This window comes from Carassius carassius, chromosome 13 (genome assembly GCF_963082965.1).
Source record: "Carassius carassius chromosome 13, fCarCar2.1, whole genome shotgun sequence".
NCBI classification, from domain to species: Eukaryota; Metazoa; Chordata; class Actinopteri; order Cypriniformes; family Cyprinidae; genus Carassius; species Carassius carassius.
The window spans coordinates 24,828,946-24,901,034 of NC_081767.1; the positions used below are offsets into that span (position 1 = coordinate 24,828,946).

The 72,089-nt window shown below is 38.0% G+C and overlaps 2 protein-coding genes and 1 long non-coding RNA gene across 3 annotated transcripts in view; all 3 read right to left on the reverse strand.

Moving 5' to 3' along the window:
• Positions 1 to 30,791: 30,791 nt before the first annotated feature.
• LOC132156180 (cerebellin-1-like) lies at positions 30,792 to 35,970 on the reverse strand. The gene is made up of 3 exons (XM_059565072.1): positions 35,233 to 35,970; positions 34,668 to 34,787; positions 30,792 to 31,896 (listed from the first exon to the last, which is right to left on the reverse strand). The coding sequence occupies exons 1-3, from the start codon at positions 35,485 to 35,487 to the stop codon at positions 31,699 to 31,701; spliced, it is 573 nt and encodes a 190-aa protein (XP_059421055.1). The 5' UTR covers positions 35,488 to 35,970; the 3' UTR covers positions 30,792 to 31,698.
• A 5,268-nt stretch (positions 35,971 to 41,238) lies between these two features.
• LOC132155687 (uncharacterized) lies at positions 41,239 to 51,034 on the reverse strand. The gene is made up of 3 exons (XR_009437338.1): positions 50,948 to 51,034; positions 41,869 to 41,933; positions 41,239 to 41,692 (listed from the first exon to the last, which is right to left on the reverse strand). It is a non-coding gene; the product is annotated as an uncharacterized LOC132155687 (long non-coding RNA).
• A 4,691-nt stretch (positions 51,035 to 55,725) lies between these two features.
• Positions 55,726 to 72,089, reverse strand: part of LOC132156181 (plasmanylethanolamine desaturase 1-like) — a 21,848-nt gene continuing 5,484 nt past the window's right edge. Inside the window, exons 3-7 of the mRNA XM_059565073.1 lie at positions 65,543 to 65,662; positions 65,265 to 65,356; positions 60,687 to 60,831; positions 59,246 to 59,458; positions 55,726 to 56,207 (exon numbers count right to left, since the gene is read on the reverse strand). Of these exons, the coding sequence (XP_059421056.1) occupies positions 56,086 to 56,207; positions 59,246 to 59,458; positions 60,687 to 60,831; positions 65,265 to 65,356; positions 65,543 to 65,662 (692 nt within the window). The 3' untranslated portion in view covers positions 55,726 to 56,085. The remainder of the gene's footprint in view (positions 56,208 to 59,245; positions 59,459 to 60,686; positions 60,832 to 65,264; positions 65,357 to 65,542; positions 65,663 to 72,089) is intronic.

A 72,089-nucleotide genomic window follows, 5' to 3' on the forward strand; every position in this document is an offset into this window, starting at 1 on the left:
ACTGCTATTCCTGCAGCCCCCGGATGTGAAAGGGCGAATTATCTGCCGAATTTTAACCACTGAATTTGTGGAAGCGTATTTGGAAAGTGAAATAAAATGGACCGAAATTTGCCTGTCGAATATTATACATCGTATTTTTTAACCGATTTAATATTTTGGAAGTGAATTCTGGAACGTGAATATGAATTATTGATTTTTTAATTATGAAAAGGTGTGTGAAATATTTTCAATTGAAATATTCACAGCTTAAATGAACAACTATATAAAATTTCAGGACCTAACAATGCAAGCCCTGGAAATTCAAGGCATTAAAATGCAAGTACTGTTAATTCAATGCATTATTTTTCAGTTAGTGCTATTCAGCATGCTTTTTTGTTTCAAAGACATAACTCATTATTTTACTTCCATAGGTTACGCTCCGTTTTTACACCACAAGAGGGGGGCTGTTTACACCAGCTAGTGTTAATGGTTTGAAATTCAAGACCACAAATTTAACTCTTTATTCTGAAAGTCCTTAACACTGGGATTTCAACACTGGAGATTTTGCTGTGTTCCATTAAAGGCCAGCTAAACCCCTGGTCAGAGCCTGACTCCACCCACTGGCATTATTTGAAAAATGCTGAAAAGTGGGCAGAGCACAGCGGAGATAGAGGGGATGAACCGAGGGCGGGGCTGAGCGGTTGCAAAATCCCACAGTGGAATGCACATGTGTGTGCCAGCAAAAGTCTGAATGTTTGGGGGAAGAATACATTGCTGAAATGCAGAAATAAGAAAAATATTAGCTGAATGTGTGGAGAACAATATAATTAAAAAGATCTCTGTTTGATTCAGGGACAAACAACAAAGTAGAATAAAAACTCTACAAGACCATTTTCATAGCACATGAGCATGCGGTGGAAATTATCAGTGGCATCTGAGATAGAGAAATTATTATTAGCCCTCTACAGTCATAGATAAAAATATTTTCAAAATATTTCAATATACAATACTATTCAAAAGGTTTATGGTCTGTAATTTTTTGAATGTTTTCTAAAGTGCTCACCAAGGCTGCATTTTTTGGATTAATATTACATTTTTATTTAATAATAAAAATGTAATGAATTTCCAACAGCCATACAGTCTTCAGTGTCACAGAACCCTTCAGATATTGTTCTAATATGCAGATTTGGTGCTTAAGAAACATTTCATATTATTATCGATGTTGTAATGCTTAACATTTCTGTGTAAACTATGTTCAAAAGTAAAAAAGGCATTCATTTGAAATAGATTTCTTGGTAACAGTGTAAAAAATCTTTACTTTCACATTTGATCAATTTATCTGTGTTGAATAAAATAAGGTATTTTTCAAATTTGAGATATTCTTCATTATAACCTTCAAAATAGATTACAGAATTATTTTCTTTGGCCAAGAAAAGACATTTCCAATATATTACTGGGTAAGTAAATATTAAATAAATATATAAGCAACAAAATAAATTTTTTGATTTTTCTTTATTTAGCCATACAGGACATTAGTAATCTAGACATCAACACTCCAGTTCAAGTGCTTAAAATAGTGTGTGTGTGGGTATGACACAGGTATTACAAGAAGAGGGTGATTTATGAGGACATAACCCATGTCCCCATTTTCAAAACGCTTATAAACCATAAAGAATGAGTTTTTTTGAGAAAGTAAAAGTGTAGGGTTGGTGTAGGGCAATATAATATACAGTTTTTACAGTATAAAAAACATTACGCCTATGGGATGTCTTCACAAAAACACCCGTTTGTGTGCGTGTGTGTGCGTGTGTGAAATTGTACGGTAATGCTTTCTGGAGATGAGACTCTTCACAGCAGACCTCCAGGAACCCCAAGAAAGCTGGATAACCCAGCGGCCTCGCCCAGGCCATGTGAGCCAATCAGATCTGTGAGCTGAAATCCCTCCATACACCCTGTCCAGCTCGAATGGAAAAGAGTCCCAAGATGTTCTGTCAATCATCTGTGTATGTGACAATTTGAGAGTATGTGTGAGTACATTTAAACCAGTGTGATTCATAAAGTGCAAATGTCTGTCTCAACAACAAAAAATTAAACATGCATGCTGTATTAGACAGAAAACATGAACATGTGTGCACTCTTATGCCCTTGGCACCTCTCTGAGCGTGTGTGTGGCACATCAGGAGTGACTTTGACAAGCTGATAATAGGGGCTTTTGGGGGGCTGGTGGTGTGTGGTGCCTCTGCACACTGGACTTATCTGACTCTCTCTCGGAAAAGTGGACTGAGAGAGAAAAAAAGAGATTCTCAACTGATACTTGCACCCTTATCGCTCTGACAGCCGCCGTTTACAGGAGAGCGGAGTGCCAGTCAGATCATTTACAGGAACAGATTAATACTGGCCAATGTGTGTGTGTGTGTGTGTGTGTGTGTGTGTGTCTCTCTCTCTCTCTCTCTCTCTCAAACACACACACACACACACACACACTACAGAGGTGTGTCTGTGACCACACATACATTTCCCCTTTTCTTCCTATCTCCTATCTCTTCTCACTCTTAACTGCCTCACACAAGCCTTTTGTGCACTGTGTGTGCGGAGAACCATATGCAGTCTATAGAGATTCACTCAAAATTAGTGATGGGAAATAAGAAAGCACATTAATTCAAGTGTCTGACTTAAGTGAGGATTTCTACTTTCCAACTTTACTAACTTTTGAGAGTAAATAGCTATTGTTTACAGAAGAGCAAATGCAACCATATATAGATACAATGGGATGGATGTTACATTTGCTAAGCAAAGTGAAAGGTTCCCACACCATCTGACCAATGAATTTCCAATTTCTCCTAGACCAGGGGTTTCAAACTCAATTACTGGAGAGCCGAAGCTCTGCACAGTTTTGTTCTAACCCTGCTCCAACACACATACCTTGTAGTTTTCAAATAAGCCTGAAGGATTTGATTAGTTGGATCAGGTGTGTTTAATTAGGGTTGAATCTAAACTCTGCAGGGTGCTGGTCCTACAGGAATTGAGTTTGACACCCCTGTCCTAGACAATATGTAACAAATTATTTCATAGACACTGCACTCACAGAGAGTGTTATCTAAGCTGATTAAATATTTTAGAGATGAGGATTTAAATTTATATTATTAATTAAATTCAATTAATTCAACATATATTTCCAGATTGTCGAAGACCATGGGAACACTGAACATAGCACAGTGCCACATTAAAATAGAAATTGCTGTCACAGGTTTTGCATTTGTCACATTTTACCACAGCTTCAGATGTGGCTCATCCAATCAGAATGTATCAGCCATCAGATTTAATATTTAAATTATTGAATATTAAAGGGGTCATAAGATGCTTTTTTAAAGATCAATATTTTGTATATTTGGTGTAACAGAATATGTTGACATGCTTTAATGTTCAAAAAACATTCATTATTTTTTAAATACTGTACATTGTTGTAGGTCCTCTATTCCCCGACTCTCTCTAATGCGTAATTTTCTTCAAAGTCCCTCCTTCTGACAAGCACACTCTGCTCTGATTTGCCAAATGTGCCAGTGCATTGTAACTGGCCAAACACTGCAAGCACTCGTCAGAAATGTAACGCCCCTTTCAATAATCATGAATTTTATCTTTCAAAACAAATGTAAAGACAGTTAATGATGTCCTTAGTTTTACCATCAGTTCACTGTGTGACCCTGTCTCTCTCTCTCTCTCTCTCTATCTCTCTCACACACACACACAGATGCACGCAGGCACCCACACACACACACAACATGCAAAAGTCAATAGCAAATACTTAAAATAATAACAAAACATACTCACAGTAATTGATTTTAGAAGTGCCAGATTGTTGTCGCAAATTCAGAATGACCTCTTCTCCTAGGTTCACGAACGGTCGTCCATAAAATCCATTGCTGTTCTGTTTTAAGTAATCTTAAAGATTCCTAAATGCATCTACTTTTGGAAGGCCAAATAAACAGTTTTTACTTTTGTCTAGAAACACACAGCATCTCCCTGACATGGCTGCTTCAACACTAATTGTGATTACTGAAATCATGCCTTCTTTCTTTGTGTGAACATTTGGGGAGCATCACACAAATATTTACACATAGTGACGTAGACGTGTGGGCGTGTTTGAATGAGCCGTTTCAGGGGTGTATGGCAGAGTCTTAACTTTGATACAGAATATCTCTTTGGATTTGAGACTTTAGTCTTTGCAACTTTACAGATCTTCTTCCTGCACCAAGCGCTTGTAACACTCCAAAAAGAAGGGAAAAATTTAAATCGCATCATATGACCCCATTAAATAAATAAACAAATAAATTATCAAATTTGTATACAAATAAATATATAATATACATTTTGAAATTATATCAAGAGCGAATAGAACCATGCAGAAAAAAATTATTGTTGAGCCCTTGATTTTCATGTTAAATAAATGATCACCACTTTAAAAAACACTTGATACTCTATGTTATGTAAAAATCAGTATTCTTGATACAACATTTTTTCACATGTAGCTATGCAGCAGAATTTGCCTTTTGACTGACCTGCTAATCTGCAGCAGAAAATAATTGTTGAAAGACACCAAAGCATATGTGATTTGTTCTCAGTGATGCTCTGTAAGATTTTATATATTTCCTCTTTTGCTTTCTCCGTCCCTTCCTATTGCTAAGGCTTCCAAACACCCCTTACCACCTCTCTCCCTCTCACTTTAATGAATCATCCAGAACTTTTTCTTCAAAGAAAGATGATAAAGCCCCTCTGGCACAAACACATATTGCAAGCATTCATCACCACAGAGATTTAAGGTATGTCAGCTTGCACCAACAGCTCAAGCAATAGCACAAACACACACGGTTTAATATATCTACAATTTAAGAGGAGTTCATGGTGCTCGGTCTCAGCAGATCGGTTTCGGTCTTAAGTCGCTGCTGTGCGGTCGCCCACACGCGCCATGTCCACTCCTGGACGTCTCGGGGCCTTGATGTTGCTGTCAGATAAAGGTACAACTCTATTCTGCTGTAGACAGATGAGGTGGAGAGTAGACAGGTAGGCAGACGGCAAGCGTGGAAAGGACAGACGGAGAGCTGAATACTCATCCAGGGATTCACACACAACAGCTGACTGGTATTCAAGATCTCACGCACTGTATAGATCAGGGCAAAATGCAAAAACATTAGTGCTCCCTCTTTTTCTGTAACACATACAGGTGCATCTCAATAAATTAGAATGTCATGGAAAAGTTCATTTATTTTAGTTGTTCAACTCAAATTGTGAAACTTGTGTATTAAAAAAATAAAATGCACACAGACTGAAGAACCTTAAGTCTTTGGTTCTTTTCATTTTGATGATTTTGGCTGACATTTAACAAAAACCCACCAATTCACAATCTCAACAAATTAGAATATGGTGACATGCCAATCAGCTAATCAACTCAAAACACCTGCAAGGTTTCCTGAGCCTTCAAAATAGTCTCTCAGTTTGGTTCACTAGGCTACACAATCATTGGGCTGATCCGACAGTTGTCCAGAAGACAATCAATGACACCCTTCACAAGGAGCCACAAACATTCATTGTCAAAGAAGCTGGCTGTTCACAGAGTGCTGTATCCAAGCATGTTAACAGAAAGTTGAGTGGAAGGAAAAAGTGTGGAAGAAAAAGATGCACAACCAACCAAGAGAACCGCAGCCTTATGAGGATTGTCAAGCGAAATCGATTCAAGAATTTGAGTGAACTTCACAAGGAATGGACTGAGGCTGGGGTCAAGGCTTCAAGAGCCACCACACAACTGGCTACAGTTGTCGTATTCCTCTTGTTAAGCCACTCCTGAACCACAGACAACGTCAGAGGCGTCTTACCTGGAGTAAGGAGAAGAAGAACTGGTCTATTGCCCAGTGGTCCAAAGTCCTCTTTTCAGATGAGAACAAGTTTTGTATTTCATTTGGAAACCAAGGTCTTAGAGTCTGGAGGAAGGATGGAAAAGCTCATGGCCCAAGTTGCTTGAAGTCCAGTGTCAAGTTTCCACAGTCTGTGATGATTTGGTGTGTCATCTGCTGATGCTGGTCAATTGTGTTTTTTGAAAACCAAAGTCACTGAACCGGTTTACCAAGAAATTTTGGAGCACTTCATGCTTCCTTCTGCTGACCAGCCTTTTGAAGATGCTGATTTAATTTTTCAGCAGGATTTGGCACCTGTCCACACTGCCAAAAGCATCAAAAGTTGGTTAAATGACCATGGTGTTGGTGTGCTTGACTGGGCAGCTAACATACCAGACCTGAACCCCATACAGAATCTATGGGGTATTGTCAAGAGGAAAATGAGAAACAAGAGACCAGAAAATGCATATGAGCTGGAGGCCACTGTCAAAGAAACCTGGGCTTCCATACCACCTTAGAAGTGTCCAAAACTGATCACCTCCAAGCCAAACTGAAGGCAGTAATTAAAGTAAAAGGAATACATGTACAGTAAATGAACATACTTTCCAGAAGGCAAACAATTCACTAAAATGTTTTTTTTTTTTTTTTTACTGGTCTTATGAATTATTCTAATTTGTTGAGAATTGGTGGGTTTTTGTTAAATGTCAGCCAAAATCATCACAATTAAAAGAACCAGTTCAATACACGTTTCACAATTTGAGTTGAATTACTGAAATAAATTAACTTTTCCACAACATTCTAATTTATTTAGATGCACCTGCACACAGTGTCACACACTCTCCCTTTATCAGCCCTTTCTTTTAATTGCAGTCTGTCACATATTTTAAAGAATAGCTGCTTGGAAGAGTGAAAATACTTCAAATTTAAAGAAGTGAGAGAAAAGTAGAAGAGGAATAAAAGACAAAGAAGAAGCAGACCTAATGAAGAATCCTTCTTGTTTCCAATACCCAGTGAGCTGTCTACTGAGGGAGTATTTTAAGGGATTATAGGCATGTTTCAGAAATAAAGGCTGTTCCAAATGATATGGAGCTTAAAGTTCACCCCAAAATGTTATTATTTTTTTCTGTAAATTATTTACTCATCCTCCTGTCATTCATAACCTGTATGACTTTCTATTATCTGCTAAGACACACACACAGACAATACACAATGTTTTAACTGATTTTGACCATACAAGTCAATGAGGTCTAAAACAACACTGGATGAAGAAGCATTCATTATTATAAATTTAATCAATTAGATACTGAAAAGACCTGAAAAAGAAGCTAATTGAGTGAAATGAATTACATTTATTTCTTTACTCTCTCTCTCTGTCTCTCTCTCTCTCACACACACACACACACACACACACACACACTACACACAAATGTTTATTGACACAGTATTTACGGCAACAGCTGCAGTATGCTTTTCTCTACAGATGACTTTTTATGGTTTCTGTTATTAAAACAGCATTGTTCCCTGTATTTTCAGAACCCAGTAGCTTTCTAAATCATAGCTATATAGTATTTTCATGAGACTTCCATGTACAACAATAACAATGTGTAATTATAAGCAGCTCTGCCGAATAATTACACAAGAGGTGCATATACTTCATTAGAATTAATCAGTCCATTTAATTAACCCTGATGTAAAGTGTGACTGTGTAATCCATGCTCATTATTAACAATTTTAAGTCTAATTTTAAATTTTAAGCATGTGAACTGATTTGACCAATACCTTATTTGCTCAAAAAAACCCTTCCCAATTTGTACAAAAACTTGTCTCTGTCTGAAATCATTTAGATTGATGGTATCAAAATGATGCTGTTTTGTCTTCTGAAAATAATAATAACTTGTTTATATGTATTAAACATTTCATAATACAGTTGCCTTTAGACTTTCCATAGTTTAACATTTTGTAGCTATTTTTGTCATATTTTATGATCCTTATCATCTCTTGCCTTTTTTTAATTTGAAGTCTCATTTTTACTATGCATTTATTTTGCCACTATGTGTTAGATTTAACACTGACGGATACTTAGAAGAGAAATGTTGTCACATTGTCTCTGGCTAGATCTGCCTTAATAACTGGAAGAATAAAAATAAGATTTTGGTCCCACTCTATATTAGCTGTCTTTAGTTAAGGACACTTAATTTAACATTTTAAATATAAGGTGGGACAACAGCTGTCATAATTAGTGTTTTGTCCTATTAATCAGTGCAAGAATATATGTGGCTGGCTGCTTACCTCACTTATATAAAATTCTAAAGTCATTCTCTACAACCAATTTCTATTTCTAATCCCTCTCATGCATTCAGAATAAAATTGATATAATATTTCGAGTGCCTCCACAGGGACAGAAAGCCAAATCTGTTTACACATAAGAAACACATAAGCAAAAAGCAAACTGAAACAAAAAAAAAACTGAAAGCTCTGGAATCACACAAACTCTTAACATTGCCATTGTAAGGTAAAAATGTTCAAAGTAAATGCTAAAAGTAGGGGCAGCAGTTCATTGCTCTGGTTAAATCCTTTTTTTTAATTGCAGAGCAATACAATGTGCACACAGGCTGGCCAAAACAGCAGCTAGACAACAAAGGTCCGGCCAAATCAATACTAATGAATTCTGGGGTTGAAATTCCAGACAGACTTCACTGTGGCCTGGACTTCATAAACAATACATTTTCATTAAGACCTGCAAATGAAAACTTAGCGAAAAACAACAACCATGGCCGCTGGATAGAAAATCACTTATTTCCAAGCATCTGATACAACAGTGATTTTGTTATGTGCTGTGCATTGTATAACAGCCATACAATGAACATAAAATGCTCTCATATTTGGTCTTATAAACATTAAACTGATTGTAACAGTGGCAGGGATGTATAAGTGTAGCAGCTAGCTCATTCAGTTATGTCATCCTCACCTATCAACATCTTACTTTGTGCAAAGGCAAATTAGTTTACCATTGACCGATTTATAAATACTGATCTTTGTGCTGGTGTGTGGTACAGAAATGCAATTAGCATATGGAAAATGTCACTAAAAGACAAAAAGAGTGCATTAGTGCTAAAAGAGAAAGAAGGAATGTGATTAATGAAGGTGCGTTGAAGTACAGTAGCAACCTTGAAATTACAGTAAGGACTGAAATTCTGACTCCACATTGAAAACATGAGATTAAAAATGTATTTTAAATCTGTAAATATACACAGAGATAAAATAATAACTTTGCAACAAGTTAAAATAAAAATAAAAAAATTAAAATTCTTTCATACAAAAAAAAAAAAGAATCAGTCCAACTAAAATGTTTTAGAAAAAAGAACAACATCCCATGGCCGATGTATACATACATTTTTGTGAAAACATTTTGAGAAAATTTTTAAAGACCATATAGTTTTTAATGAATGTTTTATTACCATTACTAGTAGAATATTTGAGAGAACCCTGCCCAGAACGTTAACCAAAGCTCTGAGAACATTCCCTTGTAGCTTGGATAGACGCTTTACCACTGTATGTAAAATATAAACACAAAGTGGCAGGTACAATGTTATACTTTTAAAATGTAGTTGTTTTACTTTTTTGGATAGAACACATGAAAGCAGTCCAGGAAAATCTGGCCTGTTTGTTCCACCACTGGCTAAAATCCAATCATGTGACCATCTGCCTGTCACTACTGTATATTCTATTGTTGTCTTTAACAGAAGAAATAAATGATTCTCACGACAGTTGGAGAATAAAATAACCAAACCGAGTCTTCAAGCATTCAATCAGGCTGCAAAAACACAATAAAGGAAGAAATACTGTAATATGACACACCTGTGGGACTAAAGACATGATATGGAATACTTCTGATATACCCTATTTGTATATTAACAACAGCCTGATAATTCTATATATTTCTTATTGCTACTAGCTCACTAAAGTGAGTCTTGGAATGAAAAGGGAAAATAAACAGATGTTTGCAGAACTAATCAAGTATATTTTAACCCATAGTTCTTACAGTAGGTTAAGGAAGTCTATAGATCTGTAAAGCTTTAATAGTGCACATACTGTATCCAAAACTTGTGTAAATATCACTGCATTAGTACGGATTGACTCACATTAAATTCTCAGCTAGAAAATAAAAGGCTGCAATGCCACCTCTCAGAAGAGATAAACATTTTTTTTATGTCAGTGTTTTGTGGTATAATTATGATGTCACATTAACTACATGTAAATAGATTGTACCTACTGTAGGAGATATTGCATTACTCTGAATTGCACAAAACCAGAGCAAACATTTAAATAAAGCACCTTAGTGTGGAGTTTGTGTCTTTCAAAGCTAATGAAGGCATTCAAACACTTGAATAAAAACTGATAGCACAATCAGGTCATTTCTGCAATTGAAACCCTGGCAGGGTTATCAGGGTTATTTTAAGTCAACTAATTTACAATTGTATGTTAAACATCAAAACTGGCTGCATAGCATTCTGGGAAACCCTGAATGCCACATTATATCATAAACTATTACGTAAGTTAAATCCATTTCCCTTCTCGATTCCATTCGAAATGACTGAAAGATGAATTACCCCCAAAAGCCTTTGCATGTCATCAATATGTGATACTGGAAGCAGCCAAGGTGAGGTTAGTGGTAGATAAAAAATGCAATTCTCCCTCTTCCTTTGGGACATCAGGTGATAATGGAGGTGGATAGTGCAGCCCAAATCACAGATTACAGCTGAATGTATGAGAGGGTCTTTTTCTCTACTAGAGACTAGAGAGATATGAAGAGGTAGAAAGATCAAGGCCACCACACTTACCAGTGTGTTATCGTCTCTGTATCTCAGCACTGTGGAGTGGATGGGGTAAGACTGTAATACAGTCTGCTCCCAGGGGAAAATGCCTGAAGGGGTGCGAATGCAGCTATCATGTTGTTCTAATTCCCCCATTCGCTTCAAACATGATCTGCCCATCAGTTTTGCTTACTGCTGTTTTATTTAAGAAGCATGTTCTGGAACGGCAACAGTGCCAGGTAGAAACCTATAGGAGAAAAATACTTTTCAGTTCTTATATTATCAACAGGTAAAGAGTGGTTTGTGACACTGCTAAAAACTGGAAACTGGATCACAAAAGTAAATATGATTGCCATTTGTTACTCATTCGTTGAATGAGTTGTCCACTACTTCAATCAAAACATGTGATAGTACACTTGGAGGGACTGCTTGCATTGTATTGCTCTTATAGCATGACTGTGATCTCAGGAGCTGAAGTTTCTAGGTCACCCTAACCATTTATCTAAATGCCTATTCACACAAAGAGCAACATGTAATGTAATATAAAGGTGAAGTTAACTGGCAAAAAAATCCTACTCACACCATGAGTGAAATTAAAACGCACTGGATATTCACATGCTATACATGACAGCAGAGATTTAAAATGCCCCACTAAAAATAAAACCCATTATTATTAAATAATTTTGATGGATATGTTGTCACTGGAATGGCAAAAATGAATGTTAAACTAATTAGTATTATATATAAAATATAGTATAGGTTACTTGTATTCAGTAAGGATGCTTTAAAGTAAATTATAAACAAACTGATCAAAAGTGATGGTACATATTTATTATTGCAAATATTATTTAAACAAAGAAGTGTTATTTTTTTAAAGCATTTTTTTTACTTTCTACTAAAAAAACTCAGCTTTTCCATCACAGGAATAAATTACATTTTGAAATCTATTAAAATATAAATATAATGGCAGTGTAGTATGCAAATATTCAGTTTATAGGCCTGGTTGTTTTCAAAACGTATATTAAGTGGTACAGGAAAAGACCTCTGAATCATTTTTTATTTCAGTCAATGATGCTAAATTTGTATCAATAAGAGATTCTAATGTATGTAAAATTGAGGGTTACTGGTAGACACAAAGCCTAAAAAATATTTTATTATGGCAAATCATTGTATTATTGAGCTGCAAAAAAAGTAAAAATAAATAAACAAAAATGTCATTTAAAAAGTCATTTATTTTTATCTAAATTATGATGTTTCACCAAAATCATTTTGCCAAAAAGCTCCAAAGGAACCACTGCCTTGTTTAACTGAAAGGTTGCCTCAAGATTTTAATTTGGTAATGAATATGTCAATGTTAATGTATTTGGAATAGATCTGCTATGCTGCTGCTGTTGGTTATTGTTGTATTTGTAGATTATTGCTGCTGCAAGAAAGTACAAGAACTTGTTACTGCCAAGACATAAGCCGACACGGTGCTTTTGTATTTAAGACATTCTGCTGCACAAATGGCATGTAAAATAACCCATAGCGGATCTATACAGGTGGAGCTGGGGAAGGTGGAGGGTTTCAGAAGAACTCTGAAGGCACGCTGCAATGTTTAAGCGAATGCTAATCAGCCATTTAAATGTAAAGCAGCAACCTCATTTGCTGTGTATGCAACATAAACCAATCAGCTTGTGACAAGTCGTTTAATGCTAAGAATATCATCATTTTATGTTAAGGACCCATCAGTCTTTGCTATCTACAGTTTCATGACAGAACTTGGTAACATGCAATGTGATGAGGTCATGTGACAAAATCACCATTTACACAGTAAAATCAGTAAATTGCTGTAAAATTACTCAAACGATTTTAACGGTAATAACAAAAAACAAGGACATTCCGCCTTTTTTTTCCCGGTAATGCACCATTTACACATACATTTTAAAATACCAGTAAATTCTGTGCCATCATTAACTGGAAACATCCTCTAAATGTCTGCGTCTTCCGGTGTTGTGTTTGTCAACATGGAGGGGTATATGCGGTACAGTTGACACTGTATGTGTGATGGGGCAAAAGTTGAATGCTGCTAATTGAAGTGTTTATTGTAGAATAATGCCAAATGTTTAATTTGCTGTTTCATTCAGAAGTACTCAATTGCAAGAACAGCCTTTGACTTATAGTGATGGGAAATGTATGCATGTGTACTAACTGTGTGGGTTACACAAACTGTCCACATTCAAAAACATAATTTGTTCAGAGGAATTTTTTTTCCAATGGTCCTAGGTTAGTTAGGTTTATTATCTGTCATTTTTGACCTTCTTACATCTGCTTCAGTTGGACTACAATATTTTCTTCTCTTCATTTTTCCTTCATGGGCAACAGATGACAAGCAGGCAGTTGATAGACCTGATCTCCAGGTTTGACCTTCTAAGATGCTGTGCAATTCTGCCTGTCTCCTTTTGAATCCCTCCCTCCAGCCTCTCTCTCACTCTGTACTAAGTGATGGAGATGCAGCTTCATTGAAAATGACGTCCTAAAGAGCTAGAAAAAGGTTACAGTGGCTGACTTCATGACACGGGTACATTATTTATATCCAACTTCCCTGCAGTGCTTTGGTCGCCTAATTGGTGAAATGAGGGATTTTTATACATCCAATGGACCAGTAACACACATAGAAACACTACAACCACAAACTACATTTCTTTCAATAAACTTATGGTTATTCACTTAATAACTAAAACATAATTCTCTGTTGTCTTAAAACCAAATATATGTCCCATTCATCAACTACCATCCAATTCAGGAATATGCTCAGTGAGTTATTAATTAGCTTTATTCATTGTAATTCAATCCCTGCCTTTGAATCAGTATATGAGCTTGGTTAATGGTCTCTACAGGATATCTTGCTGTTATTAAAGATGAAAACCTCTCTAGGGAGAAATCCGCTCTAAAGCCTTCATGCATTGCTGAAGGAGTGTGAACACAAGGCCAAGAACACACAGCTCTGAACAGATTATCCCTCTACACATTTCAGTCTATTCCACACCTCCAACTTTTCCATTTACTCCATTCTCTGGAGAACTGGTCTTTAAATAAATGAGATTCAATCAATCAGAGATGATATATGCAATGCATTTATAATGTTAACTTGAACACATGGGAACACATAGACTTCTATAGGGGAATTATGTCTTAGAACAACTCTACAAAAGGATGTTTTACATTAAATTTTGGCCTTAAAAGAATTGTTTAGCCAAATATGAAAAGGGTGAGTAAATGATAACACGATTATGTAATTTCAAACCTGTATGACTTTTTTTTTTCTACTGAACACAAAATATATTTTGAATGTTGGTACAGTTTTTACTACTGATATCAACTATCCACTGAAACACTTTTCAAAATGTCTTAATTTATGTTTCACAGAAGAAAGAAAACAATGCATGTTTGAAATATTACGAGCATGAGTAAATAGTGGCAAAAATTCTAACTATCCCTTTACTTGAAAATGTGCAGATTCTAACCAGAATTTCTCAAACCAACATTCAAAGATTGTCTGCTGCTCTGATCAAAAAATACAGTTGTATGGATTTCTGAATTGGATTTAAAATTCACTTGCGAATGGCTCACACCTTGCTTGACCAGCAACCCCTTTTTGTTTACATTTTGGTGACAATGGTGATTTCATTGGGTTGGGATTACACACTTACACATCTGTAACTGGAGAGGACAGGGCACAGGTGCAGGGAATGTTCCATATTATTGTTGGCAAGCCCCGTGACAAGCCAGAATGGGCCACAACATCTGTCTCTGCTGCTCAGCTGATCAGAAGTCAATTGTAAAAATGTTAGCACCCCTGCAAAGGTAAATCGCCCTCCATTAGGAATAATCATTGCTCAATGGTTGTGTGTACCACTAATTTAGTTTAGTTTTGTGCCTTGAGATGAGAATGGGGGTGAAGTGACAGAGAAAGAAGGAAAGTGAGAGATATTGCTTTAAGCAGTCATTTTCAATAGTCTTGATGAAATTATGTGAAACAAACCACTGACAATACATGCAAACCTACAGATCTGTCTTGTGTCTCTCATTACATTACCGTCTTAAAAAAGGGGAGGAGAGTTGGGTTCTGGGCAGCATCACCCATCTGACAGCCCACAAAAGAAAACATATTTAGATTGAATTAAATTGACAGCCCCTTGACATAAGAACTGATTTACAGAGGACAAGATATCACAGCTCAACCCCCCAATATATAGACTTTAAAGGAAAGCACCCAGCGAAGACAGACAGGAATATGCTGTTCAAAGATTGGATTTTCTTTTTTTATATCTACAAAGGAACATGCATACTCAAACACACATACACAAGCGCTTCACCCGCATTCTAACACACAAACACACACCGTCCATGATCAGGTTGCAAGCATCGCGAGAAAATGAGAAGGGCTGTCAGTCAAACAGAGAAATGATGCAGGATCTGTCAGTTCTGCATATACTCAGAAATTGATTGGAAAAACTTTCATAGGGAAAAACTATAGCAAACCTTTGCCGAGCTTCTCATCTCAAGACCTTGGTGAGAATGCCTGTGGATAGATATTGTGATCAGAGATTTGCGGGGAAAAAGACGGTTATTGCATTGACTGATGACCACAAACAATACAGCCTTGGAGAGAAAGAATCTACTACCAGTATTGTGACACGATCCAACTGCTATAATCTGACTTCAAATAAAACAGTATATATATATATATATATATATATGCTGTTTACACACCTTCTCATTCAAAGAGTTTTCTTTATTTTCATGACTATGAAAATTGTAGATTCACACTATGAATTAACACATGTGGAATTATATACATAACAAAAAAGTGCGAAACAACTGAAAATATGTCATATTCTAGGTTCTTCAAAGTAGCCACCTTTTGCTTTGATTACTGCTTTGTACACTCTTGGCATTCTCTTGATGAGCTTCAAGAGGTTTACCTGAAATGGTCTTCCAACAGTCTTGAAGGAGTTCCCCGAGAGATGCTTAGCACTTGTTGGCCCTTTTGCCTTCTGTCTGTGGTCCAGCTCACCCCTAAACCATCTCGATTGGGTTCAGGTCCGGTGACTGTGGAGGCCAGGTCATCTGGCGCAGCACCCCATCACTCTCCTTCTTGGTCAAATAGCCCTTGATGCCTTCAGTGTGACTCTACAATTTTCCTAGTCATGAAAATAAAGAAAACTCTTTGAATGAGAAGGTGTGTCCAAACTTTTGGTCTGTACTGTATGTATATATATATATATATATATATATATATATATATATATATATATATAGGGAAAGTCAGTCTTCATTATATAATAAAAATAATATAAAACTAAATGATATTCCTGTTAAAATTTTGCGTGTCAGAGAAGTGTGCTGAAAATGGCATAAATCCTAAAAAGTAAAAAAAACAATCTCTTAATCGGTCTCTAACCTTTCTCACAGCCTCCATCTTCAGGACCACAGACAATAGAGCGCCAATCAATAGAGATGACATTGAAATGCAAGCAAACAGATTGAAGGTAAAGGATGCCATGGCAACAGGCATTACTGAGTCTCTAACTTGAAGGACAGTTCCATCAGAATGACTTCATTATAACTTTTATTTGCATACATGTAATTCACACACATAAAAAAACTAATAACATTTATGAACTTAGTAAAGTTGACAAAACAGCATTCATAAATAGATCTTGAAGAATTGTCTTAAAATGAACTCTTTTATTTCATAGCAAAGATTTTAGCTCATCAGTTTACCATAAATGTAAAATATGGCATTGGGAACAGCTGAAGATTTATTTATTTTATTTTTTTCCAAATCTGATTACTAAATCTCAGAACAAGAAAAAATTAAATGACATTTCAAAGTAAAATAAATATTTGCCAAAGGTCTTTAAGACTTTAAAGATCATTTTTCGTCCTTGATAAAAAAGTTAATATTCCTAATGAGAATTTGTAATGTCCTCTGACAGCTCTAAGTGCATTTCAAATCCTCTTTTTGAACTATTTACTGCAGACATAGTGACCAACCTGGTGGTATTTTCATTCCCACAGCAAATTATTTGACGCTAGGAGAGGAAAGCAGGAAGTCTGTGCCATGGATCGCTGTGTATTTGTATGTGTGTGTTGGGAGGGGTGTACTCGGGGGGGCTCTCTGCACTCGAGATGTTGAGATATGGAACGAGACATTAATTGAGCTGCCTGCAGAGGGGAATAGCATAAGGAAGAGCTCATTAAAAATTATTATTAAAGAAACAAGCAGAACAGCATGCTCAAGCATGGCCAAAACAGTCAGACAGAGGGAAAACAGCTTGTCCTGTTCTGACATGAGGACATAACTTACACTAAATAAGGAGCAAAAAGTTAATTACAGAGTAGTCCAAATACATGCGCAGAACAGCAAGTCAAAATAACTGAAATATTGTGTGTATCAGGCAAAACTTCTGTAACAGAAATGATTATTTATTGCAATAAAGCTTAAAAATATATAAAAGCTGAAGCTTTTAAAGTATGTAAGAAGCTCTTTCATTTTCAGATGGTGCATATGCTCTTCAGCTGTTGGAGAAGTTCTTGTTCTCACTATTCAGGTGAAATCAGTTCACATTCAACATTTAATCTAATAAAAAACACTGTAGCCTGCTGAACCTGTTGCTATGTCTAGTTGTATTGAAAGCTTTTGGTTCTCAGCTAAACTGGTACAAATGTTAATATTTTGCTCTGTATATCTAGCAGTGAGCCTTTAAAGTATGTGTGCTTAGCAATTTTAAAGTAAACTCAGTGGTGAACAGCCAACCTAATTTTAATTTCAAAATAAATATAGCCTATAGAAAATGTTTTTCAAAATAAAGAGACAATTTTCCAAATAGAAAGTACAGATGGAATGCAAAAAACATTAAATGAGAACAGTATTTTGGACCGACTGACAAGTTTAATGCAAGATTAATTTTAATGTATTTAATCAATTAACTTTAAAAGCAAATGTTTTTTTAATCAACCAACAGTGCTAGTTCAATAGGATACTTTTTTGGATTTAGGATTTAGACAGATATGAACAGTCATCTCAAGTGACCAGTTGCCCAAATGTTTCTCCTGTAATGTCACACAACAAGAGCAAAATAACAAAACAAACAAACAAACAAAAAATTACACACCACTTCAACTGAACACCTTAAGTCTTAACAGCAAAATCTCCAAATCATCCTTTCTGCTCTAATTAGGTTGCAGCACCTCTGTTGGTACCAACTGACACTGGATTTACATGTCCATACCATTTATGACAAAAAATCGTATCACTGTTCTAGAGTCGAAAGGTCTGTAGAAGCTAATGTAATGGGACTTTGAACCTCAAGATCCAGGCTACCTTTAAATAATTGGTGAAAAGTGAAACATGGTAGGAGAATAGTTGAGAAATCTTATCACATTGCTCTGAAACCACCATGAAAGGAGACATGGTAGAATCTTGGGTAGAATGAGGAAAAATATAACAGTGATGGTATGGCAGGGGAAGCAGAGCTGATGTCGAGCGCCTGAGAAATCGGTTCCCTCCACGGCTCATGTCTGTGCTCTCCTTCTCTCTGTGACATGCCACGATAGGATTCCTTTATCTGATGAAACAGCTGACTAATCTCCTAATTGTCAGTGTGTGTGTGTTAGAGTGTGTGTGTGGGTGTTTGAAAGAAAGAGACAGACAGCAAGAGGGCACAGAGGAGCATTTCTTTGAGCTTGTGGTTCTGTGTATTCGATCTGATGCCCTCCATGCCATTTCCTCCTGTCCCAGAAGCACAGAATCTTTTTCCATACATTACAAATGGTTTTCACAGAACACTCACTCTAAAAACTAAATAGCCTGAGGGGAGAGAATCCCAAGAGAAAAGACAAAATATGGTTTAAAATCTAATTCTCTTTGTGACATTATTGTTTAAAAGACAATTGCAATTGTTTTATATGGGTATATGCTCAAATATTTAAATGTATGAATTTAGCAGACGCTTTTATGCAAAGCGAACATTTTTTGCCTACTGTAACACGTTTTCCCTGGGAATTGAACCTACAACCTTGCCCTACTAATGCAATGCTCTACCACTTTAGCCCCAGGAACATCAACATTTATGGGTACTAATCAGCAATTTCGTGGACTATTGTTTTTTGACAAAAACATTGTCTTGTGGTCATTTAATTCCCAACCAAATCATTTATCTCCTCCAGAAGCCTGAGAGGTTAATTCAGCAACACCTCATGCTACAATCAGAAAGGCACAAAATCACAATTTAGTTAAATCTTTTTTTTTTTTTTTTTAATATTGGTCAAAAATATCTTCAAAATGAATTGCTGCTTGCATAAGATTCAGATGTAAATTAACTTACCACATTAACCTAATGTTTATTAAAATAATTTAAATAAATAAATAAATACTGAGTGCCTGTAAATGTTGAAATTACTGCGTTTACCTGTAATATAGGGCTACAGACCACACAAGCTGCACAAGCTTTATTTGCTCACTTATTTATTCCAATTCTTGTTTGTTTGTTTTTAGTTTACTCTAGTAAATGTGTATAACACTTCTGCCATAGGGGACCTCAGTAGACAAATTACACATACCCCCCTCCCCATAACAGGACCAGGGCATCATTGCCTACCCTATTTGACAAGACTCTTATCAATTTTCACTTCATAACATTCAGCAGACTATTATGAGAGATGTTCCTGATGTTCCTGACATATTTAGGGACAGTACCCCTCCCTAAACAGCTTTCATGATCACAGTGGTGCACAAAGACAAGCTACTATTACTGTTGATAAAGCTTCTGCACAATACATCTCATTATGGCCAGTGCCAAGGACTGAGGTGGGCTGAAAAAAAGGTAAGGAAGAGAGGACATGTGGTGAGGTGACACAAAGAAGAATGCCACATATAGATGCCAGCCCCTCCCTCACATCCCCCTCAGTCTTTCAGATCTCCATTCTCCTGTCTCTTGGTGGAAAAGGTTACTAAATGTCACTAGAGAAGTTTTCATCATCTTCAATGGCTGCGGGGACCAAGGTATGTGAGAGATGGAACAGATTGTACTGGCACGTGTGAGACTGGAGAAGTCAGTGTCACCGCAACTAGACAGATAATGTTCGGGATCCTCTGTTCACTAGGGCTGGGTATCGTTCAAATATTTTAGATATTGATACATTGACTTCAATACCGGTTCCTGAACGATACTTTTATAAATACCAATTTTATGAAATCCATTTCAACAAGATTACATTAACTCAAACTTTGGTTTTAATTTTTCAGGTTGTTACAATTTTTACAGGGATGCTTTCACACCTGTAGATTTGATTGTTATTTTTTTTACCAAAACAGGGATTAGAATTATTACAATGTTGCTTTTTATTGGAATGACAACAGCTTTATTTTATTTTATTTTTAGCTGTCATTATATTAATTTATCATTTTGAACAGGTGTCCAGGATTCGACGGGAAAACATTTTTAAAATCAGTTACTGCAAAGAAGAGCAATAAGATGGCATTATAAAGATAACACTACCAGTAGAACAAATACAAATAATAAAATATAAAGTACAACTATACAAATAGGTCATGTAAAAAAGAAAGATAAGTAAAGCAGCACAAGGCACATGGCAAATAGAGTGCAAAGTGAAGTAAACAGTGCAGATATATTTATTGTAGCGCAAAAGAGCTTATTTAGTCTGATTAAAGTGTCAATGCTGAATGAGGTAGTGAGCAGAACCATGCTGTACAAAGTGGCTAGTGCAAGTCCCAGAGTGTTTGTGGGAGCTATGGTGGGGTGGTGGGGGCTGAGGTTCAGAGTTCAGTGGTGCATGGAGGGAGTTCAGCTTCCAGACAGCCTGATGGATGAAGCTGTCCTTCAGTCTGCTGGTCCTGGCCTAGGGACTCTGCAGTCTCCTCCCTGATGGTAGCAGACTGAAGAAGCTGTTTGACGGGTGGGTGGGATCACCTGCGATGCAGAGGACTTAACAGGTGAGACGGGTTCCATAAATGTCCTGGAGGGAGGGGAGAGAGACTTCAATGATTTTCACAGTATGCGTTGAAGAGTCTTCCAGCAGGATGCGTTACAGGCACCATACCACACAGTGATGCAGCTAGTCAGGATGTTCTCGATGGTGCCTCTGTAGAAAGTGCTCATGATGGGGGCCGGGGCTCTGGCTCTTCTATTCTAAACAGAATACCATCATACTAGCCATACTATCCATTCTAAATTCTATGTGATATTAGTAATTTTCAATACTATTCAGGGCAGATAGGGTGTATAGTATGCACATTGGAACACCGGGACCGTCTACTGCTTTTCACGGAACTTACATAATTATCCATTATACATTGGATATAGCCTGGTTCATTGGTCCGTTGCTTCGGATTGCTTTCTCACTACAACTGAACAGCAGAGTTCATTTTCCATCGAGCTGAGACCACCTCATTCAGGCGATCTCGGACCAACTGTTTAGACACAGTCCTGAGCGCAATTGCCGTGTTCACATATGCCCAAACGGGCTAAAGAAGGAGACGCGCCAGGTTGGAAACACCCTTAAAGACTCATCTCCTGAGCCACTGCATAAAGGAACAAAGTGTAACCAACACAGCAAACATTTTTTTTTATAAATTTCAACTAGTTTTCAGTTTCCACATCCTTTAGGCTATGTTTACACTAGTGCGCTTTTATTTTAAAATGCATAGCTCAGACAGAATCAAAATTTCTATACATTTTCCACTGATTTACTAATGAGCATTAGCAGCTTCCAGCATAGTCTCATCCTCAGATGTCAAGTCCATGGACAGCTGGCTGAACGTGTGATGCTTATGGCACAAAAAAGTACAGTATGTGAAATATGTCAAGTTCACAGCATTGACTCTTTAAAATACGTCCAAGAATTTTACACACCGGTCTGCTAATATGGGCACATTTCCATGCCCCCAAACATGATGTGGCACAAAACGAAATGTGATTGGTTACTTTACCTGTCAGTCATATGGCCTCTTGGGTGGTCCTTGGCCATTCAAAGCATCCAAGGTTCTCAGACCTTCTGTCTTCAGTCTGTAGGTCTGGCTATGTGAGACTACTTCCAGCACTGTCGATCTGTTTTTTCTTTTCCACGATTGCTGTTCTGACTCAAGCTCATTCGTATGTCAGTCATATTACGCGTTCCTAACCAGCCCTCTCTTTTCTGATCACAAACATCCATTTCACTTCATTTTATATATGTCTATAAAGTTTTATTTTATTTTATTTTAGTTTAGTTTTAGTTATGTTAGTACATAAAGTAAATTAAAATGACAAATGTTGCCTTATTGGCAGCTAGTTGACTAAAAAAAAGTATTTTTTATATATATATGTTTTATTGTTTTAAGAAATTAAACCAATTTATTTTATAGTTTTAGTTAACTATTATAACCCTAATAATGAAATAAAAATCTAATAAAACTGAAGCAATTCATTTGCAATTAAAGCAAAGGACTGTGTCAGATTGTAACCCTCTTGAAACAACTAGAAACATTACGTTCAAGCCCCACTTTCCTCTTATCCGAGCAGCTTTCTGTGGCATAATTAGGATTTATCTAAAATACTTAGGCAGCCATATGATTATTCTCCTCTCTCCATATAATTTTCCCTCCCTCCATGGTCCTGCATCCGTATTTGATGACTTGTAGATTTGCAGCCCTTTATAGTAATGGCAAACGTGAGCCTGGTGAAAATTTAAGAGCTGCTAAAGAGCTCTTAGAAATGTGTCAGGAAATAAATGTAATATTCCAATTCTTGTGTTTTCACTCAAGTCAAAACAAAGTAATTCCTCCCAGCCAAATCGTGCTCTCTGAATCCACATACTCCCTTTCTTATTCTCACCAACTCATTTTGACATAGACAAACAATCAGAAGAAAACAGTACAGCACAGAGCAAATTATGATATATTTTATGAAATGCTGATGTCTGATAACAGCTCAACTCATACTTTGGTTTCATAAGTGTGGTAGATGGTAGACTAGGTGTATGCACCCAAAATGTGCCTAATTTGATTAAAGAGATAATTGCAATTTTTGTTTGTATCCAGAAAACACATTAACCTACTAAAGTGAGTACAACAGGACTCAGATAAACATGCCATAGCTAAATGAAGCACACATAAACTAATTATGAGCATGATTAAAACCTCTCTCTCTTGCTCTCGCAGTTTAAGCATGCCGGTGTTGTTTATGGGAAGGTGATTAATTTTCACTATGATATCATTTGCAGAGATAATTTGTTACACTAACATTCAATTGTTCCCCATTAACATAATAAGCCTTTTCACCCACAAGTTGGAGAAGGCTAATATAAAATACTAAGAGAAACTGAACATCACTCAGATTGTTATGAGACTATTGAGAAAAAAAGAGAAGAAAAACGAGTATAAAATCTGAATCCCCCCTGAGATAACATAACATGACCAAGACCAAGATGAAACAAATGTATTTTCTAAATAATTGAAGACATAATCTAGCACCCAAGAACATTTTCTACGACAGGTCCCCAACTGATAATTTGACTGACAGTAGAGAACGGTTAACACTTGAAGTGACATATTGTTTGGCTTTAAAAGGTGACACAATCTGCTGAAACATCAGTTCCTAACATTTTAAATATTTAAAGTGTCTTGTGTTCAGTCGTTTGACAATATCATCAATACCCTCCAGTTCACAATCTTATTTCCCCATGGAAAAATTTAGAGAAACAATAAATCCCCAAATTCACGTCAAGCCATTAAACACATAACTCTTCATGAAATGTTTCAAATGCATCCAACCCAGAAAATGTGTTTGTTTTATGACACATTTGCCTTTGATCATTCATGCCAATAAAAACAGCAAAATAAATAATTTCAAAAATGTACAGTTGCCTGATGCTTAAATATACAAACAAAGTAAATTGTGAAGGTCATATGGTCATCATCTCAGTAGTCTGTGCTGAAGCAGGCTAGTGCTTATTGACAACAAATATTCTTTAGTTCTTTCGTTTATATAACACTGAAATTAACTTGGTATCCATTGATTCCACAATATGTTATTTTCAGACATTTGTTCAAATATGTAACCTCTTTAAATGATCATTTAAAAAAAATTCCATACATGAAATCACCTGATGAGCATAGTTTGTCAGCCCATTGGAAATTAGGGTGGAACATACTGAATTAAAAAATGTTATTTACATTTAGTCATTTTGCAGATTTTATCCAAAGCAATTTACAGATGAGGACAATAGAATTCTGAATTATAAACCATTATGCTTTATACTGTAAAGAAATTTAGTGCTCAGTTTGCATATCCACTGTAGTTTAGTACCGCTTTAGAGTGGGCGGGATTATTCACATGTTGTTGCAGTTGCACCGCCTCTACTGCCTCGACTCCTGAAAACTGTCATTCTAGAGAATATATTTTATCACATAAATATAGTTCAGGATGAGCCATCACTTTACTTGATCTGTTCTCCCACAAGAGAAACATTACAAATGTCAAATGTGCTTATATGATAAAGTATATTGAAGTAATATTTATATTTAGCAGTACACTAAACATACTAAAAATGACTAAACCTATTTCATGGGGTCAAGGCAGTCTGAAAAAGTAATAGACTAAACTATACCCAGTGGCGCAAAAAGTGGGTATGCGCTATAGACGGTTTCATCGGGCGCATGCGCCTGGACCTAAGTAAACTTCCAGTCTGTGTTGTGTATATCGGTCTGGCTGCAGTGCCTTCTACAAACGCAGTTAAAGTCAAGGTGATGAGTAGACTGAAGTTGGGGTCAGGTGGTTGTGCTGCGGGATGTGTTTTCCATACATTTATTTATTTTTGGAGACTCGTCACAATTTTAAAACCGATCGATTTTCAAAAAGGCTTCGCTGAATAAACATGAGTAACGTTACGTACTGCACGTTTAATAATAATAATTCCTTACATTTATATGTTTAAATATCAAAATGAGGCACATGTGTTTTTATATCGCTGTATTTCTGAAGGAAGACTTGCGTGTTATATGCCTGATAAAGCAGCGTGTGAGCGTACCAGCTCTGCTCTGTTTACAGCTGTTACTGGGGAAACCTCTATTTCTCGCGCTTTATGTCTATGCTTTAAAACATCTCCTGCTGCCAAAGAATGAATTTGCATTTTCATTAAGTCCTCCTGATCCACGCGGCAAACATATTTTGTTTGTTATCAAAAATTATCTACTCTAGAGGGACTTGGCTGTTGTTATTGATTCTATTTGGAAGTCTACCGGAAGTTAAGTTAGGTCCAAAAAAGCGCGCATGCGCAGTAACGTTTGTTTATGTTGTGGCCGTTGAAACCGTCTATATGCGGCGCATAGTGGCGCCGTACCATGGGGGGGCGCCAAAGCAATGGTTATTTATTTTTTATTTATTTTTTAATAATATAAGTTATATACATTTATATAAAAAATTATATATTAAAAAAAGTTATATCAATTTTAGAGGACTAACAGGCGCTGGTGCCCTCATAATATTCCATCATAGAATTTAGACATAGAAGGGCGTTCTCGCGAGTGGGCGGGGCGCCGTGAGCACTGAGTGAGCAGCAGTAACGTTAATGCGTTGTCGTTGAAACTCAAAAAAGATGGATAAAATAAAAAAGCTTATCGGGGGCTAAAAATAGAAAAAGAAAGAGGGAAAGGAGATGGCATGACAAGGGATGCGACAGCAGCTAAATAAGTGGATGGTGAAAGTCAATAGGTAGGATTTAAAATGTGACGTCTATGCTTTGAGGCTTGCAAATAACGTTAGGTATTCATGTTAACAGACTAGCTAGAGTTTGCTAACACGGGGAATGTAGCAGACAGAATATGAACATTTAAGAGCCAGAGGATGCGAGCTCGCCCGCGCAGTGAGAAGATTTGTGCATGCACTCATCCGAGGCGCTCAAACCTGCGCCTCAGAACTCGCGCAAATATAAGCTCTCTCATTTAAAGTATTGTGTTTAAATGACAAATTCTGACAAAAATTATGACAAAATGCCCGTCTTGGTAAGTATTAGAGGTCTTCATGGGTCCAAAAATTCGAACCCAAAAGAGACCCGTAATGTACAACACCGAACCGACCCGGACCCGTCTATTATTTCAAAAGCTGGACCCGGACCCGTGTAGATCCGAGAAATGCCTACCCGGATCCGACTCGGACCCCTCTATTATTTGAAAGCTGGACCCGAACCCGCCGGGAAGACACAGACCCGACTGGACCCGATTGTCACATATTCCACCTTAAATTGCTATTACACGTCAATAAACCTGTAGCGAAAAATACTACTTTTTTTCTAACCTAATTTAAGGAGCCGTAGTTTCTCTTCCTTGTACCTGACTGTCTGTGATGCATTAAAATCCTCCGACAAGAAAGTTATCCATGTTATTCCTCTCGTTATTTCAAGTCCGAGCTTAATCCACTCATTATTTCAGCTTCAATGTCACGGTAACGACTGCGCACATGTAACGTACATTCTGACTCGAGTTAACTCGCATAATAACTTGGACTGTTTGCCCTTTTGAACTATAATAACGATCGCTCGTGCAATGCCATGGCCGCTGACCTTATTTATTTGCTATCATCTCTGTGCTCTCTGCTCTGCGTCGAGTCTGAATCTGACCAATAAAACTTTAAGATTAAACGGTTCATTTACATTATTAAAAAAATGGTAGAAAATGTAAAGCGCGGTTTGTCCCTCACTGGTTGCCATAGAAACATGACACGCGCTTGAGACTGCACATGCGTGCAAGCCGGATCAACCTGAAATATGCTTTTTAACGTAATCTGAGCGTCATCGAAAACATTCATGTGACAGTTCACCTCAGATCTTGTTGCTGATTTGAAATATATTAAATATGAGTGTGTCAAGTCTGCAAGCATTATTACCGTGCGTGCCCTTGCATTAACTCTGAGTCTGCGCACTCTGCCTCTAACGGCAGAGAGAGAGATCGCTTTTTTCTTTCTTTTTTTGGCTCACACTTTTCTTTTCCTAATTTTACAAGTTGCAAGTTACAAGAAACACAAGCAGTGTGTGATCACGGCCGGGTGTTCTCTGAGTCCGATGACTCCGATCGCACGGGTATTACACACAATGTTAAACAGACCCGGGACCCGAAGTAATAGATTCGGACCCGACCCGGACCCGGCTGATCATTTAAAATATAGACCCGAACCCATGCCCGAACCCGTAGGGATCCCGGGTCGACGGGTCTCGGGTTTACTGTGAAGACCTCTAGTAAGTATCCTACAGCAGACATTCTCTTGGTCGGCGTTACGTCACAAATCATGTGACCTGCATAGCAACAAGCCGCCGCCGTGTTTGAAGGGTAAAACAAACCGAAGGCAATCTAGGCAAAGCCCGAGGAAAATCAAAAAGGTATCTATTCACAGAAGTTTTGTTGTGGATTATGTCAGTTATGGATACTAACGGACTACTTTGTATTAATGATGAAGGATATCTGTGTATGCGAATGTATGTCGGTGGTGAGAAGTGAAGTGAATGTAATAAAACACTCATGTAAAGCGCTTTGTGACTAACGTTAGCTAACGTTACATGTATGTGAAAGGCGCTAGCAGCTATACAAATACAGATCTTCTTTCTTCTATTACAGAATGTCTTATCAATATATAGAAAGTCTACTTGGGCCTGCATTGACCAGGTACCACAGAAAGCTGTCGCTTGTAGGTTTAACGTTACAATCTTGTCCCTATCGACATCCAGCTGAGTCCTGGGAGAACAACCCAAAGGCATGGCCCAGGCTCGAGTATCCAGACATATACACCATGTGTACATACCATGTGTCCTACACTTGCAGTCATGTTTAAATACCCATCAAGCATCGATTACATTAACTGTTCATTTAGAGAAAAAAAAATGTTTATTCAAAAGCACTGTGTTACACAATGGCTGTAATGAGCTCAGTCTGTCAGTGGCACAGCTTGTACAGTGTCAGTGAGGGACACGGTTTTTTCAAAAAAGCAAAAATAGACTAACTGCAGAAACGTATCTTATTCCCCACACAACTAGTGCATTTCATTGTTGCTTATCAGTGTAGAGCTGCCGACCATTATGCATAGCAATGTCATAACATAGCAACAGAAAATTGAGTGGCCATCTCTGCAGTGGTATTATTTTGTTATTCTTTGATTTGCCGAATCATTGCTAATTTTTTAGGCATGATTCTCGGCAGTTTTCTCGACATATCTGCGCTCATTTGTCTTCCGCTTCGTGTTGCTTAATGGTGAGTGCTTGTTTGTTTTACCCTTCGCCGCGGTTGCTATGCGCGCGCAGTGCATTATGGGAGTAAAAGTCCCGGATGTCCGACCTCGAGAATAGCCGGCTGAACATAGGCCACTGTATCAGTGCATTCTCTTAAAGTGACAGTCTTTATATTAATCAAACAACAACAACAAAGAAACCACTCACTGCTCTTGATTAAAAAGCTTCTGTAACTTTAATAAAGAACAATCTTTAATTTATACAGTCAAATATGCGATGCTGTTTTACATTTGATTATTCAATTTCTGTACCTAATGCTAGACCTCCCTAAAAAAAAAAAACCTTTTTTTTATTTGTATCTTTACTCTATTGTATTTATTTTTGCTGTTGCTCGTAGTTAGATAAAAAAACAAATTAAGTATAGTTTCTCCATAAATATAGCACATACTGAACTGTACCGAAACCGTGACTCTTGAACCGTGAAACAAACCGAACTGTGAAAATTTGAACCATGCCACTCCTAATATTTATATATATATGCTTATATGCACACATTATCCGATAATGTGTGTGTGTGTGTGTGTGTGTGTGTGTATGTGTGTGTGTATACCATAATATTTATGGTAGGCTTACAGTGGCTGTCTGATATACTTTAAAATAAACATTTATTATTTCAAGCCCTTACATGATGATGTCCGGCACAATTATTTATTTATAAGTGGGGGTGGGGGGTGGGGGGCAAAATGATTTGCTGCATACCCCTCTAACACTGGATAGTTGCGCCCCTGACTATACCCAAACACTTTCAATATTTCATACAAGTGCAATAAAGCAGGCTGAAACTGAAGTTCATAAAAATGCATAATTTAACAAATGTCAAGATGTAGAGTTGAGATTAAACTATATGGCGATTTAGCGAATACTTCAAAAAGCAAAAATGTCTTTTTTAAATAGTGCTACAAATTCATGATCTGAGGATAATTTACCACCACATAAGTAAGGTACATTTACAGTCCACAGTCTCTATCTGTTACTGGATGTAGGGCTAATTTATTTTTTTATTTTTTTACCAAGCACATTATTGGTCTGAAATACTCAAACACCACTTCTCTGGATAAATAACACAGTAATATCAAATTAGAAGCAAAATACCCTGCACAGCATCAAGCTCTCATAACCCAAGCCACCTTCAGCAGATGTTGATGATGCTGCGCAATTATAAGAGTTGGTGTGATGTGAGCAAATAACCCTGATAAAGCAGATAAAATGATGTCAACAACTCTGTCACTCGCTTCTAAAGCACAAATCAAATTCAGAAAGCAGTTCATTTAATTTCAGAGGCCATTATAATTACTCTACTCCTGTTCGAGAATCACAGTTAAAGTAAACATCAGTTAAAGTAAACATTACTAATATGGTTCCTCGTATGACATTTAAAATTCAATCTGCAGTGTCCCACCACTTTCCCTTTTAATTGCTGCTCTCTCTCTCTCACCTCTCTTTTTGCCTTAGCATTTAAAGAAATAACTACCACTAAGCCGTCCTCTAATTGCTTGTCACTGGGCATGGTTTTGGGAGCTATATTTTGAAATTGGCGAGGTTTGCAAACATTGGACAGAAAGACGTTGTCCTTTGCCAAGACTCAGTAAAGAGTAATTTTGTGTCTGACAGAGAAGAAAGATACAGATTACACAACTCATTTATTCCGTTATCAAGGCCTTCACTTATCTTGTGAGTTATATTTAAAAAGAATTCTATAAAAATACAACTTTTCACAGAATTAATATATTATTATACAGCCTACAGTGTGTTAGATTTAAACCTGCCTGCTTACATTTACAAGTGATTAAGGCAATACTGCAATTAACTGAAAAATCATTCTCACAATTAGAGTAAGCATACGTACAGTAGTTTTATTCGCACTATAGGAATTTATATCCTTATATCCTATATATATATATATATATATATATATATATATAAATATATATATTAATAAAAGACTGACAAAAAGCCAAGAAACCTCTGGACCAAACACTTACAAATACTTAAGTAAATGGAAATTACGTTGGTCCATAATCTCAAAAAAATTATAGCCAAGCCCATAAGAGGAGGAGATTGCAAACCAAATTGTCAAAAAAGAAAAAAAAAACTTTTATATATATATATATTTACTGATCTTTAATATCTTATACAATGGACTTGAATATTGATTAATATGCATTACTATGTATGGAAGCATTTGACAAAGCTTCCAAAGCTATCACTGTATAGCAATAACATTTGATATTATCTGAATAAAAGCATTTTGTAAGAATTTTTTCTGTGATTATGTCTGAGCTTCTCTTCTTGCTGGACTTGGTTAGTCACTAATATAAATAAATGTGGGATGATGGAGACTGTCATCAAATGAAGTCACATGGATTAAAATCCCTTTCATGGTATGAATTGACTCAAGGACAAAGCAAAGGTAAATATGAAAAAAAAGAGTAGGAAAGACGAACACGCAACATGATTTTTGTGTAAACAGTGGGGTTTGCTTATTATGCAAGCACTAATTTCCCCCCAGGAGCTCATTAGAGCCTTGAGTGCAGCAGAGAGAGGCCCCAGTCACCTGGTAGAGAGAGAAAGAGACAGAGACAGGGAGAGAGAGACCAGCCAAGCATATCTACATCATGAGAGAGCACAATAAGACACACTGAGAGTGTGTCATTGTGTCTCTGTGGCACTCACACACACACACACACAGAGAGAGAGAGAGCTTTGTCAGAAGTCACTTTAGTGAAATGATTTGTGTTTGTAGCTCTGTAAAACCTGTAAGCGACAATCTTAAAATTTCAAAGTCACAGAATCAGATTAAGAAAGTACCATTTAATTTTTATTGAACCAAAGGAAAAAAAAACAATTGATGTTAATTGATTAAAAGGGAGGATTTTCTCTGTTAAATATTCACATATATCTTACAATCAATGATAGTAAAACATTTTACTTTATAGTATTTCTGATATAGTTCATCTTAGCCACATTTTTTGACCGAAAACAAAAACAAGAAGCATTTGTAGTTGGACAGCAGCCTGAAAATCCACTCACAATCACTAAGTTTTAACACTGAAATACAGAAATACAGAGTCGACCAGATTCAATTAGGCATTGAGTATATCATAATCATATAGAAACTTTTTTTATTTATTTATATATGTATATACCCAGTATGCAGTCTTTTTGTGGAGATTCAGAGATCCTTCAGTCATGACAGAGCAAAGACACCCTCTCAGAGACAAGAAAGGGTGAGCTGGAGGAAGCTAGAAAAGAAGGGGCGACTGGACTGAGTGGAATGACAATGACATTTGACACAGTATGTACGTATGGAGAGAATATACAAGGATGTGACCTGTGTGAAATGGGGGTCTGGACTATTGAAGGGGAATCCTTAAAGCAGATGAAGACAAGATGAAGAGGGTGGACTTTGATGGGATGAGTAAGAGGGAGGTGGGAAGGGCTACGATCCACGGTGTGCTTTCTTTCCATATTATTTCAATTATCATAAGGATAATAAAAAAAGTTTTGGCTGTCCAGAACTGTAGTCAAGCAGCAGAGCAAAGTAAGTGCGACTGAGAGCCTGCCACACTAAATGTTGTCTTCCTATATGTTTTCTTTACATTCTCACTATCATTCTATCTCTCATCTGCCTTCATATCCCTCCTGTCCCCCACAAGCTGTCAAGCTAAAGAGCAATAGTCCCTCTGTGGCTTGCCCCTCTACAGAGGGAAGACCAGAAAGCCAGAGAAGGTGGAGTACTTCCAGCCGCCCATCAGGTTGCCTCGCTCCAGCTTGAGGTAGGCACGGTCACCTTTCTCCATTTGAATCAGAACACCATTACTGGCCGCTTCGCGTGTGACGTCCTGATCACCGGCGAAGGCGGAGATCACTGGCCAGCCATTGTGCATCAGGCTCACCTGTAACATGGAAGCATATAAATTAGCTGGTCGAATCCCACTGGTGCGAAAGGACGTACTTTCTTTTTTCTGTCTAATTTTGCTTAAAGAAACTGAAAAGTGATTTTTCTTGAACAATTGAGCATATAAATTACTAAACAGGTATTGCCTGGCTGAATAAAACACACATACAAAACACCAATGGGACAAATAAAAGCCTGTTTTAATCTAACCAACAATAACATGCATAATCTATACATGTTTGTTCCCTTTCTTTTGCTCGCTGACAAGTCCCTTGATAATATAGTAGATAGCTCCCCACAAAATCATAAATGTTGATCAAAGCATTTATGGGTCTTTGCCAGGGGAAATGAAAATGGCACATTGCTTTATTTGTGTCCGTTTTTCTTTGCCAGCCATTCTCAGACAGAGCCAGAAGAAGGGCGAAAATGATACTGCTAAGAGCTCTCAGGGAGGAATAAGCTTGTGATTATTGGAAAGGCACCTTTGAATGTTGTGCATGACGATCAGATACACAAAATCAGATGCAATCATTATCAATATGCAAAAACCCTGTTACACAATGATAAACCACTCTTATACAGAGATAAAAAGCCACAAAAGGCTCACCAATAACAAACCCTCATGAGGAGTCATGACTCAATGCACTTTTTCACACGTGACACTCTATATCGTTTTTCCGCCTGACTTTAACCTGTCAAAAAGGCCTTGTGATTCTAATTACATCCTCATTCTTCAAATACATGTAAAACATACAAATGAACCATTGTATGGAAAAACTCAAAAACAAGATGTGAGATAATGTGAACGGATCTTAACACACAATTTAGTGCTGCATTCAACTGAACCGACAGACAGCTTCCTGTCCAAATGACGCAGTGAAGTGATGGAGGACAACCCCCTTCTCTTTCTCTCTCTCTCTCTCAGTCCCTTTGCCTGTCTCAGTCATACATAATGGTTGGACACGAGCGAGACGACAAAATATTTTTCCTCCTCCTTTGTCATATCTATTCACAAGGGCATTATTTTAGGTCAGAGAGTAATTTTCTTAATTACCGTCTGTCACATCTGTGGGTTCATAGAGAATTGTGCTCCACAAAATATGGGCAGTAATCGATATTCAAATGCAGCTGTCTGCTGCTTTGTCTATTGAAAATTGTTGCTTTAAGCTTTGTATAAGAACTTTCTGTGACAATTAGACTCCTCAGTCTGTGTCAGTATCCCCAAAGCCAACAAAATAGGTGTTAACTAAATCATGTGTGTGAGTTTTATGACGCAATTAACTTATAATGAAAACAACTGACTAGAATTTTAAATACAGAATGTGATCACTTGATTGTGACACCTAAACCAGACCACAATTTAAAAAGCTTTTGCCCATCAGTCACCAGTGTTGTCAGATGTACTTGTCCTTTGGGTATTGAAGTACATTACTCTGTGAGAGAATATAAAATTGATTATAGGGATATGACCAGAGGTTTTTAGGCTGAAAGAAACTGCAATAAAATAGATAAAATATATGTACAGTCAATGCATGCGGTCTTACTTCCAAACAATTGATTGGGATCCATATAGGTATGTGTGTTGCTTGATTATCCATGGAGCCTTTCAGATCACTCTGTGTGTGTGTGTGTGTGTGTGTGTGTGTGTGTGTGTGTGTGTGTGTGTGTGTGTGTGTGTGTGTGTGTGTGTGTGTCATATGTTGTGCATGCTAATAGAGAGGCCTGCTCCTCCCGCTCAGATCAACAGAGTGGAATTCATGTTTTCTTTGAAGTACCAAGTGTGAATGTAACTAGAACAACAAAGGAAATATTTATCCTGTCAGATAAACAAAATATTTCACACATTGTCAGCTGTGTAACTCTTGCCAAAAATATGGAAGGAGTTGAAAACAACTTTTTTTTTCTTTTCACAAAAAAAGTGGTACTGAACAGATTAAAACAAAGGACTATACAAAAACAAACATTAAATCAATGATAGATCTGTGCAAGATAATATGCATTCAAATTACAAAAACATTTTCTGTTTGGTCTGGAAACATGAATTTACTAAGCATTATTATAACAATACTTTTATTTTAAAACAAAACAATTGAAAACACCATTCTGTCTTAAAAAGTCTGACCTTTCACACCTAATTCACAGCATAATCTAATAGCCCATAAGCTCCTCCTTTGCTACTGACCTGATTTTGGCAAAATCGTTGCATCTGATAAAAAGGTAAAAATAAACCTATAAGGTACAAATTTATTTTTGTAATTTCTGTGAGCACCGTAAAAAACAACATCAACATAAAAACTAAATAGGTCTTTCAATGCAAGACTGTTCACATGTTTTCTCCTTTATTGTGTCCTTATTAAATTATCATAGTTGTATTAGAGCTTTGGTTTCAATATATGTATCGTCTCATCTTATATTTGTTTGTGTGTGTCGTATACACAACTCCCAACTCATTGTCTTTAATAAGTCAGTACATTTCAGTAATGAATAGGGAAATGTGATGTGTGTGTGTGTGTGTGCTGTGCAGATTTTAACTAAAAACAGGAGGCGAATCTGTCACGCGCGTTCTCTGTCCATGGTCCTGAACACGCGCCAGTCTTGTCTACGAGCCAAATTTTAGGCTGGTTGTTAATCTTGTGCTAATTGAGAAAATAAACGAAAGCATTCCTGTCTATACAACTGAAAATTTCACATTTTCCCACACACTTTACTGTCCCACACGCACCACAGAACACTCCAGAGACAGGTGAACACAAAGGTGTCTGCACTTACCTGGATCGTTTGACGATTATACACTTTCACTACGTGGAAATTAAAACTATATATCCCTTTGCGCGGGGCGAAGAAATTGCTCCTTTCCTCATCGAAACTTCTACCAACGTTCACAAGTACCTAAAGAGGATGCAGACATCAGACAGCAAGTCAAATAACAGGCTACAGTTCGTGATGTCTCTTAAAAACGTATTGGCTCTAACTTGAAGTTTTACAATGGGAACTTGCTGGTATAGAGCAGCAAACCGTTTAAAGCATTTCGTGATTCATTATATATAAAAGAGGAGATGGAGGAGAGTTTTATGACACGACAAAGAAGTTCAAGGCTATTAGATATAATAGAAAGCCATTAGCCTGTAATTGACATTTAAGGAAGTGAAAGGGAATATGACGCCTCCCCAGACTACACATATTAGTTAAATGTTTGATTGCTGTGATATTTCTTAGATTTTGTGATCTAGTTTGTATTTGCAACGGTGACATAAAAATCCTCCCGCAATTCAACGGCGAACGGGTAAAAAGTAATGAAACAAAAGAAGTGCCCATTCCCACAGTGAAAATTTACCTGATCAAAGTAGATCACCATTGTTCGATTGCTCATCTCCGACGGCTCGTGGTTCGTGTTCCTCACCACGGAAAAAGCCACTTTGGCGCTTCCCGAGCGCACCGATATCCCAAGAGCCGTCCCAGTGGGATCAGAAGTGGGATTTGAGTCGCACACGACCAAGCATTTCCCCTCCAGTACGATGGGTTCGGTCTCGTTCTGTGCGTATACATGACACAAGAACCACACTGCGCCTAGCACCAACGTCAGCATCATGCCAACTTCACTCCGCACCTAACAGCAGTCTTCTCCCACAGACAACAGCGCGCTCAAATCCCAAACCTGTCCTCAATGTAAAACGAAGTCCTTCCAAACAGTTCAAGTTAAAACTACAAGAGTTTTCCCTCTCGTTCCCGTCTCAGTCCGTAAATGGAAGAGCCGACTTTAAGCGGAACAAGGCCCTTACAGAGCTCGCGCGCAGTAGAATACATAGCGCGTGGGGTCCGTCTACTCGCGCGCTCAATTATTGATATGTGAGATATTAGAAGTGAAACACAAAGGCTCGCGAGCGCAATCCTCCCGCCCTCCCCTCCGGGCCCCCAATCAGCGAAGGAGACGGGCTTTACTTTTCCAATCCTTTTCCAAGCCAGTGCACGGACCGCCTCTTCTCGTGACAGCGCCGGTGGGGTCCCACCCCTCAAAAGAAGTTTCTTACAGGTGGACTCTTCTCAGCAGACAGAAGGGGATGACTACCAGATCTTCGGGAAATGGGGGCGCGTTATTTTGTCATCTTTCTACCGGACACAAGGACGCAGTTTGTTCTTCCGTGCCCTGTTAAACTATTACTCAAGATAAATGGATTGTGAGCGAGCGGAAGCACAGCGGAGGTTGTCTTCAAGAACGCCGGATGGAAGAAGTTCACGAAGTTGTTTTTGCTCACTATCGGACTCCTATTGCTCAGATAAGGACACTTCACGAAATCAGTGATGATTAGACATTCTTCTAGATGGACAAGCCAACTTTAAGCAGGGAGGACTATTGTGAAACAAAATATTTTTAACAGGAATAAAAATGCTACAGTAGACAGGTGTTAATTGGTTACCTTATAAAATGTAAATGAAAGAGTATATATTAGATCTGATAGACTATAAGTGTAATTTCATTGTGGGGGTGGGGAGGGAGGTTGGACGTGAATGAACTACTATTTATTTTCATCAACATTTTTATTAACATTCAACAAAAATAGCATGTACCTTTACAATCTGAAAACTATGTTTTGCTTCTAGAAATCTTTTAAAAAAGTAAAAAACATATTCCTGAAAGAAAATAGTAAAGACGTTCCTGCAAGTTCTTTCACATTTTAGTAACATATATTTTATTTACTTCATAAGGGTGTTACTTTTTTATTTTAAACTTAGTTGTTTGTTATTTATTCTAAATTGTATTTTATAACACTGTGCTGTCTAGGCCTGTATGTATTTTTGGCTATAGTTCGTAAATAAAAAAAAGCCAGTACAATCTGTTATATTCCACAAAGCAGAATTTAATAGTTCAAGTAGCCTACAGTAAGTTGGTATGTTACCATCAGTTAATGACATAGTTGTGAGTGTAAAATACACATGGAGAATGCCTCCCATAATATTTAAAACATTGATTTTGCAGTGAAGTTCTGGCAACCATGGATGAGAACTTTATATTGTGAATTTAAAATAATTTTAAAGAAATGTAAAACACTATAGTTATATTGGAAGTTGTTAGTGATGGGATTTATGGCTCTTTGAGGGGATCCGGATCTTCGCGATCCGTTCCTTTCAAAAATATTTAGTCAGTTTTAAGAAGCCAGCTTGGGGGCATCTCAGTTTATCCTGGAAATAATCACTGGGAGGAATGATGAGGTGAGATTTGTAGCCAAATAATTAAAACTCAGATATCACACACCAATATCTGAGTTAGAATTATTCTGAAATATTGATTATTACCTCATTTGTCATGTGTGGACTATATTTCATAGGGTTGCACAAATCCCTCTGCTTAGACAGTGACATCACTATTTTGGATTTACCTTTAGTACAAAGAGTGTGTGTGTGTGTGTGTGTGTGTGTGTGTGTAAAGCTACGTTGACTTATGTTATTCATACAATACCTACTCAAATAAACATCAAAAACAAAGCCGGCTGCAATGAATTTCTGTGCAAAACAGCTTTTACTACAAACACTTTCACACAAGAACATTGTTATCACACAAGAACATTTTGATAGAAAACAAAAAATATTTAAAGTAGATAAAATTAGAATAAATAAAATGGAAATGTCTACATACTACATACTATTACTATTGTAAACTTTGCAAATAGGACATCAGCCCCTTCAAGTCAATGAACAATAACAAAGTGGGCTGCAATGAACATGCACAACTAATAACTAATATCATCACGCTATAAAGGGTTGGCCTGCGCTGGGTGCGCCCCTCCCCCTATAACTGTTCTGTCTCGCGGAGGAGCTCATTTGTGTGCATCTGTGTGAAATACGCATAGGAAAAAAGAACGACAGAAAGAACGGCTCCCCTCCAGCCGCGACTCGGCTCCCATCGTTCATGTTTATGAGCCGTTCAAAAGAATCGGTTCGTTCGCGAACGTCACAACTATAGAAGTTGTTAATTCAATCAATATAAAAATGTTTCAGCTGAATGTAATATTCTCACATAATAGAACTCCTCCAATCTTTTACACATTTTCCTCATTAAAAAAATGATAATGAATACATGCTTAGGATATTTACGCCACAAAATTTAGGGAGCATATGCTGTTGCTCAAAAATTTTCACCCAGAGTTTGAACATGTTGATGGGATGGGGCGTCTGAGGCCCGTGCGACTCATTTTTCTGATAGCAATCATTCTGCACCAGCGCAGTTCCAACATGACATTTAATAAATGAGATCACTGAGCAGGTTTTAGCAAGAAAAGGGACATTGTGAGCTAAACAAGAACAGAGGACGAACTTGACATTTGAAAGAAACAGCAACAACAAAGCATGTATGAGAATACGTGAGTTGAGCTGAAGACTTCATTAAATTAGATGCCATCCTATGAAGGGAAACTGTTCTTTGGTTGTCAGACCTGAAGCTGGTTAATTGATGATTTAATTAATAAAATAAAATAAAATGAAAATTAATAAAAACAAAGATATTTTTGTGTGCACGCCATTGTATGGACACCTGCTGTTATAGTGAAAGCAAAGAGAATAAACAGTATTTCACCGTTGTATCTCAACAGGAGTGGACAGCATGCTGGTCTGGAGTCAGCAAGTCACCTATTCACCTATTCTCAAAAGAAATGTTCTACAGAAGAGATGATGAGCTGTAGGCACAGCTTTAGTGAGGACAGCAACACACGAGACTGCAGTGGTGCATAATTCTTTTTTTTTATTATTACTAAAATTGAAGAGTTTAATTTCTGCCATAAATGCCCAAAAAGTAAAAATCAACACGATGAACGTTAAAAAATGCAGTTATACATTCAATTCAGTACACCTCTAATGACTTTGAATTTATACCAAACCAAAACTCTAAAACCTCATAAAATTGTGTCAAAATGACAGAGATTAGTTGGATGAAAAGGATGAAGGCAAAGATTTTTATATAGTATATATATTCTTGGATTCTGTTCAAAATCTCAATTTTTTTTTTTTTTTTTTTTTTTTTTTATGTTTTTGTTTCTGCTTTTGTGTAAATTGTTCCTTCTCATTTTTTATTTTTGAGTTTGATAATAATTACAAATGAAACATTCTCTTAAGAATCTTTATGTGGCATTATATCTATTTAAACAAACAAAAACACATTTTGGAAACCATATGTAACTTAAATAATCATTGTAAGGCTAGGAGCACATTCGTAAACTTAATGCACGTCATTTAGAGATCATGTACTGTAGGATGGATGGCAGATGGACGGACAGACAGACAGACAGACATGACAGTCACCTGATGCTGTAGATGAACAATAAAAGCCAGGTTAGTGGAGCATCAGGACAGATGTTGTCTTGTGACAGATTCCCTGTGAGGAATGTCCGGTCACACTCCGCATCCCGCAGGTCTCGTTGCATCATTCAGTTGCCCCTCAGCCCCGCATCATGAAGTGTGAATGGTGTAAATAAAGAAATACAGAGAGAGAGGGAGAGAGGTGTGTCAGTGACATGTTAAGCGTAACTGTGTGTGTGCTGGTGCCAGCTGGCTCGAAATGCCTGGCTGCTAGTGTGGGAAAACACCTCTAGAACATAATAACAAAATGCATGTCTAAATGATGAGAAAAAGAAAATCAAAGTAAGTATATATCCCTCCCAGCAGAGTAAGACTACCCGGTACACAGTCATTAAAGAACAATTAGCATGCAAACACCTCAAAAGAAGGAGTTAACAACCAAAGTAATTAGCACACTAAAATATTTATCACCTTGCAAATGACATGTTTTCCCTGAGAGCCTCCATAACTCCAAGCATTCTTTAGTTATTGTTTGTTTATGGAGAACTAAAAAGCAAGCTTTTCACAGAGGTGCCTTGGCTTCGCAGTTCTGTAACTAAATACAGATTCAGTTGAATGCAAATAATCCTCCGAGCTTAACTGATTTCAATTCCAAACAGGATTGGGAGGCATAACCAATATTGCTCCAAGCTTGTTTCCCTCTCTGAAATGAAAGATTGATACTAATCATATTTAAACTTGAGGTTGGCACACTGTATATTTAATGAACCTTGTTCTCTTTTCATTTTACTCATTTTGAGGTGGAAGTGATGATTAACTTGATTAGGAGAGGACTGCAACCAATTTTTTTGCTGGGAGTAATCCAATCAAGAATGTAAAGTGTTGTAAATGCAATTTGACAAATCACATTAGTCTGTTATTGGCGGCCGGTTGGTGGCTCGCCAGAAATATAGTTTCTGTCCTGGAGGCGATTCAATAATATGATTTTAAAAGAGTTTGGCCCCAGTCCACTCCAACAGGAACATACAAGGACAACTGGGAAGGTGTACAATAGTGTGTCAGCAAGGGAAATGTGTGTATGGTTGTTTACCCTTCAGAATGTTTCTTAAATTCCAATTTGATTTTGAATTTTGGTAGCAAACAAAATACAGAATTGCAATTCAATTTCGAATATAAAGTACAAATACAATGAATTGAAATTCATATAACTACCTAGAAAAGCAGTAAACTCTGACTGCTTATAGTCCAAATTTATGGGCTTGGGCAGAAAAAATGAGAGAGGATTCTGTTCTAAATTTTGCACAACCCTGGTATACAGATGATACAATCCTAATCAATCTAAACTAAACACTTAAAAAAGAATGCTTTGCTCTCTGAGCCATTGACAATAAGGTTAAATGATTGAAATGTTCAGTCACGTTAATCATAGTTTTCATACATAAATCTGCATAGTCATGGCATCTTGAGTGTATGAGAGGCTTTTATCCAAATGCATTCTCAGATTAGACAATCTTATTTAAACATAAAATACCCCTCCGATTTCCATGTTCCCTGCTGCTTTGCGCTGGAGTTATGGTGCACTCAGCTGGCTGAGAAAATAACCATTAAGGCCTTGCAGTGGAATAGAATAAATATTGCATGCAGTGAGTGATATAGGACTCACTTGACTCTTAAAGAGACAGTCTCAAGACTCCTTGAGGGCAAAACTGAAGAAACCACTGAATCACTTTAAAAATCTCCAACAAATGTTGTATCTGAGAAGTAACTGCATGAATAGAAAGATTGGTGCCATATTTTGATATGTCACAGCAATTATACATCAGGTTAAAGAGTCTCTTAAGGAAATCCACATGGTTTAATTTTTAGTATACAGCACCATAAACTTGTTCTGACTTATATGACATTGCATATAAAAATAGAAGCCTATGCTTGTGCCCTACTGCATGTAATATTATTCAAAGCGTGTCTCCTTCAGAAGAGGATGGGAAGAACAGAGGAGAGATTTAGATGAGGAGGGAAGCTATTGAATAATCATATAAAGCAGCAGTTATGGTTTAAGATGTCTCCCACCTGGTGCACAAACAATTAACCTCCATAACAATAAAGACAATGTTTTACATACAGGCAAGTCCGCACATGTGCACCCACATGCACTCTGAATTACCCTGCAGAGCCCGGGGAATCTGCTGCTCTGGCCATTTTTTTGGCGCAGAGGCCTCCAGACCCCCTCTGCCTGTAACGTGTGTAATCATGGCTTTCATTGGGTTACAGGAGCGGAAGGGCCGCCAAGAGATGGCTAGATTAAATCTTCCATGTGTCAGAGGAGAAGAGAAAACAGCGTTGCGCTGTCTAGGGAGGGCTGGTGAAAAATAACCTGTCATCACTTTCGCTGGTTTTGGCCGCTTTCTCGGTCCTCTATCGGTTCAGTTGTTCACTCACTCTGTCTCTCTCTGGGTCTAATTCGCGATGCAGGGTTTTCAGGGGACAAGGTGAGAGACGCAGGCGGTCTGTAATAAAGAGAGACAGCCTGATAGGAGGCAGATGGAGGATAGGGGAGAGAAGGAAACTAAAGTGGGAGAGAAAGAAGATGCTCCTGAGAGAGAAAAAGTTAGGGACTGGGGGAAAAAAAGAGGAAGAGACGCTATGTGCAAACAGCAAGTCATGTAATATGAGGAGTATTTACCTCTGTTATGGTGCTAGCAGAGACTCCAGACAGCTGCATAGACGCTCAAAAGCCATATCCAAGACCTAAAGATGTTATTGAAAGACCAAAAAAAAAAAAAAAAGACAAAAAAGAACCATATTTAAAAATAAAACCTAACAAGCCAAGATGGTCTTTGGCAAGATGCCTCATATTTGGAGAGTCACAGAAAAAGTTTCAGCATTGAGGGTTAACATGCCCAATGGTGACTGAAAATGCATTATTTGGAGTGAAGAAAAGACTCACTCTTACATTTATAGTCCAAAAGTATATTCATAGTCTCAAACTTCATGGAATCCACCTTATTTTTCATTCCTGAAGTAAGCTGTTTTCTGTGAATGTTTTTTTTTTTAATTGCATGAATATAATTTAATATAAAATAAACAAATAGTACAGAACAAAAATGGAATACAGGGGAGAGAGCAAAAGAAAGAAGAAATAAAATGTACAATTTACTTAAAAACCATTCTATAATAAGTGATGTCTTTAGAGCTTTTTATTTTTAGGAGAGTGAAGTGATGACAATAATAATAGAACACAAGCAACTATTTTGCAGCTGGGTTTAAATTTAACTTATCTAGTTTTGTGGATATGGTATTTACCCATAATACAAATAAAGTTTTTTCTGTGAATGTGTGAGACTTCACGATTCATTAGCCGCTGTAGAGAAATAACGGGAATGACATAGTGCAGTAAACTATAAAACTGTCTGTGCCACAAACCAGTGTTTGTAATTAAGACAATACGTTAAAATAATATGGCAAGAAACACCAGTCTGCAGCATCAGACAGCAAAATGAGCTGTTTTGTACAGCTAAAAATACCTGGAAGCGGATGATACCGGAAGGCATTTTATAATACGAGTATGCACAATGGTAGAGCCGTTATGTAAACAGGTCGCATGCTGCGTTCGTCCAATTAGTAACACGGACTCCGCAAATAAGCAAACAAAAACATTAAACCAGTGTTTAGGAATGTAGTGTGAAACGTCAGCATATGAAAACGCAGGATTTATTCTTTACTCCAGGTAAATTATGAGCAGTGAAACAATCTAACCCAGGATTTCATTTAACCACAGGGTTAACCGTTTCAAGTATGAAAAGCAAAAAGGGCCCTTTTCAGGCACAACACACAGATTTAAAGGTATAGTTTAACCAAAAGTTTGCATTTTGTCATCATTTGCTCAACTTCATGTTGTTCCAAAAAAACAGTAATGCCTTTCTTCTTCTAAAGAAGATAGTAAAGACTTGTAGACCTCAAATACATGTGTTAGATAAGAGAGACATAAAAATGTGCAGTGGTGGGGGTTCTCTAGGGCTTGAACCACGGGCCTGGGTGATCATCCATGCAACCATGTTTTATCATGTGACTGGGTTCTACCTGTATTTCTGTAACCAGCATAATCATATTTTACTTGGATGTGTAGTAGTCACAGTGTGAGTCCATAACAAGCAGTGTTATAACAGCCTGTGTGAAGCAGTTTCAGAAATTAAAGATATTGTAACTCAATAGGTCACCAGCCTGATTAAATTTGAAATAACCAACAGTTCCCGGTTTTATACTGTTCTCTATGTAAATTTTGAGTCATTGTTAGTTTTGAACTTATTCAAGTTTTTGACATGTTGGAGATTATATTATTTAGTCATTCAACAGCATGGAAGTGACAAATACAGATATTAGATGTAGTATCTGCAATGAACCAAAGCAGACAGGCCTAGAATAGGATACTACATATAAAACCATAAGCAGAATATATATAAGACAACATCATGCACTAAGATAGGCACATTTTACTCTCACGTTTGATCTATTTTATATAATTTTCTATCATAGGAATATCTCATACTACTGAATGAACATGTCAACTTGTTTTCATACTAGAAAATGAGTCAGAAGCATGTAGAAAAAGATATGGTGAGAAAGAGCTAGTTGGATATACCTAGGAAAGTAGATACTGATTTTTTTTTATGACAATAAGTGAGAGGTGTAAAATAACTGGATTGTATAATGAAGAGATAGATTAAGAATGTGATTATGATAATTAGGTAGGAGCATGTCTATTTTAAGTGGGTGAGGGTAGTGACTTGGATTCTGTGAATCTATGATTGCAATATGTGTGAGCACTAAGAGGTTGAGGGTTTGCTGGTTAATGTGACCCAGTTAACTCCTGCTAGTAAATAGTTTCTGTAACACTGGCACCAAAAAAAAATATTAAAAAAAGAAAATTATTTCTCCAGTAATGTCCTTTAAGGCTATCAGAGTATGTTGACAAAAAAATGTGTTGAAAGCAAAAATGTCGTTAAATTATATTTTAATAATTCCAGATAAAAAGCTATAAAAAAATGTGAAATGGACTAGTATAGTAAAGGGCTTGTGTCTGGGCAAGTTTAATCAATCAGTGTTGTATTAATGGGTTTTATTTTTATTATTTTTTTCCTGCAGCTAAAACAATGGGGCTGAAGAACTGAATATCCCAGGGTTTACATCATATATTTCTTGAATAGTTCAGCCAAATTACCTGAGAATACACTCACCCTCAGGCTGCAGATGATCAATCTTCAACAGATTTGGAAAAAGTTAGCATTAAATAACTTGCTCACAAATGGATGCTTTCAGAATGAGTTTTCACACACCTGATAAAAACATCACAATAATCCTCAAGTGATCCACATGACTTTAGTCTAGCTGTTAATGTCTTATGAAGTGAAAAGCTGCCTGTTAGAAATCCATCATTAAGGCGTTTTAAATTTAAACAGCTGTTTACAACCAAAATAAAAATAAAATTAATCCATAAACCTTAATAATGCAGTGAAAAAGTTTATCCACTATTGTCCTCTTAGATCAAAATACACACACACACACACACACACACACACACACACACACAAAATGTATACAACTGTTTTTGCTTGTAAATGGTGCTTACTCTATTCATGTTTCTCTCTCAATTCAAACCAGGCAACTTTTTCACCACAGAAAACAATATCATGGATAGGGGACTTGTGTGGATTACTTGTGGATTGTGATGTTTTTTTCTTAGGTGTTTGTACTCCCTATGGCACCCATCTACTGCAAAGGATCCCTTGCTGAGCTACTGACATAAAAAAAACAACAACAATTTCTCCAAAGCTGTTCTGATTAATTTTATTTTTGGGGAAATCTATTCCTTTAAGTTTAAGAACACTAACGCTAATAGATAGCCTTCTTACTATCTAATACAGTGTGTGAGATGTGTGTCTCACGTTTGAGACACAACAGACTGTTAGTGTAAATACTGTAAACACTTGACAGCCCCTGTAGCATGCAAATAAAGTCTGCACTATGTGTATCCTCAGTAAACAGCGTATAGGAGTGGTATGTTGACAGAAAAGATCGATACTTGGGCCACTGCTGATGGGAAACGGAACAATCTTCACTTCCGGTCCCTCGATAATAACACTGCCAGTGTCACGGACACACATACGCTTGTCACTCAGCCTGATGAGCATCTTACAATCTCTCTCCCAATATCTGTGTGTATATGCCACACATTTAACTGCAAAATGGCTAAAACTCAAATGCAGTCATGCATACTCATCAGATTCTGTCTGATGAATCACTTGGTTGGGGCAATGGTTGCTTAGGGCTCGAGTCAAAATGAGGTACTTTCATCTCAAGCTCTATATTCATTCCTGGTGGATACAAATGTGAGCAAGTACTGTGCTGTGTACACTTGACTGAATTCATGAGAGACATGATTCTAGTGGGAGAGCTAGATTGGATGGGTACTTTGGCTGACAAGCATAATAAATTCTTTAAAGTATCAATCAAATGTCAGTCAAAGATTGTCACCAAGCTAATTTTTCTCCATTCTAGTTTGTAATGGCCACTTTTTGAGATCCAAACATTCCTTGTATAAAAACCTGCCTTCCATTTTCTTCCTATAAAATATTCAGTTTCACTCTTAAAAACTTTAAATTACAGAAATGAAATATCTTGTAAACACTATTTCACCTTATGCTAACATGAACTATTCAAAAGATTGGGGTCAGTAAGGTTTTATTATTTTTTAGTGTTTCTGAGTCTCTTATGCTCTATTTATTTAGAGCATAACACGAAAGGCTCCATTTATTTGATCAAAAACACAATAAAAACAGTAAAATTGCAAAATTGTATTACAATTTGAATAACTTTTTTATATTTCAATACATTTAAAAATTTCATTTAATCCTTTAATGAAAAAAGCTGAATTTTTAGCAGCCATTAAACCAAATCTTCAGTGTCATATGAACAGTCAGGGATAATTCCAAAATGCTGATTTGGTGCTCAAGAAACATTTAGTTTTATTATCAGCACTGAAAACATTTTACTGTCACTTTTGATCAATTTGATTAATACTTGCTAAATAAAAGTGGATGGCAACTCATAGTATTATGAAGAATTAATGTTAATCTTAGCTATTCTTTTAAGTTAAAGCTACCTTTAACAGCCCTAAAAATACCATAATACAAACAATATTATAATATAATAATAATAAAGTTTGAAAAACCACTAAATCCCCTGGATTAAAAAAATTGAAATCCTCATATACCCATGTACAAATTCATTCTCGTCTTCCATTCCAGGAAAGGAACATTATGTACATATGCATTCTAAAATGAGGCTGGTGAAAGAAGTATTGCTCAGGTAGCAATTTGCATTCTGAGAGTGTTAAAATGTACCTTATATGATTTTGAAGATAAAAAGCTGTCTGGTTCATACGTCCTAATGAATCTAAATGTATGCAAAGATACGAGTGAACTTGACCATGTTAACATCACGCTGAGAGAGGTCTGCCTAAAGTGCACTCTTTACACTCATTTAAAGAGAGAACAAGAGTGTGCGTCACAGCCAAATACAGAGACAGTTTAAAAATGTGGGTATGTAGAGAGATGCACACTTCCACACCTCTATAGCCAGCTATGCAGGGGCCAACAGGACAAATCTGAGGAGAAAAGCAAAACAGCAGATGAGTTAAAGGAGAAAACGGGATGGAAAAGATAGAGATGAAGAGGCAGGAAAGAGATGTGATGTCATGGTAACAGAAAAGTGTTCTTTAAAAGGCAGAGAGGAAAAAACAGGCTGGCTTTAGACATGCAGAGGAGATTCATATGAGAGTAAATAGGACATTGTTGCTTTAGCTCATAAACATTTAAAACTAAAATATCCATCCATGCTGAATATCCATAAAGCTCTTTTCGGTACAACAAAAGTAGACAATTGTTACAAAAATATTTCGATTTCAAACAAAAAGCTGTACTTTTTATATTTAGCAACGAATCCTGAGAAAGGTATATGGTTTCAACAAAATTATTCCACAACAAAACCATTTTCAACTGTAATAATAAGAACTGTTTCTTGAGCACCAAATCAGCATAATAGAATGATTTCTGAGCAATAATGTGACGCTAAAAACTGGAGTAACAGCCGCTGGAGAAAATCCAGCTTTGCCATCTCAGGAATAAATAACATTTTAAAATACATTCAAATAAAAAAAGGTATTTTAAATAGCTATAATATTTCATAATGTTGCTTTCACTCTATTTTTGATCAAATAAATGCAACCTTGGTGAGCATAAGAGACATTGTTTAAAAAAACATTAAAAAAAAGAAAAAGAACATACTGATTTTAGAGGCTGTCTGGATATAGGCTTGCTGTATGTGGTAGAGGAAATCTCAGACAAATTACATGACGCATCCTCAAGTCCTATATCTGGCTGCTAAACAAGCTCACACAAACAAACTCATATGTTTGATATCCACAGTATATGTATCCAGCAAATTAGGGATGTAAAATCCAGCTACTGGATGGGAGCAAGAGAGTCATCAACACTAAAACACTTCCCTAAACTCTTTCCATGTCTTGGTTTCAATTTTCTGTCTGCTGGTTTCTCTTGCACCTAAACCATAATTCAGACTCTCAATAATCTCTCGTTCACTTTTTTTGTAATACTTCACCACCTCTCTCTCTCTCTTTCTTTCTGGTGAGAGAACAAAAAAACAGAACGGCCTCCTGCTAGTTGAACGAGGAGCAACTCCATACAGCTGGAGAAAGGTCACTAATGACAGGCCTTCAGCACGGCTGTCAGAATAGCCCACAGATATCTCTCTCTCTCTCTCTCACTCACACACGCACACACACACACACACACACACACCACCACCTGCATTGAGTCACTCAGAGAACAAGGCATAATAAACTCAAATGATAGTGAAATGGATAAGCAAATGAACAGACATGAATGACAACTGAATAAAAGAAAAAGGGCAAAAATAAAGCTAAATGAATGATTGGATGGATAAACGATGGACAAATGAATGCATATTGAGTTGGAGCCACTCTAGTAAGGAAGCCACGAAAACATTAGCCATTTTGTTTAATTGTTGCCATCTAGTGGACAAAACCAGCATTAATTGCATAATGGGTTTGAAAATTCCACCTATGCTTAACAAGCAAAGTTTTCTTTCCTCCATTGACATTTTCTGTTGAAACAAGAAGTTTGGATTAGTCATTTCAATATATTGTAGGGCTTAGGCATTTTTGAAGTAGCCAATAGGCTTTCATTTTTATGTCATGTGGTCTCTAATGGGCCACTACTGCTGTAGTGTGTTTATCATCACATGATGAGTATATAGTCACACTTTCTCACTCAATCACATTCACTTGCTGTCACTAGGTCCATGTAGCCTCAATGCTTGTGTATTGCAATAGTGAAGCAGCGGTTCAGCACTACATCATACTGTCCTCTGTCAGTGATCTCGCATCACATCTACCCTCCAGCCACTCGGTCAACATCACACATCAAGCCTGCTACAACTGTTTCAGGTCTCAGAAAAACAGAAAAAAAATCAGATACTCAAAGGCCTGAGGGATAGGCCAAAATGGATGACTAGTTGCTGGACAATGATTTTTAGCAGTGGTGTTTTAATTAGCATGCTGTTAGACAGTTCACTTGGTGAAATTCTCAGAAAGGTTTTGTATTAATAAGTGGCACCAATCACTTTCCATTTCATGTTTATAATGCAACTTTTTGTTTAAAATCAAAAAGTGTCCATATCTTTATTTTTGAATGCAAACATCTTGCTTAAATGTCCCTGTAATATGAAACCAAAACTGTCTTATTACAAAGCACTTTAATAAGTAAATTATAACTACTCTCTCCTTTTTATTTCTTTATTCAATTTGTATGTGTGTGTTCCACATAAAAAAGCCTTACAGTTTTGGGGTAAAACGGGGGTGAATAAATGATGACAGAATCTTCATTTTCTTTATCTTCAATATAAAACCACATTCTAAATATGTTTGTGACCTATACACATAATAATTCCTATTTTTGCACTCTTTAAGAGGCACAGTGAGTTTTCCTTAAATCGTCTGTATGAAAGATCATGAAGGATCACTTTGGAAAGAATCGGGGAAGCAGAGAGAACGTCAATTGCAAACAGATATGGCCCAGGAGAAAAGAGATGCAAACGTGCGGCTAATTGGGATGTATGAGTGAGGAGAAATGAGGAAATATAAGGGAAATAGAACAGTGAAGAAGAGCAAGAGAAAGCAGAGGGAGGCGCATTCGGGACCTTGGCGACCCAGGTGGAGGGCATCTGTGCATTCTGCTGAGAAGAAGAGCACTGAGGGGAGAAGGTGATGAGATGAGAGAAGGATGACAGGAGAAATGTGTTGTCACCTCACTCAGGGAGCATCATCTGTCTTTCTTCCCTCACTGAGCAAAGGATTTTAACATGACACAAACTTTCTCTCACACACCTTTAAATTGACACGCTGTATTACAAAAGACATCCATTTGTGCCCGTCAGCTCGCTCTTTCTCAAACACACATTGTAAATTCCTATCAGGCCTTGGGAGATCTCAGACCATGAGCTCATCAGATCATTCTAGTGACATGATATGTATGGCTGTATGGTCAAACCCGGGTAGTAAGTGAACTTGGATTAGAGCTGGTTCAATCTCTGGCTGAGACCACACAGATAAGAGAAAGAGCTCCAGGGCAAGAGTCTCCATCATCAAACACCCAATCTCTCAGACATATCATCAATATTTTGTATCATATGAATCATAAAATGTATCATTTGCAATGCAGCTATATTTTCTTTAATGTTAAACACATGGTCTTCAGACCTCCCAGAATCAAACAGAAAATAAGCTGTTTTTTTCTGACAATATATATATATATATATATATATATATATAAATGTCAATTAAATGGTTCTGGTGTTCACAATATTTAATGCACTTATTTTTCAAGATTATTAATATTAATAATGGCATGAATTCGGCCACCAGTTCTTATTGACGCATTGAACACGTGTACAGCTCCTCCCTGATGCCATTAGTGAAGCAATGGCCAGCAAACTTTGGCACTTAAACAGCAAATTTGATGGAAATGTTTAATGTCTGCAGGTAAATCTTGATGCAGTGGTGGCATTCTTGGTTGTTGATTAATCCATTCCCTTGTCTCTCCTTACAATGACCTTGTTGTGGAAAAAAACGATCAATAGCAAAAAGCAACGCTGTACATAACTCAACCCATCGCTGAGCTAATAAAGCACCAGTGCCAACCCCTGACCAGCAAATTAAAACCCAATCAGAGAGGCCCCGAGGGGCCCAGGAGAGAGTACAGCAAGGCCAGTGTCTCACACAGACCTGGAGCTTTGAACAGAGGACTTAATCAGTCACTGATTAGAGTGGCAATCAGAGCATAGGCTAACGTACAGCAGGGATGCTATAAGTGTAATTATACTTCCTGTAACGCTACTGAGATGTAGGCTACCACTCACTGATATTTCTTGTAAACCCAGATTGATTCTCCTGACTCACAGGCCATTTGTTTTCTGTCTTTTGCTCTCTAGAATATGCCCACACAAACACAAACCCAAAGGGAAATTAAATTGCTCAGAGGTTATACGCTTTTGTAGTTCAGGACACTTGAAGCCAATGTGAATTGAAGTTTATTTCCACAATTTGAAGAATTTTTCTGAGAGAAACAGTATAAACATTGAGAAAAACTTAAGCGGGTCATAAATACCAGAATGGAGTCTTATAACCTTGTCTCAGATGTTCCTCCTAAAATTTCTTATAGGATATACTGTAAAAGCAGAGACAAACAAAAACATTTGTTGGGATAAAGCGTAACACTTTATTTTAAAAACCAATTCTCACCAATTCCTATAAAGCACACATTAATGCCTTTTTCAGGATGACCATATTTTAGATCCCTACCCATATATAAACCTTACAACCCCATTAATGATTATTAATAAGCAGCAAATTAGACATTTTTTGAGGGAAAACTCTTAATGTGTGTTCCCTTAAGTGTTTCAGAATGAATTAATGAATATAAATAATTATAAATAAATAAATAATTTGTTCTTGGAAGAACTTGATAAGAAAAGGTTGAGGTCATACTCAATTCTTTTTTCAGGAAAAACATCTGAGTAACAGGAAACTTAAACTAAAGCCTCAGTTTGACTCAATCTTATTTATGATTTGTCCTCAATATGGGAACACAGATACATGTAAACCTTCACATCTATACTTCTAAGTACCTCCAATTAACTTCAGTTGTTCTGAAATTAAGCTAATTACCCCACACTCATCCTTACAGTCATCTTGAATTTTAATTAAGACATAATTTGCCCAATCTGATTTACCATTAAAGTCAGTTTAATGAGGTATTACAATATCTGTAACGACTTTTCCAGAAGTCTGGGCCACACCCACACATAAAAAAAAAAAAAAAATGCTGTACAAGCAGCTAACAAGAACGTCAAGACATACTGTAAGTGCACATTCAACTGCACATCTAGAAAAGATCTCACATCTTTCACTTAATTAACATCTTCACTTTCATCTCTGTCTCAGCAACACAATGCACATCTGCCCATCCTGCATGTGCAAGAGGTGTCACAGAGGAGGCACAAGGGGGCCATCTAAAGGCCTGGAGGGGATCAGCATGCACAACTATGCGGACTTAAAGGGATAGTTCACCCAAAAATCAAAATTATGTCATTAATGACTCACCCCCCATGTCCTTCCAAGCCAGTAAGACCTCCATCTATCTTCGGAACACAGTTTAAGATATTTTAGATTTAGTCCGAGAGCTCTCAGTCTCTCCATTGAAACTGTGTGTACGGTATACTGTCCATGTCCAGAAAGGTAAGAAAAACATCATCAAAGTAGTCCATGTGACATTACAGGGTCAGTTAGAATATTTTGAAGCATCGAAAATACATACAAATACTTTAAGCTAGAACACTAGTTTAGACTATAGCAGCTATACTAGTAAGTGAACAGGGCTGTAGTGACAGTTGTGCGTGATTTGACAGGTTGACAGCTCTGTAGTCTCTAGAGGCCTGAATCAGCAGTTAATTTCTCTCTCCATCTCTGTACCACTGCTGTTCACCCTGCGCAGTGTCACATTGCCTACACCCATAACCATATACCAAAAGACAGACACAGTAATATGTAAAAATACCAAGCTCCATTTAACATATTTTAGCCTATAATTAGGGTTACATGGAGATGATAAACATCTGTTGCATTCAGAACATGCTGAAGATACTGTACTGTAATGTAATGTCACTTTTCAGAATGTTTTGGAACCAAACAGACTGGAAATCATTTCCTTTGTGATCAAACTGCTAATTACGCTCTAATGTTTGAAGATTATCTACAATAATCGACCGTGATTCATGCCACATCTTCGTTAACTTTCATCTTCATTGTCAACAAGGGGGTCAGACTTGTTATAGTATTTACCATTATGTGATGATCTCAGAATAAGTTAAGAGGGAACTGTGACAGTCTTTAGTTTAAATTTAGCTTAAACGCGAGCTGTGGCCTGGTGATCAACACATGCTCCAACATACTGAGCTGTGGTCCCATAATAGAGTAAAGTGAATTCATATCTAACATTTCCCTATCCCTTTCCCAGTCATTTCCAGTGCTCTCTGCACTCTTATGTGAATAAAAAGAGGGAAAGAACTTGACTCTAGCACTCTAATAGATAGCATAAAGACAGTTATGCAAATTACACTGTCAGTATACCCTCATTGAAATGAAGTGCCAGAGATTGGGCTGCACTCTGGACGTGATTGGTAGCAAAACTGTCAAATTATTTCACACAGCCAACCACAGAAAGGCTCTAATTGTGTATTTGTCAGTAGACTGGTAGCTACAGCAGATGGCTTCAGTATATTATGTATGGGCTTAGCTAGATAATTTATGAAGGTATCCTGTTAAAAATACCATCAGAAACAGAAGCATCAAATCAGTGACTGTTTTAAGGATATTTTATTGTTTAGTTTAAAGAAGGTGATTCAGTTAAGTAGATTTAAAGTGACTCATAACACTAACCACAGCAAGATATTGCTCCAGGTGTTGAACTATTGCACTGATCAGCTTAAAAAGAAATATGTTTCTCTCAGTGATTTAAATCACATGATCAATTACAGCATATCTGCAAAGACCATCACTACATTTATAAGTTTGGTGTTCTTACAATTTCTCACATCATCGATTTTTCTTTTATAAAGAAAATGCAGTAAAACATAAAAATTGTGAATATGATTACAATTTAAAATTTTCTATTTGAATTTGTCTTAAGGTGCAGTTTATTCCTGTGATGGTGAAGCTGAATTTTTAACAGTCATTACTCCAGTCTTCAGGGTCACATGATCTTTTTTTTTTTAAACCAGTATGTGTTTCCTGGGAATTGAACCCACAACCTTTTGCGCTGCTAACACAATGCTCTAACACTGAGCCACAAGCATCTATTTAAAATACAATTCTTTTGTAAAAATTAAAAAAAATTTACTGTCAATTTTGATCAATTTAATGCATTCTTGATTAATAAAAGTATTTTATCTAACTGACCCCAAACAATTTAATGGTACTTTAAATGCTCTCACAGGGAAAAAACAACCACAACAATACTAAACTCACTCCAAAATTCATGAGAGACTTCCAGAAAACATTACCGCATTAAAGTGCAATCTGTAATTTCCAAAGCTTAGTGATTTTTAGCCAGTGAATCATGGCTAATTTGATAGTATGTTATTGCAATCTGTGTTTTGTGGTTAAATAACATCCTATACAACAATTTGACACCTTGCCCCATCACTGGGTTGAAAAGCAACCCCATCACCAGGTCACAGAGATCAGAACAGTGATGATTTCAAATAATATATTTCAAAATATACCATGGTAGTGAATATTTACCGATTAAGATAGTTTTTTTTATTTTTTGCGATACTGCAAAGGAATAAAAAAACAAACAAACAAACAAAAACAAGGTATTGCCACAAAAACAAAACCCATGACAGTACAATCGAGTACAGTATGATTCGTTCAGCTGTGTAGATATGGTTCGGCCACCAGATGGAGCTCTTAACTCATCATTTAATGTCCACACGGTCAATCTTATATAAATTGCTAATTCCAATCAATTCTTTGTTACAAATTATTAAATTAAGGTTGCAGTTTAGTGCTTTTCTAAATGAACCCCCCTGAATCTCTCATAAACATTTTCAGCTCGAGTAGAACTGAGCTTGTGACTCATTGTTAAATCACCTAAAAGTACCCAGCAGATTTCCAGCGCAATTATCTTTGCAAAGCTCTGTAATTGTTTTACGCTCTCATTTTAACAAAGAGAACTAAATTATTGCTTCTAACTTTTATATCTAATGAGCAACATTTAAAAATCACTTGAGTTATAAAAAAAAAACAAAAAAACATTAGATAATCAAATGTTATTTATTAGATATTTATTAAATCATACAGCTAATAAAAACATTGGTTTAAGGCAGAATAGCAGCAAGCATTAGCTGCAAGATAGAAAGTAAGATCAAATAACAAATACAAGGCTGAGTGTTATATTGTACTCTGATTAAAAAAAAAAGCTAGACAATAAAATCCAAATAGTGGAGCTGCAGCTGTTGTAAGAGAACGTGAGACAATCCATACCGAACCACTATATAAAACCCTTATTCTCTCCATTTATCAGTTAGCACAAATGACAAATCAACAGGAAATCTTCACAGAGTTAGTTTTTGGAGTTCATGATTAAAATCTGTAAGTGTGCATGTGTAATTATGTGCGAGAGAGAGAAAATAGGGAGTGTATTTGGCTGTTTTTTGCTTATGTTTTGCATGAAAAGTACCACTGGTCAAATAGTGTGAATATTCATTAAGAAAAAAAAATTCTCTTTAATAAAGCTTGGTAACTCAGATTCAAATTGACCTTTTACTAAAGTGAGATTTTGCTAGTACAATCTTGGTTAAACCTGTGTACCACAGGATGCAGCAGGAGGACATCACGAGCTAGACTGTTAATACAACTCCAAATATCAGTAATATGTCAACACACCAGAGACACAATCAATGTTCATCACTACTAAGCTGTAAGCTGATTAGAAATAAGTGTAATGGGTTTGTACATAAGGCTAACACAAGCTCAGTAAATAACACTCAGGCAAAACATTCAGTCGGGTCAACTGAGCACTGACCGTGTGGGCTGGCCAACAAAACCCATTCCCTGTGTTTTTTGAGAAATGGGTCCTCCGTGCGTCCTTCGGTTCGAACTAAGGGAGTGTTTTAATGCTGTCGAGATGCTTTTTTGAAACTGGAGAGTGTTTGAGATAACAAAGAATCTTTTATTGCCGTTTTTGGAATCAAATCCCGATTTCATTGCTCATCTAATTCCATGCCTTGCTATGAAAACCATGCTGGGAAAATCACAACATGGTTTAGGTCCACTGGAGAGCCCAACCTCCAGAAAACATACATTTTACATACATTTTGGAGCAAAGGATTGTGAGAGAAACAGTGTCTCTCATCATTATCTCATCAGTTTGAGACCACCCTTTTGAAATTCATCTTGTCTTTCTACTATTTCATTGTGTATGGACATCTACAAAAAGAGAGGAGGGAGCCAGTAGAGGAGATGGCTTGCGTGTAGCAGACCTCAGTGACTGGAAAAGGCCCCAGCGGTAAGAGTGGTCTGTGGTTATGTGCTGTAGAGAAGATGGTTTAGAGGAGACAGAGGGACACAGGAACATTAAAGGAGAGAGGTTTTGGGGTACAGAGGTAAGGCCCATATTCAGTTTTTGTTCCCCCTAAAGAGGGGGAGAGATGGATGAGAGGGAATTCCGTCCTGCTATCCTGGTCACTCGGATTTCTTGGCCCACACCATGTCATCACTGCGTGGCTTCTGACCCGTCAATCTCTCGATCAACCACTCCATCGTCCGCCAAAAACCAACTCTGTCCAGCGGGTAGTTCAACCACCCTGAGGGAGAGAATGATAGAGAAGCAGGGGTGTCAGGCACCAATGTTTATGAAGGGACATCAATGGCTGCGGCTCATATAAGATAAGACATGACCAAAAGGAGGAATAAAAAAAACACTTTGACTCCTGAGTAGTTGTTATTAATATGAGTGTAAGATTAGATAGTCAAGTGCTACAGAATGACAGAAGAGAAAGCATTTAAATTGGACTTGTGTGCACTATATATAAAAACAATTCAGCAAGAATGTGTTCAATTTATCAATAATTGATGAATTTTTTTATTTCATATAAATGCTGTTTTTTTTTTTTACTATATATTCATCAAATCCTGAAAAAAAAAACTCACCAAACCCAAACTTCTAAATAATAGTGTATATAATTGGAAAACATGCCATACACCATAAAATACATTTGAAGATTAAAGAGGGATAAACACATCACATTTTAATTAATGCATTATTAATAAATTATGATACATGTAAAACATTAATATTGTGTGTAAAACTGTCATAAAACAATCGTGCCAGAGTACTTTGAAACAGGAGTAAAACTGAAAAAGGAATACAGAAACAGGTGAAGCACACAGGCTTGATGTGTAAAGGCAACCAGACAAATTCATTCCTCTCGCTGAATTACACACCGTTCTGAAAACTCACCAGCGAGAGAAAAGAGAGAAATGCAGGAGAGAGAGAGAGAGAGAACACTTAGAGGGGCAAGGCAAGCAAAAAGGAGAGTGCAAGGACAAAAGAGCAAGACAGGAAGAAAAAGGGGAAGGCACAGAGAACAACATCAAGAAGCGGTGAGACACAGAAGCTCCTGGATGGTGACTCCCAGGGGATGGACAGAAGATCAGGCGCAAGCAGTAGAGTAATGTACATACTTACTGCTATAAATATGTAGCAGCACCCCACCCCCAGCCAGCCCGCCTCAACTCCACTACGTACACACACACTTCTGTTGTGCTCCCAGACACGCATTCCATTGGGTTTTGACAAGGAAACCATTTCAGACATACACACACAAGATATTCAGATATTTAACACACAAAAACGTGCAGGACAAAGTGCAAAACAGAGACACAATACATCAGCCTAGGCTCAGGCATTTGAGCGCTTACCAGAAGTCTTAAAAATGACCATTATACTATCATGTTCTTTGGACATGCACTATAGTAGTATGGCTGGACGGTATATCTAAAAATATTAAGATTTCCAATATACATCTCATTATTTATTTATTTACTACTGTATTAAAAGGGTGATTGTTTTCTATCAATCAAATGAATCCAATCTAGTTACAATCAACTAGAATCAAAATATAGTAATGTAGAAACCCTTAGTAACAAACATCAATATTTTCTATACAAATCTATATATAGACCAATAAGGTTTGTTCTCAGGGTCAAGCTAAGCAATAACAGTTGAGCTTCCATTTACCATATTTGAAGTGCTCTATGTTTGCCATATCTCTTCCAAAGAAGACGGATTTCATTTAGAATCTTAAGAACATTCTGAAGTGTCTGTTTGGTGGAATGCACTTTAAATGGAGGGACAGAAATCTCTCAGATTTCAAGAAAAAGATGAACGACATGGATCCAAGTAAGGGTGAGTAATTGGTGAAAATGTTCAATTGTTCTTCTATCTCTTTAATAGCCAAATAACAAAAACACAATAATTTTGATATCGCCTACCCCTATGTGCAAGTACAATTGCATACTTTGAAGTACCATGTACATACTATAGTAATGGTATAGGAACACTCTAATCATTCAGTGCCAATTGAAAATACCATGGTATTTCCACCTGACACCATTACAGTACCATGGTACCGCCACAGTACTGTTTTCAGTGAACCCTGATTATGACTATTATCACATAGTCAGCCATTGGCCTTGTATGTCTGTATATAAGCACCACACTGTTCCTCGGTCACGTCTGTGTCAACTCCAAGTGTGTGTGTGTGTTTGTACCCTCTCTCTACAGTGACCCCTTTGGTGCAGGAGGAGAGCAGAACAGCTCATCATGTTTGTTTGATTTTTCATCTTTGTCAAACCCAAAGCCCCCACCCCCCCTTCACGCAAGCCTATTTGTTAGCACTGACAGCAGGTTAGCATTAAATATACATGGAGGTTGTCAGCCAGTGGCATACACAAAGGCGGGCCCTGGCCCCTGGGGACTCGGGCAGGGAGGGTGGAGGAGCAGGGCTCACGCAGAGAGAGACTCCCAAGCGGGCATGTTTGTGTATGTGTGCGAGACCCTTTCCTCTCCCTTCATCAGCGTCTCCCAGTGGGATCAGGGAGCAGCAGTGGAAAAGAAAAGAGGGAGGGTCAAAAGGACCGGTCTGTGCTCTGGAGCATGCGTGCACACACACACACGCATCTGTCGTCCACTGGGTGCAGGGTGACGCACAAGCATCCTCGCTCCCCTCTCTCACAGAGATGCACGTCGCATACTGAGTGCTCCAGCTATCATGGGAGTTTAATGCCTTCACACACACACACACACTTATGTGCGAACAGACACAGCTGACTTTAAAACAGTTATTTTAACCCACTCTTTACAGCTACTGGCGATGCAGGCCACGCTCCGTGGAAGAATCCTTGCCAGATACTGTAGGTTACCACGATCGACTACAGTAAAGTCTCTCAGAGGAAGTTCACCTTCCTCATCTGAATCTGATCCAGTATGTATTGTTGTTGTAAAGATGCCTATGGGACTCTGGGTATATTTTAAGGTATAGTTCACCTAAAAACATAATTTACTCATCCTAGTGTTGTGGTAAGCCTGTATGACTTCCACTGTTTTTGTTCATACGAATAAAGTTAATGACATCCATTGTTGTTTTGGATCCCATTGAATTGCACTGTATTAACAAGAAAACAAACACGGAGACATTTTTTAAATATCTCCTTTTGTGTTCTGCAGAAGACTAAGTCCTAACATGACATAAGGGTGAGTAAATAATGACCGAATTCTCATTTTCAGGTGATAACACTAACACCAGGCTTCCGACTCATCAAGTGAAGCATGAGTGTGTACCTGTGGTGATGCAGTAGTACGTCTCATGTGGCGACACATGATGGATCCGGTGGTGTTTCTGTGGGAGCACTAGGTGGCAGTCCTGCAGTAGTGTGACCCAAAGTGGCAGGCCAAAGTAGGAGTGGGACCACTTGTGGATCTGATTAGTCATGGTTACAAAGACAGCCAACGCAAAAACAAAACATTCCCAGGGGTAGGACTCTGCAAGGGCATCTGGGAAAGAGAGATAGCGTAATGGAGAGGTGGAGGGAGAGATAAACGAACAATGGCATAAGGTGGAGAAAGAGAGATAAAATTATATGCAAATTAATACGACATGCCCTAACCCTCAAGTATAATACAAGCCTTATCCTTTAGCATGAGAAACATCAAATCAAACTGACCTTTCAATTTTCTTAGGATTGAGCAGATCATCAGCAAAAAAAAGAACAAAAAAGTTTGAATGGAATTTAATTTAATGGAATTCATGGAATTTTATACAAAGAAAATTCTGTCACCATTTACTTATTCTCATGTTTTTAAAACAAGAATGACTGGAAACCATAAATGAGACAGGAAGGATGCTGCTGAGTTCCAGAAAAATTGTGTGCGATATTCAAGGTCTTATGAATTTATGTAGTTTTATGTAAGAAAAAAAATTAATTTAAATTTACTTGACTTTAATCATAAGAAAAAATAAAGCATAGATCCTTCCTCAATTTCCTGTGTTGTGATACAAGTCATACAAGTTTGCAATAACATGAGTATGAGTTCAGGGGTTAAAAAAAACTCCATAATAAACGACAAAGAACAAAAAAATTAATTAAATTTCAAGCTATTTTCACAAAGCAATACAAAACACCTTAAAAATCTAAAAAAATAAAAAAAACGCATCCAATCAAGTATAGTTGAGCTTCCTTTTACCATATTCAATGTGCTCTATGTAAATTGTGTCTTTGTATCCACTCAATATGGATTTTGATCTCATTAAGAATATTTTGAAGAGTAAACATTTCAGTGGAATGGACTTTCACTCGAGGGAAAGTCTTGAGTTTGGAACAATTTAAGGGTGTGTAACAGCTGACAGATTTTTTATTTCTGTGTGAACTATTCCTTTAATGGCCAAAAAAAACAACATTAGAAATATCTAAATATATGGAAAATGTAAGCACTCCTTATAAGGAGGAAAGAAAGTCATAATAACATGAGCATGAGTGAAGAATAAAAAGTTAAATTTTTTGCCTGAGCTGCTCCTGCAACCCATGCAGGGCAAAAATGGAACTGAGAACATTTGACCCTTTTCAAACCATATTCTCATTTGTCGATTTTAAGATGAATGTGGGGCAAACCGACAGCTCCAAGACAAGGTGTTGCACTCAGGTCACACTCGTTGGTTCTTAAATAGTCACACTGACTCACTCTCAATGACACATTGGAAAAGAGAGTGGATGTGTGTGTGTACCTGGTGGGTAGGATAGGAATTTATAGGCCATGTGGGCCAGAGGCAGGATGGTGATCATGCAGTTGTCTCCATTAGTCTCTATGAAGTCATGCCGTGTGATAGCCGTCGGATCAATGTGGTGCTCCCGGAACGGGCGAATAAATGCCTGAATGGAAAGAGAGAGGTAAAGAGAGATGGGGGGAGCAGGGAGAAGGGAGGTTAAGGTTCAATTGAAAAACAGGCAGGGGTGTCTAGGGCTGCAATTTAGATCCATTACCCAGTGGTAATGAATGGGTACGTCTATGATAAAGACAGTGCAGGGTCAAACTAGAAGCTATTGTTGTGTTATAGTTAGACTCTGAACAAGCTGTAAGAACACTGGATGTGCATTTTAGGGTGATAATTAAAAAAAGAAGAGTTTAAACTAAAATAATCAGTACAGAAACCAAAAACATCCTCTGCCTGAAGTTTCTCCACTGATAATGAGCTGGAAGCCCACAGAAAATCTGTGTGTAGAACTTTTCAGAAACATCTGTCACAAAGTTCTACACATTTGACACCCTTGAATGTTTTATTAATTAATATTTGATAATGTACTCAGCTACTGTCCCAATAAGAACCGGTCACAATGTTCAGCTGCAAGAACTGAATAGTCGATTAGTAAGGACGACTGAATACATTTTTTTATATATATATATATATATATATATATATATATATATATATATATATATATAAATGTTGTTATTTTAACCGAACCGTTAGAAAATTTTCATGCAAATTTTAGCATTTTGCTACCAGAGTTGCATGTGTCCACCAGTAAAAAATAGTCCAACTTTTAAAACCAGTTGCTTCTGGGTCATTTCACTTAACTCATTTAGATGTTCACGATTAAAGAATGTGCCTTGTTTAAGAAAAATAGAATCAGGTGCACCAAAACCAACCTATTTATTTATTATACAGTACTTCTAGTCAATAATGATTAGTCAACTAGTTGTCCAGGCAACATGCTGTCTGGTTAGTCAATTATGAAAATACGCACTTTTGCACATCCGTATCAGTACGAATGTAGCAACCACAGGTTTTCCATAAAAATCAGCATTGAAAATGCGAAAAGGAAGATTTTGCCTGAATCTGGCCACAAGACAGGGCTGGGTGGGGTTAGATGTTGACTGATAGACGCAAATTGGTGTGTTGGCGGTACTAGGTCCTAAATGAAAAATTGACACATGCAACATGAGCTAGACGTTCGGAGCGGAGAGATAACCTGGCATTAAACATCACTTCCCCACGGCTCAGATCCAGCATCATGAAAACCACTAACCCAGCAGCGCCTGTCACTCACGCCCAGGAGTGCTGCTTTGAGACGGACACCCGTCTGCGACTGGGCGGGTGTCGTAAAATGAAAGGGACTAAGAGAAAGGATTGTATAAGCACAAAGGAAAATACAAGAATGAATGTAATTTATTTTCCACATAAAAAGGAGAAATCGTCTGGAGGCACATTACCATAGCGTTTCAGAGATGGAGCTTGGGGGGGTGTCATTATTGCGTGTTTGTGGGCTGAACTCAATCACACCTATATCTGAGAGCAAGTGGTGACACTCTGCTGGAGCTGAGAAAACTATCTGTTGATATTTCGACAATTATGCTCCCTCCTGTTCTCCTCGTTTCCTTTCCATCTATCTGTGCGTGAGATTAAAAGAGCGCTAAGCCCAAGCACACGGCGTGCATGTCGACTCACCGGCACACTGCGGCAAACCTGTGCCTCGCTGCTGCTAATCCCACACCATTTAACGGCCTGCCTTGCCTCGTCTCGCCTCACCCGCCTTCTGCCTAATCACGACTCACATCTTCAGATTGCCCTAGCAACCCAGCCAAAGACCAGAGTGCACATGAGAGATCCATTTCATTTCTCTTGCCTTTTTTCCTCCTCCCTACGCTCTTTGCTCTTAAGTGCCTGTTTAATCACAGTCATTAATGATTCTCCCTCAAGTTGGTGCTTCTTGTTTGAACATGTGGACAAAAAAAGCCATATATATCGGTCCACTAAGTGCCACCTTTAATCTGCTGGTTAGGGGTCTTAAAGCTCAGCGTTCTGGATGTCTGTAAATTCCCTCGCTTTTTTTGAAGTCCGATCACTCCCAGGTGGCGGATCCTAATTATCCTCGACAGCAGAAGGATCGGCGGTGGCTGCGGAGCCGGATGGAAACCCCTTCACGGTGAGGCGGTGTGGCTGAGCCGTTTTACAGCACAGAAGGACGATGATGAAAGCAAGAGAATGGGGCTCCTCGGCCTGACCCACAGCTGGTGATGAACGGGCTGTTTAGATGATCTGCTCTCTACAATCCTGCTCACGGCCTCAAAGAATTGGCAATGTAGGACAACTGAGGGCCTCAATGACCAGCATGTAAATATGCCCCCATTATAGAAGCAGGGCATAAGGTGTGGGCAGTATGACTAAAACCATTGTATATTATCAGTACCATAATGGACAACATTAGAGAACTGTAAATGGTCACTATCAGTTGATATTGAAAATGTATTACACAGCCCTCCGAAATAATTTTTATTGGTCAGTCAGGACATTTTGAAATCAGGTATTCATCACAATGACAATGGTCAATACCAATGTTGTATAATGACCGCTCATCCAGGTATTTGTGGCTAGGGCTGTTTGATTCAGAGATTTTTTAAATCTATTCCAGAGAGATTACGCAATGGAGTAAGAGACCTGCTGAATCATTTTCTGAAACGATTTCACTGAATTAAACAAATTTGTTCACGAAAATGAATCAGGCTACCAATCACTATTAGCATGGAAAATTAATGATTAACTCTAAAATTTAAGAAATGCTCTTACAGAGGAATTGATTCCATTTGAAGGAACTGATTCAACCTTTGGTATCAACTATTGATTCCCAAAGCCTTGAAACTGATTCTTTTTGGAATCGATTCCCAGCTGTAACCGGCGGTCCTTTCACATGTCTGGGATCACACCACGAACACGTGATAGATTGATAGAATAGTAGATTGATAGTAGGCCTACAGTAAAGCTGATATTATTGAAGTGCTTGTCCTGTTGTTAGAATGACTGTTATGCACACTGTAATGGATTATATATTAAAAGTGAAAGTGAAAGTGAAGTGACATTCAGCCAAGTATGTTGACCCATACTCAGAATTTGTGCTCTGCATTTAACCCATCCGAAATGCACACACACAGAGCAGTGAACACACACACACACTGTGAGCACACACCCAGAGCAGTGGGCAGCCATTTATGCTGCGGCGCCCGGGGAGCAGTTGGGGGTTCGATGCCTTGCTCAAGGGCACCTAAGTCGTGGTATTGAAGGTGTAGAGAGAACTGTACATGCACTCCCCCCACCCACAATTCCTGCCGGCCCGGGACTCGAACTCACAACCTTTCGATTGCAAGTCTGACTCTCTAACCATTAGGCCACGACTTCCCTTAACATAAACAAGCAAGATTTTAAAATGGTTACTTCTCAAATCAATATTTCATGTGGTGAAAATTTGTGTTATAAGTGATACATCTGTCCATTTTTCACACAATACATTATATTGCTGTGAAGCCTAAACAGACTGATTTTTCTTTTTAGTTGTTTATTTATTTAGACAATGTAAACATACATTTAGATGATCGCCTTTCTTTTTTTTATACATAATCACCACATCAAATCATATTAAGGTATAAATGCTATAGCAGCAGACTATTTGGAGTTGCACAGTATAAGGCATCAAACCACCCAGTCCTAAAGGACCCCATCTCTATAGAGCACACATCAGCCAAAGAATAGGAAATAGGAAAGATCGGACAGACCTGAAACTTTGAAAATTTCATAGCCACACTCACGGTGAAGTGTATTCTGATCATTGCTAAACCTGTATACTTGTAATTTCCTTTCACTGTAATCACATTTAACAGTCCATATTTCCTGAAGTAGCCTAATAATTGGCACACGGGACCAGATTTAGCTAAGGTTTGCCCTTTTTCTACCGCCAGTCTACTGCCCTCTTCCACATAATAGCACAACGACCCCTGTCAGCACAAAAACACATAAATGCTTCCAGATTCATGGCCCCTACTTGTCCGACACAGAAAGCAAGTGTCGGCTGCTTTTTAATTGGACAGCGAGGGGGTGACCTTTTCTCTGATTGGGCAAGGAGAGTGCGACCGTACTATGCATTAATGCAACCTCTCCTGAGTATCCCCAGCACCCTTTGGGCTTGAGGGTGGGTGGGGTTAAGATGTGGCGCTCCAGGAAAGCAGGAAGGGCTGAACTCCCCAGGGTGGAGATGGCATTTCACACTTGCCGTTTTTTAAGCCTGGTAAACCATAACAGGCCAATAGAGCAAAAGCTGATATGAAAATTAAACGGAGTAATTTGTTACAATCAAACAAGATACTACGCTTAGAGACCACACTGTGCATATGAGTGTGTGGGAAATGCATGTTTGCCAGAAAGATGGTGCCACTGTACCTAAATGTGCCCACACACCTGTAGCCAATCACATTCATATAGTGTAAAAACAGTTATGTCATACATACTGAACTATGCATAGGCCTTGGTCCTTACCTTTCCAATTACAGGGATGTCCACTGAACCCCATGTATCAGCTCCCCAATGTACAATCCCAGAGGCAAAATCTGCTGTCACAATACCAGTCACTTTAAGAGAAAGAAAGAAGCTGTTGAATTCAGTCAGTACTGAAATAAAATTCACCATGAGACCATGACATGGAAAAAAGTGCACTACAACCAATGGGTTTCTGCAGAGATAATGACAGCAGAACTTCATTAGAAAACAAGGAAAGACATGAACATAAAGGTCAATAATAATAATGTAAGGCTTACCAATGCCAAAGATGATTCTGTAGATGTGCACTGTGGAGAAGTTGAGGAAGAGGAAGGAGAGGTTAAGAGCGAAGAGCGAGAGGCACAGAACCACACAGATCCACTCCTGCAGCCGCTTTCCTACAGGGACAACAAACACACAAAGGTACATTAGTACTATACATATTTTGATTGACACAAATTTCAAACAAGAATTAAAAAAATAATAAGAAACAACAGAAAGAAACAACCTTCATACATCACATAGATAAAACATCTTATTTTAACAGCTGGTAGAACAACTAAGAATTTGGAGATGATTATTTCTAGAATTTAATTTGCTGGCTTAAATACTGTATATTGACCTATTTTACTTATTGGAACAATACCAACAACACTAAGAAATAAATAGTTAATTAAATAAAAATTCAAAAGAAGAACAGGGAAAAAAAACATTGAGAAACAACAGAACAGCAAAAAGACAAAATTTACACGGCTGAGTGCAAAATTAACTAGTTGACTTGTCAGTAGTTGTATGAATAGACTCTCATCAGGTTAAAAAAAATACTTATACCATCTTTTGAATGTTATTAATTCTCCTTAGTTACAATATATTTAACTACAGTGTCCACTGCGAGGTCACAGACAGCAGCGAACTGACATCTCTCAAAAGCAGAAAAGGTCATCAGGGTCAGCGGACAGGAGACAAGCTGAACGTGTGTAAGTGTGTGTGTGTCCCATTATCTCATGAGCTCAGGAGTAATCGATTAAACTAGGACAAGTTGTAGGTAGAGGCGAAGGTCAGGATCTCTTGCGATGGTGCGTTTGCCTGACACAGCTAAACGTCCCAGGTCAGGGCAGAGGGCACCGATGGAGGGGCCACAACGGGCACTGTTCAGACCACCATGACAGCGGTGTGGCACAGCGGCCGGCCGTGGAGGATGATTAAAGTGCTAATGCATTATTCACAACAGAGTAGAGAATTAGTAGATATGGACACCAACCACATCTACATGTCCCCATCTCTCCACAGCCTACATTCAATCTCCGCTTGCATATTCAGTATTAAACTGCATTCCAGCACGTCTGAGTCTTTCGTTCTTTTACTGTGACTCTTTCTTCTTGTTCCATCGCTCTCTCCATTGCTCTCCTGTTGGGCGGATGTGGGCATGGAGAGGCACAGTGGACTCAGCTCTTTTGAAAATTTAATGCCATTAGAGGAGCCATCCTGAGTGGATTGGGAACGTGAGGAGGTTGAGAAGATGATATTGATGACAGCTATTTATAGCGCCTCAGTGGGCCAGCCAACATTATATGCCTGAACGATGGACCGTGGTTCTCATAATGCACTTACAAGCCTGTGTTATATTTTGTTTAGTTATAAGAGCACCAAACTTTGGAATCCTTAACCTAACAGCTTGTATCCCATAAAGCACCCTGAGATCCATCCAGGTTTTGGTGCAGACTTGAGTTCAACTGTAAAATTGCTTGCTGGATTAATGTGAAAGGTGTCTGATTACAGACAACTCATCTTTCTATTTTGTCATTTTTATTGCCTCTCAAAAACAGTTTGACTAGTGTACTGACTGACAAATGGAATAAAACTGTAAATAGTTACCAAATTATAACATTTGAGGTTGATCGCAAGCTCACTACTTGGATTAAAAATGACTTATTTTTTTATTTAGAAAAATATGATTGCTGTGATGTGGATGATTAAGTGGAATGGCCATTTAACAAACATACCATAACCGATGTACTGTAAAACCCTAAACCCATCAGGAGGAGGGAGACAATAAAATTCAGGTTCTGACTCGTTCATGTACAGTGCCAAATGAGAATACAACATAACATGAGCATAAAACCACCTGTTTTTATATACCAGAGAACATATAAGGGAACAGATGATCCAGGGTCAGCTGATGTTGTTATAGTCATTTTCTGATGGCACAATGGATTGTGCAGTTGGACTAAATGTGGTAGCTCAACAGGAAGTGGAGGGATGACAAAGTCCAGGTGCAGCACATCAGGTTGTCATCAACATTGTGCTTTTTTTCTTTACACATCACAGCAGCCTCAAACGTGGTGTTGAAATCTGAATGAGGTTTGCATGAAAGCACTTTTACAGTAATTCTTTTTTGTAGAGGAACAATAGTACAGCTCTTTTGACAGAATATCACAGAGAAATGAAAAGTGGGAAAATATCTACCGCTGTTCAAAACACATAACATAACACCATCTCTGAGAACTTACAAGATTATTCAGAGACAGAAACCTAAAAAAAAAAAAAAAATTGTACCCACTCCAACACTTGCGTCCTCTCTTTCCCGTCTTTTTTCTCTCACACACAGACATGTGTACACACTCTCGCAGCAGTGGGGCCGCTGTCAGGTGCTCAGCGTCAGTCCTTGGATCCTCCCGCTCCCCGGTGAGGGCAGAAACTAGGCCAGGCCTCGACAGAGCCTCCGCCGCTGTACGCAGCCAGGAACACCGTCCCCCTGTCCACTGGACCTGAGCAGCGTGCTCATTAATACAGTCCTGACAACAACGTGCTCCCCTGCAACCCCCTGCACCATCGCTCACACCCGCAGCCCCCTTTCCTGCTCGCTGGCATGGGGAATTAACCTGGGAGGGGCGGGGGGAGGGTAGGGGGTGCTAATAGGCTGAAATTAATCAACGACGCCTGGTTCGATGCAGAGGGGCAGCTGGAGTGCTAAACAACGACCGTGAATGCTAATGGCATTCTTGCTCTCTCGCTCTGTCATAATGTGCGCAAGTTTCTGCGGCAGGCTGTAATATGGCATCGTCCATCCTCGATTTTCACCGTGCTTCACCTGCTGATGCATGCAACCACGGTTACACAGTTTGAGGTGAAAGACCTACTGAATCTTTCCTCTCTTAGCCATTTTGGGGAAGTCGTGGCATAGTGGTTAGAGAGTTTGACTCCTAACCCTAGGGTTGTGGGTTTGAGTCTCGGGCCGGCAGTACCATGACTTAGGTGCCCTTGAGCAAGGCACCAAACACCCAACTGCTCCCCGGGCGCAGCAGCATAAAGGGCTGCCCACTGCTCCGGGTGTGTGTGTGTTCACTGCTGTGTGTGTGCACTTTGGATGGGTAAAATGGATGAAAATTACAATTAAAGTCAATATGAACTAACGGTTTGATAACCAGCAATCTTCAAAATTTCTTCTTGTTCCACAGGAAAAAAAAAAAGGTATTACACGTTTGGAATAACATCACTATACCTTTAAAAGTAAAAGTCATAATATGTGCATGTTTTCTGAAGAAATACAATAGAATTGTGTGACAAAAAAAACAAATTTAAGTCGTTATCCAATATAAATATCGATATCATAAAAGGAGTGATGAATAAATCAACTGACTCTTTTAAAATCAGCTGATCCAGTTCACAAAACTAGTCTTGAATCAGAATGATTCAGTTCTCAAGTTAGGCTCACAGATTCAGTAATCAGGTTGCAGCAAGATTATCAGTAAACAGCTACATAAATTACATTTTTTATAACACAGATATGTGCACAAGTCATTTAAGACCACTTATGATACTTTAGAATAATTTCAATGCTTAAAATCTTCACCTCATTCACTGTAATTGCATGGAAAAGAGCATCCTGACACATTATTGAAATGTCCCCTTTTGTGTCCTTCTGAAAGTCAAACAAGTTTAAAAAAAGACTTAAACAACGGCAGTTCTCATTTGTTGGATGAACTAATCCTGTAATAAATTAATGAAAGCTTTTACAGCTCTGATGGGACATCTGATAGGATGCTTAGACCCCATGCTGAGTAAGGGTGAGTGCAGAAGAAAAGGGGTGGGGTGCGGGGGGCATGGTGGCGGTTTATCACCTGTCACGCTTGCAGAAGTCAGTGAGTGTGAACAGTATGTGTTGTTTGTGCGAGGAGAGATGGGTGTTTTTTCTGTCTCTACCCTCGATGAACAAAGGGCTCTTTTCTTCGGCGGGCTCTCCTGATGGGGCTGCGGTGGTACGCGGGCCTCTGTTCTCAGCGCAGCCGCGGCACTGAAAGAACGGCTCTCACCTCCTCCGGATAGGCAGACAAAAAGCAACTCACAGACTCAGAATAGCAGCCTTTCAGAGGGCCGGCCATGCCACAAAGTCCTGCCAACATGCCATGACTGAGCCATTCTCTACCACACTTTACCCCCCCCCCCCCCAACAATGCCAAGGGCATCTACATGTGGGCAAAAAGGAAATGGTATTGATTTAGGAACATCAAATGCTGGCCAGGAAAATGAACCTCATATTAGCACACAGACAATTATATTTAGCGGGATACATAATGGCACAGATGCACATGCACATTGTCCCCTTGCCAGCTCTCTGTAGGCCTGTCTTCAGAGGGGACTTTGGGAAAGAAGGGAGAGACAGGAAAAGTGGGTCATACATGGCGAGAGGAAGAGAAAGAGAGTAAGAGAGAGGGAGGTAGAATTCCCCTGATCAGGACAAATGGATCAGTCACAGGCCTTGTTGCTTTCATCTGTTCTCAGTGGACAACTCAACCTTGGACACACACGCTAACACGTACCCAGACACACTCAAACACACTTTGTGCATGGGATACAATACTCTGTTATTTATAATAATAATGATAATAATAATAATGAAAACAGACAAGTATGTGAGGACTGATAGACAGTATTTTTTTTTTTCTAAAGAGAGACAAAAACTTATTGGACTGGGTGAACACAAAAACTAAACCATTCACCACTAGGAACAAAAGTTTTACTAGGGATGTGAGCCATAAAAAAGTAACAATTTATGATGTCATTTAACAAAATAATAAAAAAAAAAAAAAAAAAAAGCTGGTTCTCGTTACCATTCCTATTAGTTAACCCCATTTTAAAGAGACAGAGAGATAGGTAGACACTTTAATGCATTTCTGATTGTGTACCCAGTCAGACCGTGATAAGGGCCCCAGATGACAGGATTAGGAAAGAGCAACCCCTGAGACCCACCCCCCCCCATACACACATAAAATCCAAATACACACTACCTTTTAAGATCTCCAAATCTCCAGAGTAACAAATGAACGTTCATGTCGAGAGGTTGTATGCAATCAGTCGGGACAGACAGATTGAACAAAACAAGTCGTCCCATAAACTCAGTCATATTTCTCACATCTTTACGGTATGGACTAGAATCCGAACAGCTGACCTCGGGAACGCAAAGAGTTGAGTAGGCTTATGACCTTTAGATTGAAATTCATTAATAAGAGAGAGGGATTAAAATGCAGAGAGTGGATTTTAAATATTGAAAATTCACAGCGGAGCCACTTCAGCGAGAACTCCATACTAAATACAGCGCTGATTGAGGACGGCACTGGAAGGGCCGCGTTCAGAAATGGAATTTAGATAATAGTAATTATACGGCTCACCCACTGTCCCTGTTCCCAATTGCCACAAACCACCTGAATTCACACAGAAAGCTGATGGAGAACTCCATCAAATATTAATAACAGGCTGTGTGGTTCCAGTCCAAGTTTATTTGGGCACCCTGGTACGCTTCTACAGTTTGTGCGTGTAGGCATGCAAAAGAGACAATTCTGTGTGCGGCGTTAACACCCTGCCACATTTGAACCCTCCCCCCATCCCAAAAACATTTGTGTGTGTGTGTGTTTGTGTGTGAGTCCAGTTTTGTTTCATGTATACAGCTGAGGTCCTAATGCATTTAGCTGCCCTGGTGTGTGTATAATTGAGAAGACCAGCAGGAGAGATTGCAGGTAGCCAGGTTCCCCTCCTCCTTGTCTCTCTGTCTCTCTGTCTCCCTCTCTTTTCTTCTCTCCCACTTCCCCTCGAGAGCCTACTTGGCTTTTGTTTATGCTAACAGTGTGCAGTTCAAGCTCGGACAGAGTGGCGCAGTGAAAGCCTGAGCAAAACTATATGTTTTGTGTCACATAGCGACTGTCTGATTCCGCTGTGGCCCGGGTCACAAGACCAGCTCAGAATTACGGCCATGAGTTAGTCGTTCAGCACCTTGAACCTGTGACCTTTTGACCCCAGGGTCAGCGTATGAGAGCCAAGATCACTTGGAAGGCATGACGGGGTCAATTTGGTGTGAGTTTGACAGGAAGGCAGGATAAATTATACAGCAGGTCAGAGCTAAACTCTGCAGGACAGTGGCCCTCAAGGACCAACTTTGGACACCCCTAAAGTAGCCTGTCATGATCAAAATAAACCATATTTGAATATTAAAATGCACAAATGGAATTTCAGAGCTGTGGCAGAGAGAGAAACATTGGTCTATGATAAAACTAAAATTGTATGGCTTCAGAAGACTAAGTACAGTGCAAAAGTCTTGTCATAGTGCCTTTGTGGAGTCTCTAGTCATCATATACTTTAATGGTAAGGCAAAAAGATGTGTGAACATTGTCATAAACTACCATTCAAAAGTTTGAGGTAGTAATATTTTTTAATGCTTTTGAAATAATTGCTCAAAAGTTGTATTTACAACCTATTAGAAGCACATACTCGCACTGTACAGGAAGGTGATCATCAGGATGGAGGATGGATTGTGTGTGTGTTTGGATGTGT

What these genes read in the sequence shown, in the direction of transcription:
- LOC132156180 (XM_059565072.1), bottom strand. Translation starts at nt 35,487, where the DNA reads ATGATGCTGACGTTGGTGCTAGGCGCAGTGTGGTTCTTGTGTCATGTA. An exon ending in TGGTGATCTACTTTGATCAG is followed by an intron (nt 34,788 to 35,232) that starts GTAAATTTTCAC and finishes CATCCTCTTTAG; the next exon opens with GTACTTGTGAACGTTGGTAG. An exon ending in ATAATCGTCAAACGATCCAG is followed by an intron (nt 31,897 to 34,667) that starts GTAAGTGCAGAC and finishes TCCATGTTACAG; the next exon opens with GTGAGCCTGATGCACAATGG.